We start from the raw sequence: 70,733 nt of genomic DNA on the forward strand, positions 1-70,733 counted from the left end.
CCATTTCTGTGTTTCTGTTCCTCTTCTAGTTGTTTGCTTAGTTTGCTTTTGTTTTTGTTTTAGGTGTGGTTGTTAATAACTGTGAGTTTGCTGTCATTTTTACTGTTCATATATTTTTTGATATATTTATTGATTATGCTATTACAGTTGTCCCATTTCCCCCCCTTCACTCAACTCCATCCTGCCCACCCTCTCTCTCCCGCATTCCCCCCTTATAGTTCATGTCCATGGGTCATACTTATAAGTTCTTTGGCTTCTACATTTCCTACACTATTCTTACCCTCCCCCTGTCTATTTTCCACCTATCATTTATGCTATTTGTTCTCTGTACCTTCCCCCCCTCTCTCCCCCTCCCAATCCCCTATTGATTACCCTCCATGTGATCTCCATTTCTGTGGTTCTGTTCCTGTTCTAGTTGTTTGCTTAGTTTTCTTTTGTTTTGGTTTTAGGTGTGGTTGTTAATAACTGAGTTTGCTGTCATTTTTACTGTTCATATTTTTTATCTTCATTTTCTTAGATAAGTCCCTTTAACATTTCATATAATAAGGGCTTGGTGATGATGAACTCCTTGAACTTGACCTTATCTGAGAAGCACTTTATCTGCCCTTTCATTCTAAATGATAGCTTTGCTGGATACAGTAATCTTGGATGTAGGTCCTTGCCTTTCATGATTTGGAATACTTCTTGCCAATCCCGTCTTGCCTGTAAGGTCTCTTTGGAGAAATCAGTTGACAGTCTTATGAGAACCCCTTTGTAGGTAACTACGTCCTTTTCTCTTGCTGCTTCTAAGATTCTCTCCTTCTGTTTCATGTTGGGTAACGTAATGATGATGTGCCTTGGTGTGTTCCTCCTTGGGTCCAGCTTCTTTGGGACTCTCTGAGCTGCCTGGACTTCCTGGAAGTCTATTTCCTTTGCCAGACTGGGGAAGTTCTCCTTCATTATTTGTTCCAATAAGTTTTCAATTTTTTGTTCTTCCTCTTCTCCTTCTGGCACCCCTATAATTCAGATGTTGGAACGTTTCAAGATGTCCTAGAGGTTCCTAAGCCTCTCCTCATTTTTCCAAATTCTTGTTTCTTCATTCTTTTCTGGTTGGATGTTTCTTTCTTCCTTCTGGGCCACACTGTGGATTTGAGTCCCAGTTTCCTTCCCATCACTATTGGTTCCCTGTATATTTTCCTTTGTTTCTCTTAGCATAGCCCTCATTTTTTCATCTAATTTGCATCCAAATTCAACCAATTCTGTGAGCATCCTGATTACCAGTGTCTTGAACTGTGCATCTGATAGGTTAGCTATCTCTTTGTTGCTTAGTTGTATTTTTTCTGGAGCTTTGATCTGTTCTTTCATTTGGGCCATTTTTTTTTTTTTTTTTTTTTGTCTAGGCACGCCTGTTACATAAAGGGGCAGAGCCTGAGGTGTTCACCAGGGCTGGGTAACGTTGAGCTGATTGCTGAGCTGTGATGTTGTATATGGGGGAAGGGCTGACAGGGAGCAATGGCACTTGCTCTACTCTCTGTCGGATTTCAGTCACTCCCTCTGCTACCCACAATCAAACTGGGCCCTTCTGGTGCTGATTCCCAAGTGGGCGGGTTTGTGCATGCTCTAGACCCCTGTGGGTCTCTCCAACAAACTCTCCTATGAGGCTTGGAGTTTCTCCTGCTGCCGCCTCAACCCCCATGGATGTTTTCAAGCAGAGGTTTGAGGCTTTATTTCCCCAGGCTGGAGCCCTCAGTGTGTGGTCTGTTTCACTCCCCCACCATTCCTCCTGGTTTATCTATGCGCGAATGTGTGGCCTTGGGGGCAGCCAGCCACACCGCCTTGCTGTGAGTTCTCTCCGCCCCAGCTGCCGGTCTCTGCCCCTCCTACCAGTCTGGATGAATGTTTCTTCTTTATCTCCTTGGTTGTTGGACTTCCATACAGTTCGATTTTCTGTCAATTCTGGTTGATTTTTGTTTTTAAATAGTTGTTGTCCTTCTTTTGGTTGTGTGAGGAGGCACAGTGTGTTTACCTACGCCTCCATTTTGGCCAGAAGCTCTGTAAAACAATGATTTTAAAGGTTAAAGGTAGTCTTTCTCTGTTTCTCAGCTCAGCATCTCCCTAGGTCACCAATGGGTAAAGGAGAGAATTTGCCCTCTGTAAGTTCTGCAGATGAGGCAACTCAAAAATTCCAAGCTCATGCATTTTCACCTCTGAACTTGAGATGTGGCAAGTGTCTGCATCTCTTAACCAGAACTCATAACTATGTCCTTATAGCAAAGACCACTAGTGGCTTCCAATCTCCATTCTCCTGTTTTTCCTGTACTAGAATGCTGATTTGTAATTGATTTTAGTAAAATAAAGTCTACATTTCCCAGCCTCTCTTGATGCTACATAGGCCATATGACTAATATGACAGCCATTTATTGTGCACCTACTCTTAGCCAGGTGTTGTGCTAGGCGTTGGTGGGGGTAAAGATACTTAGATACAAACCCAGTCCTTAGCCAGCCAGGCTGCTGGTCTGTCCATCAATCATTGACATGGCAACCTGTTGGGTACCTAATCGATCTATCAGTCAATAAGCATGCCAGCTATTTGATCAATGGCCAGACCCTCACATAGGCAGTCATTGGTCCTAGTATTGTACTCTCAGGGTGCAGAGATGAAGGAAGATCCCTTGACCACAGTTCCAGGATGTGTAGAGTTTGATGCAAGTCATAGGCATTAATTCCCCCCAAATCAACACACCCTTATCTTACAACATACACAAAAATTAATTAAAGATTTAAATGCAAGACCTAATGAAGTGTAATTCTTTGAAGAAAACATAAGAAAAAGCTACTTGACATTGGCAATGATTTTTTTTTTTTGGATATGACACCAAAAGCACAGGCAACAAGAACAAAAATAGACAAGTGGAATTGCTTCAAACTAAAAAGTTTTCTACAGCAAAAGAAGAAATACAAAAAGTGAAAATGCAACCTATAGAATTGAAGAAAATGGACTTCCACTCATGATGGAGAAATAGGTATACACACTTTGCCTCCTCGTGCAACCGTAGAAAGAATTACAAACAGATCTCAAACCGAATAACACCTAGAGCCCTCAGAAAATTGAACTGTATGGAAGTCCAACAACCAAGGATTTAAAGAAGCCATATTCATCCAGATGGGTAGGAGGGGCAGAATTGTGGAGATGGGTGGAGAGGTGGTGTGGTACAAAGAGGCAGTGGTAGAATGGACAGTCACATATTCATGTGTGGTGTATAAAAATTGGGAGGGATACCTTGGGAGTGAGCAACCCCAGCCCTAGGCCAGATGGCACAGCCCAGTTCCAGTGCTGGGAAGATAAATCCCCATTACCTCTGGCTGTAAAAATCCAAAGGAGTTTGTGGCAGTGGAAGAAACTGCTGGATTTTTGCCACTTAAAGAGCCCAGATGGACTTAGAACATAGGCAAACCCACTTAATCTGGGTTTCACCACCAGGGCAGCAGCTAGCAAGGCACAGTCATATATGGGAAGTGGGTAAAGTGACTGGAAATGAGCGAGCGCCCAGCAAACCTCCATAAGCCAGACAGTGGCATTGTACCCTCTCAGAGCCCTCCCCCAACACAGAGCCACAAAGCAGTGATGTGGGTTGCCCCACCCTGGTGAGTACCTAAGGCTCTGCCCCATACAATTTGCAGGTGCCTTTTCTAAGACAGGGAGTCAAAGCAGCTCTACCTAATACACAGAAAGAAAAACACACACACACACACACAGAGGCTGCTGAATTGAGGAGATGAAGAAATATGGCCCAAATGAAAGAACAAAACCCCAGAAAAAGAACTCAACAAAACAGAGTGAAGCAACCTATCAGATGCAGAGGTCAAAACACTGGTGATCAGGATGCTCAAAGAACTCACTGAATATGGCAAAAACGTAAGGGAGGAAATGAAGGTTACACTATGTGAAATAAAGAAAAACATACAGGGAACCAACAGAGGAGAGGATCAAGCCAAAAATGAAATCAATGGCTTGGAACACAAAGAACGGAAAAGCATTCAATCAGAACAGCAGGATAAAAAAGTATTCAAAAACACAAGGATAGGCTTATGAACCTCTGGGACAATTTTAAAAGTGCCAACATCTGAATCATAGGGGTGCCAGAAGGAGAAGAGGAAGAGCAAGAAATTGAAAACTTATTTGAAAAAATAATGAGAGAAAATTGCCCTAATTTGGCAATGGAAATAGACATACAAGTCCAGGAAGCACAGAGAGTCCCAAACACATTGGACCCAGAGAGGATCACACCAAAACACATCATAATTAAAATGGGAAAAGTTAAAGATAAAGAGAGAATCTTAAAAGTCACAAGAGAAAAGCAGTTAGTTACCTACAAAGGAGTTCCCATAAAACTGTTGGCTGATTTCTCAAAAGAAACCTTGCAGGCAAGAAGGGACTGGCAAAAAGTATTCAAAGTGATGAAAAGCAAGGACTTATATCCAAGATTACTGTATCCAGCAAAGCTATCATTTAGAATGGAAGGGCAGATAAAGTGCTTCCCAGATAAGGTCAAGTTAAAGGAGTTCATCATCACCAAACCATTATTACATGAAATGTTAAGGGGACTTATTTAAGAAAAAGAAGAAGATCAAAAACCATGAACATTAAAAAGTCAACAAAATCACAACTATCAACAACTGAATTTAAAAAGTAAAAACAAACTAAGCAAACAATCAGAAGAGGAACAGAATCATAGATATGGGAATCATTTGGAGGGTTATCAGCTGGGAGTGTGAAGGGGGAAAATGTGGGAAATGGTGCAGGGGTCAGGAAACATGATTGGTAGGAACAAAATAGACAGGGAGGATGCTAAGAATAGTATGGGAAATGGAGAAGCCAAAGAACTTAACATTCATCATCCATGGACACGAACTTAAGGTGGGATTGCTGGAGGGAAGTGGGTACCAGTCAGAGGGGGCAAAGAGGGGAAATGGGGACAACTGTAATAGCATAATCAATAAAATCTACTTAAAATAAAAATAAAATCAATAAAACATAAAGAAGAATTAAAGAAAATATTTCAAATCATATATCAAATAAGGTGTTAATATCCAAAATATATAAGGAACTCATTCAATTTAATAGTGAAAAAATAAATTATCCATTTAAAAATGGACAAAGGACCTGAATAGACATTTTTCCAAAGAAGACATATAAATGTTCAACAGGTGGGTCAGTTGGTTGGAGTGTCATCTGACACACCAAAAGCCCATGTGTTCGATTCCTGGTCAGGGCACATACCTAGGCTACAGGTTTCCCATTACCTGGTGGGAGTGCATATGGAAGGCAACTGATCAATGTTTGTATCTCTCTCTCTTTCTTTCTCTAAAATTAACAAACATATCCTCAGGTGAGGATTAAAAAAGTAAATAATAATTAACAAATGTCCAACAGGTACACGAAAAGTACACAACATCACTATCAGGGAAATACAAATCAAAGCCACAATGAGATATCATCTCACAATTGTTAAGATGGCTATTATCAGAAAGATGAGATAAAAAGTGTTGACAAGGATGTGGAGAAAAAAGAATCCTTATACACTCTTTCTGGGAATGTAAGTTTGTGTAGCCATTATGGAAAACAGTACGGAAGTTCCTCAAAAAAAAACCAAAACCAAAACCAAAAACCAAAAACAACACCCAAAACAATTAAATATAGAACTACCATAAGATCCAGTAATCCTACTTCAGGGTATATGTCCAGAGGAAATGAAATCAGTATCTCTAAAAGATATCTGCACTCCCAAGTTTTTTTTTTAATTAGTTTTTATTGATTTTATTATTATAGTTGTCCCAGTTCTTCCCCCTTTGTTCCACTCCACCCAAACTCCCCAGTCCCTCAGGACATCCACACACCATTGTTCCTGTCCATGGGTCATGTGTATACATTCTTTGGCTACTCCATTTCCTATACTGTACCTTACATCCCCATGGTTATTCTGTGACTACCTATTTGTACTTCTTATTCCCCTCATCTCTTCACTCATTGCCCAACACTCTCTTCCATCTGGCAACCGTCAAAATGCTCTTTGTATCCTGTTTCTGTTCTTGTTTGCTTAGTTTGTTTTTTAGATTCAATTATTGATAGATATGTATTTATTGCCATTTTATGGTTCATAGTTTTGATCTTCCTTTTCTCAATTAAGTCCCTTTAACATTTCATATAATAATGGTGTGATGATGATGAACTCCTTTAGTTTTTTCTTGTCTGGAAAGCACTTTATCTGCCCTTCCATTCTAAATGATATCTTCACTGGGTAGAGCAATCTTGGCTGTAGGTCCCTACTTTTCATGACTTTGAATATCTCTTGCAAACCCCTTCTAGCCTACAAAGTTTCTTTTGAGAAATCAGCTGACAGTCTTAATGGGTATGGCCCTGTAGGTACCTAACTGCTTTTCTCTTGCTGCATTTAGATTCTCTCTTTATCTTTAACCTTTGGCATTTTAATTATGATGTGTCTTGGAGTGGACCTCTTTGCATCCATGTTGTTTGGACTCTGCTTCCTGGACTTGAATGTATATTTCCATCACCAAATTAGGGAAGTTTTCTTTCATTATTTTTTTAAGTAGATTTTCAACTTCTTGCTCTTTCTCTTCTCCTTCTGGCACCCTTATGATGTGAATGTTGGACATCTTGAAGTTGTCCCAGAGGCTGCTTACACTATCTTTGTTTTTTTGGATTCTTTTTTCTTGTTGTTCTGGTTGGTTGTTTTTTGCTTCCTTATGTTCCAAATCATTGATTTGATTCTCAGATTTATCTACTCTACTGTTGTTTCCCTGTAAATTGTTCTTTATTTCTTTTTAAAAAATATATTTTATTGATTATGCTATTGCAGTTGTCCCATTTCCCCCCTTCACTCCCCTCTGCCCTGCACACCTCCTCCTGCCCACATCCCCCCCGCTTTAGTTCATGTCCATGGGTCCTACTTAAGAATTCTTTGGCTTCTACATTTCCTATACTATTCTTACCCTCCCCCTGTCTATTTCCTACCTACCATGTATGCTACTTATTCACTGTACCTTTCTCCCCTCTCTTCCTCTCCCACTCCCCTGTTGATAACCCTCCATGTGATCTCCATTTCTGTGGTTCTGTTCCTGTTCTAATTGTTTGCTTAATTTGCTTTTGTTTTTGTTTTAGGTGTGGTTGTTAATAACTGTGAAGTTGCTTTCATTTTACTGTTCATATTTTTTATCTTCTTTTTCTTAGATAAATCCCTTTAACATCTCATATAATAAGGGCTTGGTGATGATGAACTCCTTGAACTTGACCTTAGCTGGGAAGCACTTTAATCTGCCCTTCCATTCTAAATGATAGCTTTGCTGGATACAGTAATCTTGGATGTAGGTCCTTGCCTTTCATGACTTGGGGTACTTCTTGCCAGCCCCGTCTTGCCTGTAAGGTCTCTTGTGAGAAATCAGCTGACAGTCTTATGGGAACTCCTTTGTAGGTAACTGTGTCCTTTTCTCTTGCTGCTTCTAAGATTCTCTCCTTATGTTTAATCGTGGGTAATGTAATGATGATGTGCCTTGGTGTGTTCCTCCTTGGGTCCAGCTTCTTTGGGACTCTCTGGGCTTCCTGGACTTCCTGGAAGTCTATTTCCTTTGCCAGATTAGGGAAGTTCTCCTTCATTATTTTTTCCAATAAGTTTTCAACTTTTTGTTCTTCCTCTTCTCCTTCTGGCACCCCTATAATTTGGATGTTGGAACGTTTCAAGATGTCCTGGAGGTTCCTAAGCCTATCCTCGTTTTTTTGAATTCTTGTTTCTTCATTCTTTTCTGGTTGGATGTTTCTTTCTTCCTTCTGATCCACACCCTTGATTTGAGTCCCAGTTTCCTTCGCATCACTATTGGTTCCCTGTACATTTTCCTTTATTTCACTTAGCATAGCCTTCATTTTTTTTTCATCTAATTTGCATCCAAATTCAACCAATTCTGTGAGCATCCTGATTACCAGTGTTTTGAACTGTGCATCTGACAGGTTGGCTATCTCTTCATTGCTTAGTTGTATTTTTTCTGGAGCTTTGATCTGTTCTCTCCTTTGGGCCATTTTTTTTTTTTTTTTTTTTTTTTTTTGGTCTCAATGCGCCTGTTATGTAGTAAAGGGTGGAGCCTTAGGTATTCACCAGGGCATCTCTGCATTGTGATGCTGTATGTGGGGGAGGGGTCCGAGAGGGAACAATGGCACTTGCTCCATTCTCTGCTGGATTTCAGTCACTTTCCCCAGTACCCATGAGCAAAGTGGGCCCTTCTGGTACTGATTCCCGGGTGGGTGGTTTGTGTACATTCTAGGACCCTGTGGGTCTCTCCAATGAACTCTCCTGTGAGGCTGGGGGTTTCTCTTGCTGCCGCTTCAACCCCCACAGGTGTTTTCAATGAATGGTTTGAGGCTTTATTTCCCAGTGCTGGGATCTTGGGTTGCACAGTCTATTTCCCTCCCCAGTTTTTCCTCCTGGTTTATCTGCACACGAATGTGGGACCTCCTGCTCCACCAGCCACGGTCTCACTGGGTCTGCCAGCTGCTGCCTTGCTGGCCAGTTGCAGCCTTGCCCACCCCATACCATAATCTGCTGCCTCGCTGGGTCCTCCAGCCACCACCTTGCCTTGAGTCCTGTCTGCCCCACTGCCCGTCTCCATCCCTTCTACTGGTCTGGATAAATCTGTCTTCTTTAACTCCTTGGTTGTCAGACTTCCATACAGTTCAGTTTTCTGTTAGTTCTGGTTCTTTTTTGTTTTTAAATTGTTGTGTCCTTCTTTTGGTTGTGCGAGGAGGCACAGTGTGTCTACCTACGCCTCCATCTTGTCCAGAAGCCTCTGTTCTTTATTTCAATTAATGTATCCTTTATTTCTTTTTTTCACATTTCTTTGTTTCTGACTGGATCTTTTTTATGCTGTTGAGGTCCTCACTAAGTTCTTTGAACATCCTTATAACTAGTGTTTTGAACTCTGTATCGGATAGATTGTTTATCTCCATTTTTTTTTTTTTAAGTTCTTTTTCTGGAGTTTTAATCTATTCTTTCTTTTGGGCCATGTTTCTTTATCTCCTCATTCTGTCAGCCTCCATGTGTTTGTTTCTATGTATTAGGTAGAAGCTGCTATGACTCTGTGTCTTGGTAGCATGGCCTAACATAGTAGGTGTCCTGCACGGTCCAGTGGCACAATCTCCCCTATCACCCCAGCTGGGTACTCAAGGTGTGGTCTGCATGTGGGCTGAGTATACCCTTGATTGAGCCTTGATTGCTGTTGGAATATCAATGGGAGGGATTTACCCAGGCCAGTGAACTGTAAAGACTAGCTGTGACCACTGACCACCAACCTCTGCTCTCCATGGAGGATCAACTGTGCATGGGCAGGGTGGTGGTGCTCTGATATGGTCTATAGTCATCCAGTGGGTGTGAAGGCTCTGGGATTTCCCAGGTGGTGCAAGCCAAGGTCAACCCCCACCTGTGTTCTGTCCGGGGCCACCCGTACAAGCTGTAAAGAAGTCTGAGATGTCTGCTACTTGTGCTGGACTTGGAGATTCCCAGGTGAAGCCAAATTGTGAATCTAGGCTGGCTGCTGCTAGTCCCAGGCCTGGGGCCATTTAGAAAGAGGTATAGGGGCTGGGGGCTCACTAAGGCCAGCTATTGCTTGTTTGATAGGATTTAGGAAGTTGTGAAGCATGAGCCAAGACCAGTCATTCATGTACAAAAGTCATGGTTAACAGTTTAGATGAGCTTGTAAGTTGGGTGGGATGGAGTCCCAGGGGATCTCCAGTGTGGGGCAAATAGTGTTAGCCAGGTTAATGCAGTCTCAGATATGGCACTGACCTGACAGCTCTGTGACTCTGTGGCTCTGTGGTGGGGAGGGGTCTCAAAGGGACAAAGGCCTCTGCCCACCTTTCTGTCTGAGAGAAAACTGATGCCCAGCTCTCACTTTGATGCCAGACATTTCAGTTCCTCCCTTTATGCCTCTTGTACCTTTCAAGTTGCTACCCCAGTGTTAGAGTATCTTATCCACTCAAATATAGTGGATCTGAGTAAGTCTATGTGTAGGTTCTTTAAGGGGAACTGCTTGGGACTCCAGAAGTTTCTTCTACTCACTCAATACCCCTGGTTTTTGCAGCCAGAAATCATGGGGACTTATCTTACTGGCACTGGAACCCTGGGTTGGGGGGCCTGGTAGAGGGTTCGGACTCCTTGCTCCCGTGTTATTCCTCCCAAATTTTTATGCACCATACCAAACCATGTGTATGTGGGACCAGCCCATCCCATGTCTCTGCACCCCCTACCAGTCTGGATGGATGTGGTTTCTTTAATTCCATAGTTGTCAGACTTCCATTCAACTAAGTTTCTGACAGTTTTTGAGTGATAGTTGTTCTCTATTTTAGTTGTAATTTTAATGTGGTTGTGCAAGGAGGCAAGCCATATTCACCTATGCTGCCATCTTGACTGGAAGTCTCTCCACTCCCATGTTTTGCAGCATTATTCACCATTGCCAAAATATGAAAGCAACCTACATGTTCATGGATGGACGGATGGCTAAAGAAAATGTAATACACACACAAGCACACACAAAAGAATAGAAAAGAAAAAATCATGCCATTTGTGGCAACATGGATGATACTAGAGGATATTATTTTAGTGAAATAAGCCAGACACAGAAGGATAAATACATGATACCACATATATAATAAATATAAAATAGTCAAGCCCATAGAAGCAAAAAGTGGAATGGTGATTGCCAGGGGCTGGAGAGTGGGGAAAATGGGGACATGTTGGTCAAAGGGTACAAAGTTATGAATAAGTCCTGGGGATCTAATGTGCAACATGGTGGTTATAGTCAAATAATACTGTTTTGTATTCTTGAAATTTTCTAACAGATTAGTTCTTAAGTGGTTTTTACCACACACACATACACACACACAGTACTTATGTGAGGTAATGAGTGTGTTAATTAACTTCATTGTGGTACCTGTTTCACAATGTGCCCCAATAATGCTCTGGCTGTGCAGCTGTGCCAACTGCCCTATCAATGCACCTTGTTGGTGGCTCCTGGCCCTGAAGCCATGTCCCTGCTGAGCTCTATTGTCCTCCCAGGATGTGGTTCCTCCAATCTCTTCCCATCCCTGGGTCTACCTCTTGGTCACAGAGCTTCCTCTATGACCCTCATCCTTCCAAGTTTGACATTTGTTCCTTAGGCAGATATCAAAGGGGAAATGAATATATTAAAGGGAACATGGAGACTTTCCATCCCTTGAGTTTCAGAGACCCTGTGCTCTACTTCCAACTGTCTGCCACCAGATTACCCTTTTGGCCTCTGGGGATGAAGGGAGAGAAGGGGTGCAGCCTTGGAATCTCTTTTGTGTGGTGGACTATGGAGCCAGGCCAAAGGCCCAGACTGAGGGGGATCAGAGAAGCAGCCATCGTGAGGGTCTAGAGGCTGGTCAAAGCAGAAAGCTGGGTGCTAGGAACACAGATATGGGATGTGTCATGGCTGGAGAAGGGACAAGCAGCAGACAGATAGGAAAGGTATGGGGGCAGGAAAGGTTGGCATAGAGTCACTCCTTTTTTATGTGTCTTGGGGCATTCTAGGATGGGAAAAGTGATCCTGGCCTATATCATTTACCTATTGTTACAAAAGAAAGACTCCCAAATTTGGTGGCTTGAGACAATAACAACATTTATTTTGTTCATAAATTGGCAATTTGGCCCTGGCTGGTGTGGTTCAGTGGACTGAGCACCAGCTGGAGAACCAAAGGTTCACTGGTTCGATTCTTAGTCAGGGCACATGCCTGTGTTGTGGGCCAGGTCCCCAGTAGGGAGCGTGCAAGAGGCAACCAGTCAATGTATCTCTCACACATCAGTGTTTCACTCCTCTTTCTCCCTTCCTTCCCAACTCTCTAAAAATAAATAAATACAAATCTTTAAAAAATAAATAACTAAATTGGCAATTTGAGTGAAGGTTTGTGGGGAGGGCTTGTCTCTGTTCCACTCAGGGTCAGTGGAGGCAGCCCGAAGGCCAGGGGCTGGAATCTGCTGAGGCTTGTCACTCCATGCTGTCAGCTGAGGCCACCGTTGGCTGTGGTTGTCACCGGAACACCTAAACGTGGCCCGTTTATGTGATCACTTGCTTTCCTTGCAGAATGGGGTTCCAAGAGTGAGCATCACTAGAGGAGGTAGCATCACTTGTCCTCACAACTTCGGAAGTCATGCAGGATTACTTCATCTCTGACCACAGGCCTGCCCAGATTGAAGGGAAAGAGACTTATACCCCACATTTATACAATGGAATACTACACAGCAATAAAAAGGAGGAATTCTTACCTTTTACAACAGCATGGATAAAACTGGAGACTGTTATGCTAAGTGAAATACACCAGTCAATGAAAGACAAATACCATATGATCTCACTTATAAGTGGAATCTAATGAACAAAATAAACTAATGAGCAAAGTAGACTCAGAGGCATAGAAACATGGAACATACAAACAGTGGTAAGAGGGGAAGGGTGAGGTGGAGACTGATTTAAAGAAGGTAAAGGGATTAGTCAAAGAACATATATGAAGGACCCATGAACATGGACACCAGGGTGGGGATTGACTGTGGGGGTCAGGCTGGGTGGAGGGGGACAAAGAGGAAAAATTGGGACAACTATAACAGCACAATCAATAAAATATTTTAAGAAACTGCAATAATAAATAAAAAGAAAAGTAGACCCACCTGCCAATGGAGGTATGTCAACTTCATAGTGTAAGAAAGGTACATGGAATAGGATATATTGGTGCCACCTTCTTTGGGAAATAAAATTAGCAAAATATTCCCTATACACCTTTCCTAAGAGTTTCAGGAATTTCTTAGTTCAATTTTTTCTATTTTCTCTCCCTGGGTACATACCACTCACACCCCAGGTTTCAATTCTCTCTTCTCTGCTTACAACTCACAAATTTACATCTCTAGTCCTGACTTGCTGCAGGCATCAGAAACTCAATCCATTAAAAATATATACTCTGTATCTCCTGGACAAAGCCTGCTCTCCCTTGGAATTTCTGCCAGGAACCCAGATGTGGCAGATTCCTGGTTAGCCTTCCATCCACAAATCTATTCTCCCACCTTCCTTGCACATGGCAGAAATGACATTTCACAGCCTCCCTTGCAGCTGGTGTGGCCAAGTGACTATAAGCAACTCCTTCCTGACTTGTTCAAAAGGACATCACTTGCCCTGGACTTCCTATCTCTCCTCCTGTCATGGGTGGGAATACTGTCCACATTTGATCACACCAATGAGTACAATGTGCTAGGGGATGGAGAAGCACAAAGATGCAAGGAACTTGGGTCCCTAAATGACATCATGCAGGAGAGCAGCCTCCCCAGCATAGATCATAGAGACTAAAGAGAAACTTCTATCTGATTTAAGGCACTGTATTTGGGGGTCTCTTTGTTTCTGAAGTATAGCCCATATCAAAGGCTTCTGCTCTAAGACCTATAATGGCTCCCCATTGCTTATCAAAGAATAGAACACCATCTCTTCCCACTGCATCCCCACCCACTCCCTCTGCTACAGCCACACCGTACCAAACACCCTCATGGGGTGTCCTGCCTCCATGCCTTTGTTCCCACTGGTTCCTCCTCCTGGTTTCCCAAGCCCCTATTTTCTACCTAGCAAATGCCTATTCAATGTCCAAGCCGCGATCAAGTGCAGTCTCTTCTCCAATGCCAGTCCAGGCGAACTTTCACATTGTCCTATGGGAATTGGGGTGACGTGGAAATCCACTGTGCCTCCACTGATTATAGCCCAATCATAGCCCAGCTGAAGGCAACAGTTGTTTGCGTGACCCACTAGCCTGGACAGGAAGTTATTTGAGGACAGACATCATGTCCAGGTCATCTTTCTACTATCTACATGCCTAAGAGAATACTATATGCAATAGGTGCTCATTACATGCCTTACTGAACACTCACTTTTCATGGCTGGAGGTTCACAACTCCCAGCAGTAGTCTTGCCACAGGTGGCCAAGGTTGTCTTCCCTATTGCCTTGAGGACTTCCCCAGGGAACCCCAAGGGGAGCAAGAGGGGCTGCCCTTCCCACACAGCAGCCATGGGCATTCCGTCAGCTCTGTGGGCAATTCCTGTGAGTTGAAGTACACAGGTTTTGTAGGTATGGAATTTGGAGTGAGATAGTTCTGGCCTTGAATTTCAGCCCACACTTACTAGCTGTGTGACTTCAGGCATATTACTTAACCTCTCTGAATCCCAGTTTTATGACAAAACTTTTATAACATAAGAGTAACATAGTACTTATCTTCTAGAGCTCTTGTAGGGATTAAAAAAATATAAAGAAATATAAAGCTCTTGGCACAAGGAAACTGTTCACTAAATGGTAATAATCATCATCATCATTATCCCATTTCTTTCCCGTGACCTGAGTTTCTGCTTGGTGGGAGGGTACCAGGGTAGGCTCCACTTGAGGCCTGGCCCACTGGAATCTGAGCTGTGGGGTGGGGTTTCTCTATGGACAAAACTCAGAGAATGTACATTGTCACGACTGTCTGAGCAGTTTGCTGGGTGCTCCCAAAGGTGAAGGAGAGGGTGTAGGGCTGGTACCTAGAGGAACAGTATGGAGGGGCCTGCTGCCTGTAGCTAACCATACAGGGGCAGAGTTAAACTAGAACTGGCTGCCATCAATAGCTAAGAGTACTGGGGGTACAGAGCTGGGAAGGATGCAGAAGCTTCTAGGCATCCAACAGCTCCCCACATCAGGTGGGCTGCCATAATCATTTCACATTGGTCAGTCTGCTGTGGTGTAAAGTATCTGGACCTGTGTGGAAGAAGGGTCCAGACCCCCAGATGACCGGACTTGTATTCTAGGGGAAGGAAGGCACTGAGGCAGCTGATAGATGACTTGTGTATGGTGGGGTGAAAGAAGGAAGCTACACTGTCTCTAAATACCCCCCCCCCCCCCCACACTAAGTCTGGGGGTAGCAAATCATATCCAAATCCTCCTTACTGGCAGGGAGAAAGATTCTTGCTTCCCACTCATTCAGGGCATGGGTGGCTGGATCTGGAGACTGTAGCCATCTGAGTGGGACTAGAATAAGTGGGTCCAGAGGTATGCTGGTAAATGCTTTCTAAACAGCACTATAGAGGGAAAAGCCTTCACTTGTGTTTGCCAATTGCTGTGGTGTAAATACTTCCATTGTGGCTGATTTTAGCCTGACAGTATAATGCCACAGAATGAGATCTTGGAAAGGGATGTGCATAACTGGCCCATGGGAACCAGTATAAGCTGATTGTACAATAGCACACTACTAGGTGGGGCCTGACAACTGCATTTAGGGAGAATGTCAGATATGTGTGGCTTCAGTGTGCAAAGAGGTAAAGGTCACTATGCAGTGGTGAAAAGCACAAAAAATAATGGCCCTGGAGTCTAACGGCCTATAACAGAATCCCACCTCTGCCACTTGCTGGCTGTGTGACCTTGAGTAAGTCACTTCATGTCTCTGTGCCTCAGTTTCTTTATCTATAAAGTAGAGCTAATAATAGTGCCTACTTCATAGTTATTGTGAAGGTTGCACAGGTTAATACTAGACAGTGATAGGTTGACATAAAGGTTATTTATTAGAGTTAAATCACACAGAGTAGTTGGAATGTCATCTTGGTCAGAATAATTTTAGAAAGGAAACCCAGAGTCCCTTGGGGCATTTCCCAAGGGCATGCTCTTTTTATATTTAAAGCTCAGATTTCTTTCAAGATCAAAGATTTAAAATGTGCAGATCCATGAAATACTTGAAATTATTTTCCCAAAGTTGTGTACTGAGTTCTGTATAGAGGGCCATTGCTTTTATCAAGTTTTAGAAAGAAAGAGAGAGAGAGAAAGAGAGAGAGTGAGAGAGAGAGAGAGAGAGAGAGAAAAGAAAATAAAAGAAAAAAGAAAGAGGCTGTGGTTTTTGCATTCTTTCCTCAACCCACACAAGGCTTAAGAATTAGTGATATGAAGTGAGTAGAATTCCTACACCACAGGAATTGCCTCTGGAGGGTCTGGAGGAGAGATGTTTGTAAAACATATGAAAAAAAAAGGCAGAGACACAGAGAGACACACGAAGAGGTCAGCCCAGAACTCTGAAATGTCTCTCCCTTGTTGAGACCTGAAGCTGAGGAAACTTCTAGAAACAGGGCAACCAAAACACTTACATTTACACATCCCTGTTCCTGCTTTCTCCTCACCCCTTCCAGTCCTAAGAATCTTCTCTTACTTTTCCAAGTCCCCCACCCCCTGCCCACACCCTCCGGACCCAGCATAAGTGTACGCTGAGGGCCACCACTGTGCAGGTGTATGAAGATGTGATTGAAACTTGCCTAGCTAGGTGTTGCTATGATTCAGTGATACCATTTGTGTTCTTTTTGGTCATGGTTTGTTTCTTTTAGGTTTCTATAGTTATGCTATAATTACTTAAGGTAGGGTTGGTGCAAAGTTGATTTAACATCAGTCTGCCTCTGTTTTAAGTTGGAGGCTTTATTCAGTTTTTTATTAATAACATGGAAGCGGATGGGAAGTAGGTTTACAATGCTTCTGTTTTTCCACCCCATTGTTTTTTGTTTTTGTTTTTTTAAAAGATGATCCCTTCTTCCTGGCTTTGTGTTGTGTGCAGGGTGCAGGGCCAAAATGAACAGTTCCCTAACCAAAGTTCTTTATAGGGCTAAAAACTACTTTTGACAAATCCCACTCTAAATCATTGCAGAATACAACTCCAGGCACGTAAGAGAAACAAAACCAACCAACCTCAAATTACAACTTATGCGGGCTTATCAAGTACCACTCCTCCCCACTTTACCAACAAGAATCTGTGGTTAGAAATAGAAATTACCATCCAGTGACCCCGCCCCCCACCCCGGAAGGCCATCAAGAAGAGAGCTCTCTTCTGACTCCAGTTCTGGGTGAACTCATCTGTATTTTTCAGGGGAGTCTGTTAATGTTCTGTCCCAACTTCCACCCATCTCACTTCCCTGAGTAACAGAACCTTGAATTTATTTAAGGCAGCAGTGTGCCCAGCTAAGCATTACATTTCCCAGCTTCCCTTGCAGCTAAGTATGGTCATGTGACTAAGTTCTACCCAATAAAGTATAAGTTGAAGAAGGTGTGTGGATTCCAGAAAGACTCATCAAAAGGGAGAGGGCCGTTTTACCTCTTTTCACTCCTCCTTTCTGTGGTTTGGAATGAAGTTACAAGTCCCTGAGCTCAAGAAGCAATCTTGGGATCAGAGGTGACATGAGGATGAAGTCTTCTTGGGAACTGCCCACCTCCAGACTGAGAGACAAGAACATTTATCTTCTTTAAGCCACTCCTTAAGGTCATTGTTATTGTCAGCAAATGCAGTTCCTAACTGATGCATGGAAGCTCACGCAGCCCCTGGTTCTGTGCCATGGGCAAAGACATTTACAGTTCCTCTAAGGCCACTGACACTTTTCCTCCTACTCTCTTTGGAATAATCATCTTGCCCAAGAGGGCCTGATTCTTTCCCATCTCCCTTCCTTCTGTCGTTTGTTTTTTTCCTCTGTCTTCCTCCTTACCTCTCTCTCTCTTCTTTCCTTCCATTTCCCTCCTTTCCTTTAACATTGATTGAACATATACTATGTAGAAATAAGCATAGGAGATAGCCCCTCTTTCCCAGTGTCTCAGATTCCAGGATATTAGGCAAATGTAAAGAAAGTATGATGATGGGAGGGACATGTGCTACAGGAGCAAAGAGAAGTGCATTGAATCCAATGGGAATGATGGAGGACGGGGCTTCCAGGAGGAGGTGGCCCTGGCCTTAGAGTTGAAGCAGAAGTTTTGAGTTGCTTGTAATTAGGAAAAGAAGGCAGGGGGCAAGGATTCCAGGCATAGGAGTAGCACAGTGTAGTACTGTAATTAAAAACTTGAGCTCTGGAACACAGACATGTTATTTCTCTCCAGTCCTCGATTTCCTCACCTGTCAAATTAAGGTAGCAATAGTAATAGGACTAGATGAGTGCCTGGAAAGTAAGTGTGCAATACATACTATTTATTAACACTATTATTGTCAGTAAATGTGCTGCTCACCTATGGTATGCTAAATCCTTTATCAGTTTTGGAGCCAAGTTTCACAGAGACCATAAGTGACTTGTCCATGGTCACACAGCTATGAAGAGGTACCACTCAAACCCAAGTGTGCTCATCCCTAGTCCAGTCATCTTTATACCTCTACCCTCCACCTTTGCAGTAAGTGCCAAGGGAAAGCAAAGTGAGGGAAAGATCAGTGTGTGGTGGGGAAAAACCTGGAAGGCTTCCTGGAAGAGATGAGCTTTGAGGGAAATGTTGGGTGGAAGTCATTCCAGGGAAGGAGTATATGATGAGCACCACCAACCAAGGTGTTGAGGAGCTAGTTGGCTGGCAGATATCTGAACTGTGCCAATTGGTGAGACAAGGTAGGACAGACAAAGAGGGGCCAGATCAGAAGATGAACCATAATTATAGACATTCTGATAGCCAGGTGGTGGAGTGAGAATCTGAGCCTGTGGGCCACAGTTAGTTCTGGAGTAAGAGGACTGGTTATAATAAAATGAGACTTTGGGAAGGAAAGAAGAAACAAATCTGTCTTTACTAAGAGCCAGGACCTGGCAGACAGTATTCACATGTATTATTTCATTTGAGCCTCACAATAACACTACTAGGTTGGTATCAGTGTCCCCATTTTACCGATGAGAAAACCAATGCCCAGAGTTGAGCCAGTGGTGGAGCTAAATTTTGATTTAGATAGGCCTGTCCCCAAATTTGTACTCTTTCTACTATACCATGTGGCTTTAAGTTATTCTCACTGTCACAATGTACCTTGCACTGTGGGTGACTTTATCAGGCACTGCTGCCAGCCAGGAGCTCAAGAGTCGTTTTACAACCAGACACCTCTTGAGCAAGCCCTGGGGTCACACTGGGTGGAGAGGGCTCCCTATCCCTGGGGCTTTGGGGGATTCCCAGCACAGCATATGGTGAAGTGCTTGGGCTCTGGATCTGATAGAAATGGGTTCAAAGCCCAGCTTTGTTGTTTACTCACTGAACTTGAGCAATGTCCTTAAGCCTCCCAAACTGCTACTGAGGCGGGGTGGAGGGATGAGCCTTGGATTGGTTCAGACTTCGGCTGGAAGTGAAATACCTCTTCACACTTCAGGAAGTAAAATGATAAGATGTCTGTATTCACTTCAGAATAATGGGGGGAAGCAAGCTGGAAGGGGTAGAGAGGAAATACAGTTAGCCATGAGGCTGGGTGGTGAGTTTAAGGAGGTTTATTATACCATTTTCTCTGTGTCTGTTCTGGGTGACCTCACCTGTATATGTTTGGAAATCTCTATAATGAAAAGTAAAATAATAATAACAATAACAGTGAAATCTTAAAGAACAATAATAACAAAATCATATCCACTGCCCTCTCTCAGCTAAAACAGAGCCTCTAGTTCCCAGGCATTATTATGTTTGAAAACCTCTTCAGTTGAGAGCAGCCAAGGTGAGACTCTCTGCGTAAACTCTACCTCTGATTAGATATGTGACCGCAAGCTCCCGTCCTTCCCTTGCTCAGCCTCAGTTTCCTTATCTATAAAGTTGAGATAAAGATTCTAACGATCTCATGGAATTGTTGTGAGGTTTAAATGTGATAATTAATATGGAAAATGCAGCTGGTTACAGTCCATAACAGAATGAGGTCAGCCTGAGCTTTGCAGTCACTCTGAGCACGACCAGGCCTCTAGCACAGTGAGTGAGGAACTCTAAGCCAATATGTACACAAGAGGCCATCAGATGGCGTCTCAGGGACAGGCCTCACCTTCTGAGCAACTTCTACACTTTTCCAAAGCACAGGTGGTTCATCAGCTAGAAGGGCTTTTTCGTCTACCTTTCCTTACAGCTTCAAGGTCACCCAACACAAAGACACCAGGGTCACTCAGTGTCACCACCAGAGGTACAGATGGGGGCAGGGACTGAATGGAGGGAAAGGCCTCTGCTGGCCTTGCCACTGGCTCCTGAACTTAGCCTCCGTTTCTCCATCTGCGTCAGGGACTGGTAAAGAGATGGACAGTGCTTGATAAAGGGGTAGGCCCTTGGAAATAATCAGTGGATGAGAGTGAATGAATGTATGAATGCGTGGGGACCACTTCAGTATGACAGACAAGATGACCTACTGGAACCTGCAGGGTGGCAGTGGGAGCTCTTAGGTTTGGGGAGTGGCTGTGACACCTGGGCCAACTCCTCTCGGATAGGGAAAGAAAGCAAAACACAACAGTAGAAGCTAGAGCAGGTGGAGAAGCTCAGAGGATATGGTTCGCAGCAGGAGAGAAGCAAGAAGGAGACTCTGGAACACTGCTCCAAAGCCGAGCGAAGGAGGAGGCGCGGGGTCCCAGGATGACCACCCAGGGGGCCTGCGCACCAGCCAAAGTTCCAGGTCTCCTCAGCTCGGTAGGACTCTGCAGCGCCGCCTGGCGGACACGCCGCGCTCCGCTCGGGGATCAGCGGCAGCAGACGGGTGTGCCAGGATCCCTCGGCAGTTCAGGAGAAAGCCCGTGAGAGCCCGGGTGCGCGGCGGGGAGAGGCGTTTGTTCCCCGAGGGCACTCGCAACTCGGCCTCAACCTTCGGCACATATTGGCACCCTCTCTTCTCTAACCCTGCGCCCTGGGTGACTTAGCTCTGTCCAACACGTCGGGGGATGAATTCTCCCCCCAGCCCCCGGGCCCCCAGTCCTGGAATTCTGCTGCCACTGAGTAGTTACTGCAGGAAGGAGGTCTCATTAAAATTTTAAGGAGTTTGGCTTTGATTTTTGTTAATGAAATACCAGGAGTGGGCACAAAGGCACAAACGTGCCCAGTTCGTCTCCCTGCTGGTTACAGACCTGAAATTCTAGGGCTGGGGAATTTCTAGATCCATCTCGGCCCGAACCCGCTTGGGCGTCCGAGGCGTGGCGGCCCAAGGACCCCTGTTTGAAGACGCGAGGCAAGGAAGGGCGAAGCGTGTGGAGCGGAGGGGCGTGCGCTGGTGTGGGTGAGAGGTTGAGCTAGGGCCTGGCTTTCCCGTCCCAAGCCGGGGGGCACGAGATGGTCGCGACTCGGGCCGCACGACCTCCTCGAACGTCCTCCCCTGGCACTTGGCAGGAGGGGTGGTGTCTGTCTGAGAGCCTGGGGGTGACAAGCTTCTCCACAGGCGGGGTTCTCGATGAGCTAAGGCCCAGCCAGGCTCAACCAAGCCTCACTTAACCTGACCAGAGTGGGCGCAGCGCTGCCGCGTCCCCGGACACCTCCCACCAGGGTCCTCCTCGGACGCCAGCTCCGGTGTCCGGAGTCGGGGGTCCAGGCTGGAGGTTCGGAGGCGCTAGAGGCTGCCCTCCTCTAAGTGTCGGCGTCGGAGCCGGAGTCTCCACTAAGTCGTCTCCAGGCGGAGGCCGGGGAGCTCCCCGCTGCGTCCCGGAGGTCGCAGGGGCTGCTTTGCGTGCAACCCGGGAAAACGCCCCGCAACCGTGAGGCGGACCCTGGGAAGAGGTGGAAAATTTCAAAGTCACAAACCTCAGAGCAAATGGCGGCGGGAGCGACGCGGTGGACCGACCGAGGCCCGAGGCCGAGGGCGGCCTCTGCGCGGCAGTGAGCCTCCCGAGGCAGCAGGAGTTTGGCGCCGAGGAGGGTTGGTGGCTGGAAGAACCCAGAGCGGCCTGACCCCAGGAAGAGGGGAGCTCGGGGTGCGCGCTCGGCGACGCGACTCCGTGGTCCCGGGATCCCAGGAAAGGCGCGCTCGGGGCCCAGACCTCCCGCGGACCTGGAGGGCGAGCGCCCAAACAGCCACAGGACCAGAGTCACGCCCGGGCCTGGAGTACGAGCTTGTGTGTGTGTGTGTGTGAGAGCGGGAAGGGGCGGGGGGCATGCCCCAAACGATGCCCCCCCACCCCAATGATTAGGGCTCTTCTCTGCGTGGTGCCACTGGCGCTTCAGGCAGCTCAGTCTTGCCGCTCCAAATGCGGAGAAGGGAGAAGTGCGCACGGCAGGGACCCGCGCGGGGACGGAGGGTCCCACAGCAGCTTTGCCGAGTGCAGCTCGAGGCTCAGAACCGCACGCGGTGCCCACCTGGTCGCCCCAGCGAGGCTGAGCTTGAGTGCCAGGACCCTCGCGGGTTTGAATTTAAAGGGGCTTCCGGGTCCCGCGCCCCGGCGCGCTCTCCTGCGGCGCAGACCAGGATAGAGCACCGGCTGCGGAGAAATCGGGACACGGAAAAGCAGCCGCGGCGCCGGCTTGCAGCGGGTCGGGACTCCAGAGAGAGGAAGGACCCGGGGCGAGAGGTGGAAGCGGGGAGGTGGGGGCGTTAGAGAGGGCTCGGCTGGCGGCCATCTCTGGCCCTCGGCAGCCAGAAGAAGAAAAAGAGAACGAACTCACTTTCCCGCGAGAGATAAGAGGGCTTCGGCATGCTCTCCTTAGCCCTGGGAAACGGGTTCCCAAGCGTCCTCTGTCCCCTGGTCTGTCCCGGCTGCGGGCCCCGGACCAGGTGATGCTTGGAAAGCAAAGGGTGAAACTGCGGGCCGCGGCCCCTCCCCAGGGCCAAGGCCGGGAGGGCGAGTCCGGGCCTGCGCTGGCTCTCTGCTCAAAACGAAACCCAAACTCCCAAAAATCCCAAGAGGAAAATTTCAAAATTAATTTTTCTTTCACTTTTAATAAACAGGCTGCTGAGAGAAAAATTAAAAACGAAATGAGCGATAGCTAAGGATAATATCTTTTCAAATTGTGAAATACCTCCTTGAAAAATATTTTTCCTAAGACAAACCCCACTGCTGGCCAGCCCTTCCGAAGCCTTTGCCTTTTCCAAAAAATCACAACAAAACCATCGGAAACGCAGCCACGTCCGGGAAGTCGCGGGTGCAGGCCCAGGGAACCCACTGCGGCTGCCATGCTCTTCTTCCTCTTCAACCACAAAAGCAAAAAAGATTGTAATAAGAAGTAAAACCTTTTAATACATCAAATATACGGAATTTTAATCTTTAAAGCGATACATTGTCTATTATTTTAGTACATGACGTAAACCTTACTTGTCCCCTTCTCAGCGGGTGGACTTAAAAATTAAAAATAGTTAAGTGTTCCTTTTAAAGAACAAAATAAGGCAAATGAGGTTTTGGAATAGAACTGTTTTTCCTTTTTTTTTGTTTTCTTCCAGAATACATACAAAAAAATACCCATTCTCTTCCGATGGTATGCACCTTAAAAATAATTGCAATTTGAAATCAGAGCTGACAAATTGTGACTTGTGTTTTCATTTTTTGTAACAAACATGCATGTAAATTGTATTTCAATCAGACATTAAATAAGAACGTACAATACAATCATAGCAATTTTAAAGTAACATTAAAGAGAAGACCTCTAGTTCTGTGGCGGCTTTGTATTTATTTATAATCTACAAGGGACGGGAGGGTTTGTTTTCCATTTTTACCCTCAAGTTTTAATTCCCCCCTTCCTTTTTACCTACGGAGCTCAAACTAAATAATGCACTTTAGAACCACGGGTCCGCTTGGAGCTAACATAAATAAATACCAGTGTCCACCGGTGCAGTCCTCAGATGAACACTTTCTCAATTACTTTTTCCTTCTTTTTCTATAAAAAGTCAAATGATATTCCTTTCAACTTTTATAAAGTTTGGGTGGGGAGGTGAGGTGGGGCCAACGGGAGTTTCCCACCGGGTCTCGGTCGCTGTCTCGGGTAGATAGATACGGAATATACGTTTTCGTTCCCTGGCGCGGGCCATCCCCACTCGCGGGTGACAGTAGCTTCTCCCGGTTCCCGCCCCTCCCTCGGCCCCTCCCCTCCCCCAGCTCCTTTCTCGCCCTCGCTAGCCCTCTCGACCCTCCCTCACTGATACCCCAGAGCGGAGGCCGTGGTCAGTCTCTGTCCATAGAGGGCGTAGGGGGAGTAGTAGGGTCCGGTGGCTGCGGGCACCGGCACAGGAGCGCCGGGGGTGGGCAGTGGGCTCTTGGAGTAGGGGTGGTAGCGGCTGCTGAGTCCCAGCGCGTGGTGGGGGCTGCGCAGCGCCAGCGTCCCGGGGCTTCCCGGCGCGCCCGACGTGGGGATGTGCATGTGGCAAGCCATAGCGGCCGCTGCGGCGCTGGCCAGAGACGACGAGCTGGGGTAGCCCGACAGCAGTTTGTCCGTCCCGGGAAAGGCCGTATGGGTCCTCAAGTGGCTCAGCAGCTCTTCGGACGTGGCGAAGCGCTTGTCGCACGGCCCGTTAGCCGACACCCAGTTGCAGATGTGGGGGAGTGGGTCGTTAGGGAGCATGAAGCCGTACGGGTAGAGGGGGTGGCCGGCCAGGGAGGGTGGCGTGGCGCCCGCCGCGGCCGCAGCCGTTAGCGACGAGTGCACGCCGTGCAGCGGGTGCGTGGGGTACACCAGCGGGTATCCGGACTTGAGTGCCGCCGCTGCAGCGGCCGGATCATGGGCGCACGACGCGCTGGCCGCCGCAGCCCCCGCCAGGTGGCTAGCGCAGTGGTAGCTGAGGCAGTACGGGTCCCGGCACAGGCTGGCTGTCATCACGGAAGGCGGCGACGCCCCGGCCAAGGGGCTCGAGCCAGCGGGCTTACTGCAGCCCAGAGAGCCCGCCGCCGCCGCCGCCAGCTGTGCCCCCACCAGGCTGCCGGGCTTGGTGGGGTCGAGTGCCACGCCGTGAGGCAGGAACTGGGGCGGGTAGCCGGCGTAGGCCCCAGCCAGGCTGCCCGGGTAGGTCATGCCCGCGGGAGGCAGAGGGAACACTGTCTGGCCTGGTTTGTAGGGCGACACTGGAGCCACCAGCCCAGAGCCCAGCACCGAGGAGGAGGTGGGTGCGCTGGGGCCTGAGCCGGAGCTGGTGCCCGAGGAGCCGCCACAGTCCGAGCCTAGAGCTTTGCCCCCGGGACCCCCATCTGCGTGCTGGTTCACGTCCACATTAATCCCGCCGCCGCAACTAATCCGGCCGTGTGCCAGCCCCGTGGGTGCCCCTTCGGCCGAGGCGGCTCCAGAGCCCTTGCTGCCGCCACCGCCGCCGCCCGAGTCGGGGTCCTTTTTGTCATCCTTGCCCTCCGGGCCGCCCCCGGCCGAAGGCAGCATGCCTCCTGGTGAGCAGGCCGAGGCGCTGGAGCTTGGGCTGCCTGTCCTGGGTGTGAATGGCTGGCAGGTGGCGCTCGGTACTCGGAATCCGGACTTCTCCGCTGAAACCCCCCCGCCGCCGCCACCCCCGCCGCCACCGCCTCCTCCGCCGCTGCCTCCCGGCTCCTTCTTGTCCGAGCCGGGTTTGGAGTACGGCTTGAAACTCGATTTGTCCTCCACGCCGATGTCACTCAGCTTGAGGGGCCCTGACTTTCCGTCCTTGTCACCCCCGGCACCGCCGCCGGCACCGCCCGCGCCGCCCCCGTTGGAAGTGACGGAGGAGAGTTTGGAAGAAGGCGAGGGGTCGGGCTTCCCGATCTGCGAGCACGTTTGCGCCAACAGCGCCAGCGGGCTCTTCTTAGCATCAAGCTGCGGGGTCAGACGTAGGAGGTGGCGGGGATGGGTGCAAAAAGAAAGAAGGGGAAATCCTTTAGAATCCTGGCTTCTAGGATTCAAACGCCCCTCCGCAGCGGCCTCCGAAGATCCTCCCAGCCCTGAGGCGCAATTCTAGGCGGCACCCCCCTCTACACCTCTACACACGCACTCGCCCTTGAGAAAGGTAGCAGACCCCCTCCCCCCGCCCCGACCTCGGCCCCCAGGATCTTTCATGTCCTTTCCAAGCGTTAAACTGGGTCTTTAAAAACTCACAAAATATTTTGGTTTCTGACTCCTAGTCTCAGAACTGTACACCTCCCACCCTATCCCTAATTCTTTGGAGTAATGGCTCAGGCGGTTTGCGCCTGAGAGGCTGAGTACAAATATCAGCTTCTGGGGAACCCGAGGACTGCGCCTTCGGAACCATATTTCAGGCTCCCATCCGTCTTCCGGGCAGAAAGTGAGTGGGTCTGGGTCGGGGTAGGGGCTTTAATACCAAAGAGAGAAACAAGTTTTGGCTGCCTTGCCCCCTAACAGTCACACCCCAGTCTACCTCCTCCCCTCTTTCTGCCCTAGTTTTAAGGTGCGGGAGCCCTATCTTCTCTCTGTCCCGGAGCTGAATCACTTGACACCCACCTCCTCGGCTACCAACTTCCACCCCCAGATCCGGAGAGAAAGAAATTCCGTGAAGCGGCAGCCAGGGTGGTGGTCCCAATCCAGCGCGATCCAGGGAGAGGGTCCTTACCTCGATGGGGCTGACGGGAGTGGAAGGCAGGGGCTGCAGGTACTCAGGGTGCAAAATGTGGCCAGTCCGTGCGGTCAGCATCTTCAGCACCTTGATGGGCAGTCGGTTAGCCTGGCGGAGAGGGTCAGAGGGAGGCACCGCGTGCACAAAAGGCTTGGTGCTGCCGGCCGGGGACGAGCCTGGGCCGGGGCCGGAGCTATTTCCAGAGAGCGCGCTGGTCCAGGCAGGGTCCGCACTGCCGCCGCCGCCGCCGCTGTGCTTACTGCTTCTTAGGGCAGAAAGCGAGGGCGCTGTGCTCATGACCCACCCGCGCGCATGGGAGCAGCGGGGGGCGGGCTCCGGGCTGCGCGCTCGCCCGGGGAGCAGGAGCAGCAGAAGGAGGAGGAGGAGGAGGAGCTGGCGCAGCGGCCACGGACGCCCAGCGCGCCCTCTCGGCGCCTGGAGCCAGCAGCGAGTAATCCTGGGTGGCCCGCAGCGGTGCCTTGGCCGACCGGGAGGAGCCGGCCCGACTGCGGGACTGCCGGGTGGCTCGCCGTGTCCGCCTTGGGCTGTGCCCCTGCGCTGCGTACTAGCGGCCCGGCGCTGGCGCTGCTCTCGGCCGAGTGAGCCGCTGCCTGTCCAGCCGGGTCTCTGGCGAGGAAACTCACTTCAAAAGCAGCTGCACCGAGGGGGAGATTAAAGCCTTTGCCGCCTTCCAATCAAATGGGAGCCCGAGGTGATTGGAGGGTCAAGGGGATGTGACGCGTCCCGCGCCGCCGCCGCCGCCGCCGCCTGGACTCTCAGCGCTGGTTTTAATGGGCAGCTCCCTTTTCGCCACCTCCCCCCACTCCCCGCGGCCGGTCCCCTCCCTGGATTTCGCTCCGAGGGGGAGCTGGACTTTTATTCTACGTTTGCTATCTGCCGCCTCCCTCTTTTTTCCTCCTTGTCGTCCTTCCTTTTCCCAGCTCGAAAATATAAACTGAAGCCTCCTTTTGCAAGAGGGTGCGTGTGAGGAACAGATTAAGGTGGTGTTCAAAGGCAGCACCGGCAGGACTTCGGACTGCAGCCGGGCTGTCAAATCCAGGGGCTCACAGGGGCCCGAACACCAAATACGCTCTCCTCCTCCGTAACTGAACTCTCTCGCGGCGCGGCCGCCAGGGTAAGGAAAAGTGCGGAGCGGGTGCTGGCGGAAGTCCGCCCGCCCGATTTGATTTCCCGAGATTTGGCGGCAGAGAAACCAGAAGCTAGGTGGGCAGCGGTGTTGGTTTTTCTCCGAGTTGTGCTCGGGGCTCCCCGCCCTTCCCTGCCACGTGACGCCCGGAGACTCGCAGATTGGGGCAGGAGCGAGGGTCACATGTTTCCTCTGCTTCACACTTGGCCCCCTCTTCTTACTCTCCCCTGCCACCCTCTCTTCTCTTCTCCTGTCCCTCCCCCCACCCTGCCAAGTTCTTTGGGCATCTCCACCCCTCCATCAATTGTCAATGTTCCTCGACCGCAATCAATCAGTTATTTGTCAGCTCTTGTCAATCCGCCCGTGATTTATGTCAGCTTTTGTTGCTGATTACAAGGCGGGTGCGACTTGAAGGGGAAAAGAGAGGGAGAGAAGAGACGCAGAGGAAGGAAGAGATCGAGGGGAAACCGGAGGAGGAGGAAAGAGGAGCAGCCTCCTGGGATGGGAGGGGTGGGGGCTCTAAGAGAAAGAATGAAAGAGGGGAAGGAGGCGCTCGGTGTCAAGAAAATGAATAGTGAGAGTCAAGTGCGCAGGTGCGGACGGGGTGCTGAGAGGGGTGCGCAGGCCTGGGGTGTGCGCCTCACCTCTTCGAGGTCGGAGACAGAGATACGCCCTTCCACCTTTGGGGACTTCGATCCTTGGGGCCGCGGAGTTCGGAGCGACTCTGGGTACCCAAGACGCGAGGCAGCGACGTCTCGCACGGGAGAATTTTTTTTTTCCTCGCCTAGGATATTCCTTCGGGGTCATGTAGTGTGCGGATGCCAGGCTGCTAGCCTGCCGCGGCCCCCAACCTCCGTAGTGCCGTGACCCCAAACTCAGAGACTATTTCCTAAGAGCCACATCTCCAACGTAACGAGTCCTGGGGGTTAATGATAGGGTATCCCCTCAATTCTTTGAACCCCATCTGATCGTGGCTAGGGCTGAGCGCCTGCCACGAAGAGGCCTGGCCGTGGGTGTATGGGGAAGATAAGTCTCAGACTCACTCGGGGCCCTTCCCCAGGCCTCCCCCACTGCGCGCCATCCCAGCACGCTTAGTAGCAGGGGTTACTCCGCTCTGCTCGCTCGAATTCATTGGAACTCGTAGCTGGGACTGACCTGCGCTGGGAGAGCAGAGTGAAGGAGCCAAGGAGGGAGGGGTGGCTGCCTGTGGGAACAAGGTCTCTTCCAGGGAAGCGGAGCGGGACTGCCGCGTTCCCCTCGATTTGCACCGTCACTCGGGCTGTTGGGAAGGAAGAGGGGAGGCGCTGTGCGTGTCTCCACGTAGCTGATCCTGGGCGCACAAGTGTGAATGTGCCTGTGCCGCTGTGCGAGTTGTCAGGGCTTTGATAGCACTTGGAGCGAGTTCGGGGGTCACCTTCAGAAAGTCGCAGAAATTGGAAGGGGGGCGAGAGGAGGACACACCCCCTTACTCGGAACCACTTGGAAGACTTTGAATCTCCCCTCCCCCACTTTTCCGCTCCGGCTCTTCTTTTGTTGTCAATCCTTTTGATAAATGGCGGGGTAGGGAGCGCTGGGAGCCAGGAGCCAGTCTGTACCCGCGCGAGGGGTGGAGGCCGGGCCTGGACACCGGCTTCCACCCGCGCTCCCCAGGCGCAGAGACCCGTACGCTCGGGGGTCGGGTTTCCGACCTGCCCTCGGCACGCTCGCCCTCTCCTCTTTAACCACCCCCTTCCCCCATTTTTGTCTCTGTCTCCTCCGCACAGGTACCGAGAACTTTCCGGGGTGAGTTTTAGAATTTTCTTGTAGGTGTTCATTTTCTGTGTTTTAATCTTATCCCTTGATTCGTCAGGTTGGTAAAGTTCATGAGATGGCAACCAGACTAAAGCTAATTTGGAGAAGAGGAGAGCAAGGCGGTTTGTACTTTGGGCTGCTGTTTGTTGGTGTGTGCGTGTGTGCGTGTGTGTAGGCGAAAGAACACACCTGCGTTCAAGGGGGTTTGGAGTGTCCTTGCGACAACAGAGGAAGGTGAGTTTGGGAGACGGTGGCAAGGCCACAAGCAAGGCGGGGAAGGTTGTCTTGACCATCTTTGGGGAGCAAGTCCCAGGTAGTCCTAAACTCTCGGCTGGGCAGCGTGTCTGTGAAGCCGCTTGTATCCTGCGGGTGTGTTAGTGTCTGTCTGTGTCATTGAGTGCACGGCTGTCGAGGTGTCAGCCGGGATCAGCTGTGGAACTCCCAGCTCTGCGAGCCCAGCTGTGGGCCGTGTGTCGCCATGGCCTCCCGGCGAGGCCCGGATACTGAATGCTGGGGGCGGTGGCCATAGCTGGAGGTGACCCACTTACCCCCAACCCCCTTACCTCCGTCTCCAGACCCCGTTCTTTCCTTCTGCTGGAATTGGGTGCGGCAGTCCCGGCACCCAAAACGTGGGGTAAACGTAGAGTGGCCCCTGTGTCCCACGGAACGCATGTGCCGCGGTGTGGCGACACACTCTCGCATGCCTGCGCGGTGCTGCGCGCTTGCGGGTGGTGGTCAGCGTACACTCCCTCTTCCCCAAACCCAACTCGGAAGGTCCGGGCGCACGGGGGCGCCTGGAGGCCTGCGCGTACCGGGCTTTTGGGAGGTTCCAGCATCCGAGCAGGAGCATGTCCGCCAGGGAGGCCAAATCCCCCAACGCCGAGCTGGCCCTGGGGGTGGGGGGTTATTAATTACTAGGCGCTAGGCCTAATGCTTCCAACCCCCAGCGGCGGTTGGCGTGGATGTCCTGTGGATTTTATTTGCACACAATGGAAATGATTTGTCTTCTCTAAAAAGGGTGGGCATGGCAGATATTTGAGGAGGGGATGGGAGGAGGAAGAAGGAGCGAGAGTTGAGGCAAAAAGTTTGAAAATGCCTTGAACTATTCACTGTCGAGATGGCTAATCAGTATTGAGGCCGGAGGGCAGGCAGGCCGCCTTTCACCGCCGCTTCCCTTTCATCTCGGGCTCGGCGGAGGCGCTCAATTAAAAGCCTATCAGTTTGTAAGTAAATCAACGCCTATCAGAGTTGTCACATCAAACAAAACGATTATTATTGCAGCCCGCCTCCCCTATTAATCTCCCTCGAAGATAATCCGCCTGACAGGTCAGGCCCGGCGAGCTGGAAAGCCTGGCCCAGAGCGCCCAAACAGTCCCGGACTGGCGCGCCCCTGGGGGCCTCCCCACCCGGGTGTCACCCCGCCTTGTGGTCCCCTAGGAGCGGGGAGAGAAAAGATCACGCGGAGGCTGCTGGATCCAGGCCTGACCCTTCGGACGGGAAGCGGGGACCAGACTCAGGGGGCTGATAGGGGACGATTCAGGGTGGCCCTTCCTATTCTTGAGGCTCTGAAGTCACCCGCCTTGCCCAAGCCACCACAGCCTGTTCTGTTCCCAAAGTCTCCCCCTGGCCTGCACTCTTCTCCGCTGGCTTCCCCTGCCTCTCTTTCTTTTTCCTGTATGCCTCTCTCTCTCTTTTGTTTCCTTTCCTGCTTCTTTCTTGTCTCCCTAACCTTCATCTTCTTTCCCGCCCCACCCCCTACACTTCCTTTCCCCCTACCTACTTGCCGAGGAATATCTCCTATTCTCTCTCCCTCCTTGAGCACATACTACTGTGGATTACTACGTATGAAGTAGTGCGCCCATACTACTTGGGCGCAGTCACACTCTCTGGAGAAGTGCATTCTCAGGGCCCGGTTATTTCTCTGCGCCAGGGCTGCCTCAGGAATGTGTGCAGTTCCCAGGAACTCGTGACAAAGTCCTTCTTAATTTTATTCCAAGCGGGGCTCTCAAAAACTATGCCTGTTTAAGGATTGGGTGCATTTGGTGGGGTGAGAGAGAGAGAGAGAGAGAGAGAAGAGAGAGATGCCAGGGCAGTGGGTGGACGGTCACAAATGCCCTATTGTGGAATTAGTGTTTGGTCTTGGAATTTCCCTGCTGCAACCAGGTCGCTGACCTGGCTGGTGGAGCTTCCTGGGCGTTGCGAATGTGAGGAGGAGGCCCAGCAGACATCTGGGCCTCAGCACTGAGTATGTGAAGGGGGCCTAACATTTCATAAATATACATACAGCCAGATAACTACTTCTGTGGCCTGAAACTAGCGCTCTGCAGTCTGGGTGGCCTTGGGACCGCGGGGGCATGAAGTCATGGCCTTCTTTCAGGTGGTCTCGGGCTTCATACTCTGAGATGCCTCAGAATCAAGCTTGACCTGCCCTTTTCCATGCTCTTGCTTCAAATAGATAGGCCCGAAAGGCCACTGCCCGAGCTGGGTGAAACCAGGATTGAGAGGTGGTTGAAGTGTTTGAAGGAGAAGGGCTCCCTGTGGGACCCCAGGCCCTACTACCCTAAATGCCAGGTTCAGAGCCCCAGGAAGTCTCTGTCAGCACGTTTGTATCCGGGAGAAATCCCCACCTCTACGAAGGTGAGGTAGTGCTGGCCATCCTGGCCCAGCTTCTCCCAGCAGTCGCATCAGGGTCCGAGGCTGTGGGTATCGAATAGAGCTCACCTCAGGGTGCTGGGTGCCCGGAGATGCAGGACCTGTGGCCCCCCACCCTGGGCTCCCGAAAGCCCCTCTATTTGTGTGCACTTGCCACAGACGACCAGGTAGGAATATTTATTTCTACACCCATAAATATTGTAGCGATGTAATGGCTCAGTTACCTGTGTGCCTGTTTTTCTTTAATGTATTTATTTCACCTCTGCCACGCGGCAGATATTTAAAGAGGTACACACACCACCCCCCTCAAAGATGTGGAGTTCACTCTGGCTATAGGAAATGTCCGCTGCGCGGTTATTTGGACATAAGTGCTTTCTCGAGCCCAGAGTACACCCAAGCAGGGGCTGTAAAAAGACACTTCCTGTAGAATTTTTCCAACTTAACTATATGTGCACATACCGAGAATTTAATAATATTTTATATCCCTCTATAGATCCAAATATTCAGATGTTATGTTACATGCCCTTGAGCGGGAAGCGATCTTCCGTTCACACTGGACGCGGAGCTGTTTGTATAATTTTCTTCTCCCTGCACTTCACATGAATCTTGATCTAATAAATTCAACCTTGTCATTTTTAGAATCGACGGGATTTCTCTGGCTGCGGCTTGCACTGCCTCTATCCGAATAAATCCAGATCGCAGGCAATGGCAGGAAACAAACGGCTCCCGGTTCTCACGCAGACGAGTTGGCCCAGAGAGGGACACAAGGCAGCCCTTAGTGCTCGTGACAGCAGGTCCGGCCTCCGAAGGAGGCTGGACTGTCAGCGCCCTTGGGCCCAGGGGCCCCTCGCTGCCCCTCAGTGCCGGGCAGTCCTCAATTCTGCCGGTACTTCGGGAACCCGCCGGGCCAAGCCCGCCCGCGGCGAAAACTGAAAGCAGATCCCACGGCAAATGAAGCCCGAACTTTCTTCTACTCAAGTTTGCAGGAGAGATTAGGTGGAGACTTTGGAAGGACGGCGGGAAAGAGAGGTGGGGCTGTAGGTAGGAGAAGAGGGCACGGGACACGGAGCGTGGCTGAGGCGCAGCGCTAGGGGAGGCGCCTCCTCTGCCTTCTTTCTGGCCAACTTCTCGGCCTGGGAGGTAAGGATAGTTTCCAAGGTACCGTGAATGCCTAGGGTGTGTTTGTGGGGATTGCACCAGGGAGGAGGTGGTTTTGTAAAAGTTGCAGAAAGAGCTTTGCCAAGGAGCGTCTGTCCAGCAGGGCACAAGAAAGCTTAGGACCAGTTCGCTTTTCCCGGGGCGGCATGATTGGAACTCCACCTCTGGGGAGCCCCCTGCCCAGTGCGCTCCCCTCACCTCCAAACTGCGAGCAAATAACCTCCCGCTGCCTGCACAGCAAACTTCCCCGCTCCGGTGCTGCAGTTGGCGTTGAGGCCCGGACTCAGAATGGGCCCTCCAGGCTGCCCTTTGGCAGCTCAGCGCCAGCTCAAAAACGGGTTTGCCCGGAGGTGAAAGGACTGGTGTCATTCCCCTTCCCACAGGCTGCCCAGACGATCACCGCTTACCTCCCAACTCCCCAGAGCCAGAGCTTCCACCTGGAAGCGGCAGTCTTGAGGGGCTGGCTAGGGCGCAAAGTGCGTGCGGGGGCCAGCGAGGGGGGGTGAGTGGCTGCCCGTCTCTCCGCGGGGCCTGTCGCCGGGCCGGCCTCGGCGGGTGAGTGATGAGGGCAGAGAAGGGCGCCCATAAATCGCGGGTGTCAGGGCGAAAAACTCTCTTTATTGTCTGCGTGATGGATGGGCCCAGGGACGAGACACCAAATACTTCGTATCGCCTTTAAATGGGAACACATTTTCCGCGGCCATAATTCATGTTTTTTAAATAGAAAGTTTGAAATGTTGCCTATATTTCACTGGCCCTGACATATTTATGAATCGCTCCCTGCATGCAAATATCATTATTTAAAGCGCCGGGAGAGCTCGGGGGAGGGGAGGAGGAGCGGCCCCCGGGGTGTGGGGGTGGCGAACCAGAGAAATGCCGCTGGAGGTGGGGGGGCATCTCCCTAAAGTGAGGACAATGAGGCAAGGGGGAACGCCTTATCCGGAAGCCAAGCACACCCGGGGCTCCCCTCCCGCGCGGGACCCCGCACAGCCGCTCCGGGAAGTTTGCGCGGCTTGGGGCGGAGGACTGCTCTTGCCTCCCGTCTGGAGACCAGGGGGCATTCTGCGTCCTTTTCCCAGGCCCTGATCCAAGCCGAAGCCACGTTTCCAAGAAGGAAGTAAAAAAATAAAATAAAAACAATTTAACAAACGCAAATAATAATCCAAAATGTTTCGTGCTCCTTGCCATTGCATCGATTTTTATTGATTGTTACTTGCAAACCTGAGACTGTGCACGCCCGGGGAGGGTGCCCGTCAGACCCCAGTCCCCGCAGGGAGTGGGCGGGTGGCAACCCCTTGGTGTGGCGGCCCCGGACCCCAGCCCACTACCCAACCAGCAGCTGCGCGCCACCGAGCCTGCGCAAGACGCGGGGTCACGACTGATCCGGCCCCCAAAGATACTGGGGGCTCCAGTCCCGCCCCCTCTCTCTCCGCAAAGCAGGGCGGCGCCCCGGGGGTCTGTGTCAGCCCTTCCCGAGCTCCACTGTCAGTAGAATCTTTCTGGAAAAGAGCCGGACACATGCGGTCAACCTCCCTCTCCTGCGGGTCCAGCCTGGGAGGCACCCACACCTGCGCCCTCACTCGCTGTCTTTACCTGTGCCGCCCCCGCGGCGCTCGCGGCCCCGCCTGTTACAAATGGGAGGGAAGGCGGGGGAGGAGGAGGGACAGAAAGCACCGCCCGAGACAGCCAGATACGCAGGCCCGGGGCCTCCACTTCGGACCGTGTCGGGGTCTTGGCTGAACTTGGTCTAGGAGCCCAATTGCGCTGAGAAGATCTGGTGGGGAGAGGGGCCCGCGGAATCCGCCTTGGAGGGTAGGGAGGGCCAGCAGCACTTCCGCTAGGGGCGGGGCCTCGGGCTGGGCCACGCCCCCGCCACGCCTGCCCACCCTAGCTCCGCCCCCTCCGGCAGGGCTGCAGGATCTCAGGCCACGGCCACGGCGGGGACCTGGCAGCCACTCGGGTCTCCCGGCGGGCAGTGGGCAGCTCCTTTTCCTCAGCTGGGGTTCTGAGTTAAGATTTAAATACAGGAACTGAAGCACATGCACACTAGCAACTTCAGCCCACACTCGCACGTAAGACTTTGTCCAACTCGGTCTTTCCGTAGACCTGAGACCTGTCTGGCCCCAGGGCTCGCAAACTGTCTCTGCGACCCTAGGGCTGCAGGAAATACATATCCGAGTCCACAGAGTCCCTCCTGTCTTTCAGGAAGAACAAAAACAAAAGTTAACACTTTTCGAGCGTTCGCTTTGTGCCAGATCTAAGAACTGTGTATGCATTATGTCCTCACAGCAACTCTCTGAGGTAAGTACCATAAATGCCCTGTTTTATAGATAAAGAAATTGAGGTGCGGAGAGAAGAAATTGGCCTTGCCTCACTCCCATCTCTTCCATATTCTTATCCCTTCTTTTCTTCGGATCCCAGCATCCCAACCCATCACTCACTCTGGGGCAATGTTGCTGGCCGTTTACTTACCTTGTGGGGGCAGTGTCTGAGGCCAGCTAACCGCCTCCACGTGCAGCTGAGGCCTTGCTCAGCGGGAGGGGGACCTACGCAGAGGAGGAGAAAGGTACACAAGGGATGGACCCAGCTCAGCTCCTGGGCAGCTCCCAGCCTGACGGGGAAACCCGCCCAAAGAGCATCCTCCCTGTGTTCCTCTGTGCTTTCTGCCAAAGCCGGAGTGATCTTTTTTAAAAAGCATATCAGACCATGTTTCTCTTCTGCTTAACAGCCTCTGGGTTCTCATTGTTCATAGGATCAAGTTGGGCCCATGGCTGGCAGATCTCCGAGGCTTGATTTGCCTCAATTCCTTTGTCTGCCTTTGTCTCCTACTACTCCCCCTCACCCCGAGCTCCTGCTATCAATAGCTGCCTTTCTGTTCCTCAAATGTGCCATGCTACTTCCCACCAAAGGACCTTGCTACTGCTTTTCCTTCTATCTGTAATGACTTCCTGTCCTTCTCTTCACCTGCCTCATTGCTCCTTCTTCTTCAGGTCTCAGCTTACACACCACTCCCCTGTACCTTCCTACCTGGTACTGGGTCAGGACTCCTGTAACCCTCTCTTAGAACATTTACCACACTGGGGTTTCCTGTAGAGAGTCTATCCCCTTCACCAGATGATAAGTTGGAGGGGTTGGGGCTATTCCTTCAAGGAATTAATGAAGAAAACAGCATTTGTGTATACTGTCAACTGTACTGAACAAATGAATAACTTTTGGGGTTTACTCCACTTTGGGGGGCTATCAATAAGTATTCTCTGTGGTTTCACATCCTAAGATGTGTTCAATTTAATAAGGGAAACACCACAAATCTCTTGAAAAAAAGATTATTTTGAGTCTCTGTATTGTAAGTATCATATAAGTAAATGCTCAAGGAAGTTGGAGAAGAGAGATGTCTATGATTTTCCACCCATTTATTCAGATTTTGAAAGTGCAAGATGCTGATTGACACAGTATAATGGGGAAACACCCCTTCATGACCACTTCTTGGCACGTTTGTCCCAAGGCTGTAACAGGTCCCCTCCCCTCTTCCTCACTTCACATATTATTGCTATCATAGTTAAGTTCTTTATTAGCTTCTAACTGAGCTGCTGCTGACAGAATCTTCTAATTGTTCTGTACATCTTCAGCCTCTCTTGCTTCTAATCCATTATACATACTCTTGCTAGGTTAATTTTCTTGATCACATCTTCCTTTGCTCAGAAATCTTTAGTGGCTCTCTATTGTTACATGTAACACTTGACTCTTCACAATCTAGTTCTAAACTACTTTTAAAAGCTTTTTGTCTCCCAAAATTATAAAAGAAAAATCAACTTCAACCTGCAAGGCACTCAAAGCTACATAAAGAAAAACATTATGATCTCACCCATCTCCTCTCCAATTTTTTATCCAGTTTCCTGATATATTGTGTTAACAGCCCTGGGTGTAAATTCTATCCCTTTCCCCATGTTCACCATGCTCGTATAAACCACACTCATATAATATGTTGTTGTTTACTTATGCAAAAATGGTTACATTAGAGCCCTAGTGTTTTTTTACTTTTGTCTGCCTATCATCTGCAGGTCCTGCTTCCAACCACAGAAGCTGAAGGGGCCACATCCTCCTTTTCCCTGCCCCCAGCAGCTGAGGCTCCACCAGTGGGAATTTTTGACTCTCAAGAGGTGAGCAGAAGATTGGAGTAGATTAGAAATGCTCCTCAGCAGAAGCAGCAGAAACTGTGAAAGCCCACTAGGAGCACTGAGCCCAAATCAATAGCATGGACTGTATCTGTATGGTGGAGGCAGAGTGGAGAGGACCGTTGCTACCATGTCCAGTATGATAATGACAGCCACTCAGACAGTGGTCTAACCAGATTGTTGCAGTAACACGACCAACTACGTTTTCCATTTCCTAGCCACTCAGTTCCTGTCCATTTCCCGAGTCTAAGTCTCCAGTCTTCTTACTGATTTTCTGAGCTTCCTGAAATCCTTCTGATCGATTTCTATTCTGCTTAAATTAGCTAGAGCCAGACTCTGTCACTCACAACCAAGAATATCAGTTGATTTGACATAGCATGGCTGTTTGGGTTCTTCTAAACAGGTCTGATGGTGATTCTTTCTTTCTTTCTTTCTTTCTTTCTTTCTTTCTTTCTTTCTTTCTTTCCCTTTTTTTTTAAAAAAGATTTTATTTATTTTTAGAGAGAGGGGAAGGAAAGGAGAAGGAGAGGGAGAGGAACATCAATATGTGGTTGCCTCTCACACATCCCCTACGGGGGACCTGGCCCATAACCCAGGCATGAACCCTGCCTGGGAATCCAACCAGTGACCCTTTGATTCACAGGCTCGTGCTCAATCCACTGAACTACACTAGCAAGGGCTGATGGTGATTATTTCTTAGTTGGGCTTCCATGATGGGCACTAGTGGGGATCCCTGCCTGAACACCTCCAACCCAGCTAGGAAGTGATTTCAAAGAAAAAAAAAACTGGTAAATTCAGGGAAGAGAGTAAGTCATGCCAGAATTGAGTGAGAGAACATACTTAATGTTCAGATGATTTTATTGAATGCCTACTGTGTCTTGCGCACTGTTCTAGGTAGCTTCACAACATTACCTCATTTACTTATTAGCAAAACCCAGTGAGAAAAGAATTATTATCCCCATCTGGTTCAAGAATGTGCAGAATTTCTCCTCTTACTTTGAACCCTCTCACCCCATAAGCCTTGATGGCACTCAATATGTCTGATTAAGGTTTCTAAGGCTTCAAAGGGCACTGTCAAGATCAACCACCATAGGTGACAATCAACTCTGATTCTTCTCAGCAGAGCTTAAGAGCTTAAGTGCCTGGTACTTTGGAGTGCTCAGAAAATGTTTGTGGAATGCAATCAATGGCACAGGAACATCTCTGGGCTCCATTTCCTTGGGAAGATGGTGGCTGGAAGCATTTGAGGTCTTGTGTATGAATAGAATTAAAGAAGAGGTAGCAGTTTTTCCTTCCACACTACACTGTACTCTCCCAGCCCTTGACTTTGGCAGAAATGCTTCAGGTTTGTGGACTCAGTGTTTATTCTTCGTTTCTCCTTCTTTTTCTATCTCTATTTCTACTCCCTTCCTTTCCCCCACCCTTTTCCAAAGCATTAATCAATTAAGGGCATGAATGATGTCATCTTACTTATATTTCCTGCAGAATCTACCACATATATCAACAATATTCAGTAAGTATTAGTTTTCAAGGATTTTCCTTTCTCAGTTCCCACCTTTACTACTGAACCTTTTTTGTCCTCTCAGGGACTCTTTCTACCACATTGTTCTTTTTGCCACATTCTCATATTCACCAAAGACCATGTCCTTACTCTTGCTCTTCAAAAGAAAAGGGGGCCTTTTCCAATGAGGGTGTGTAGGGTGAGAAGTAGTAGCAGTGGCCCGAGGAACTGGCTGATGTAGGGAGGGAGGGTCTGCTATGCTGGGAAGCTGGAGGGTTTGGGGACAGTCTGGTGAGGGTCAGCTCTGTCAGGGAATCAGCACCATCTTCAACCTCCTTCCCCTTTCATGACAGTTAGCCACCAGGCCGTGTAGATTGATTCTCACTTTGACATGGGAGCTCCACAAGTACTTATGAAATGAATGAGTGAGCTACTTCCTGCAGAACCAATGTGTGAAAGGAGTTAGTAAACATGCCAAAATGAGGCCAGAGGTCATGGGAACCAAATGTAGATTAGCCCAAAATGTCACAAAGATAAGAGTAGGGGAACAAGAGCTTTCTAGGAAAGATGACTTCTACCCCCGGGTGCTTCTTTCTAGCTTCAGCCCTCCTCACGTCCACCTAAAAGCCTCCCAAGGTGTCTTCTCCTGGCCCCATTTCCCAAACGCTGCTTTGATTGGACCCTGCATTGCCGCAAACCCTTATGGGCAACCCATTTCCCACCAGAAAAATTTTCACATGCCTTAACTCCCCTCCTTCAATCTTCTTACCATCCAAGCTTACTTTGCACTGGCCCTGAAGACTAGCTATCCATCCAGACCAGAATCCTTCCCCTTGTGGCGACACACCCTCCTCAGTCTCATCTTTGCTTCTGAGGCTCCATCTTGTACCACTCAGCTCAGGGCTCAGCTTCCTTCCCCTCCCCTACCTCCTTCAGAGTGGATCATAGTGCTTCTGCCTGTGTTAGGCTCCAGCGTGCGACTGCTCAGTTCCAAAGAGCAGTACTGCTACATTTCTTAGATGTGTGACTTGGAGCAATGTTCTTAACCTCTTTGAAGTTTTAATTTCTTCCCATGTAAAATGTATGAAATGATGGTACCTACCTCATAGGTCAGTGGGTAAATTGAATGAAAAAACACCCATGCCTAGCACATAGAAAGTGCTTAAAGTGGTTGTTGTTCTTGTTATTATTGTTAGTCCATGTGTTCTTTCTTACCTCTGAATCCCTGGAGTGCTGCTGTCTGTGCTACTCATCTGGCACTTAATTGTTTACTAATTGATGATATCATTTGTTAACTACTTAAAATCATATTGTTTATTCTTAACTTCAATGTCTCTGGTTATATTTTCTTTCTTTTTTTTTCTATTTATTATGTTCCAGTTAAAGGTGAGATCATATGGTATTTGTCCCTCACCGTCTGGCTTATTTCACTTAACATAATGCTCTCCAGTTCCATCCATGCTGTTGCAAAGGGTATAAGCTCCTTCTTTCTCTCTGCTGTGTAGAATTCCATTGTGTAAATATACCATAGTTTTTGGATCCACCAATGGACAGGGGGGAGTGGGGAGGGGACAGTGAGGAGAGGGGATTACAGGAACTACTATAAAGGACACATGGACAAAATCAAGGGGGAGGGTGGAGGTGGGGGAGGGAGGGGGGTTTGGATGGGGTGGGGTGGAGGAATGGGGAGAAAAGGCACACAACTGTAATTGAATAACAATAAAAAATTAAAAAAAATCATATTGTTTAAGTTTGTGTTTGTGTGTGTGTTTAACTTCTCAGTTAGATTTTAAGCTCCTTCAGGCCTGAACCAGAGTAGCAGAAGGTTAAGTAATAAATAGGCATGAATAAACATTTATTAAAATGAGTAATAAAACATTCTATTTCTGTATAGTCTTGTTACAACCATGATTTCTATTAATCCTCACAACAATCCTGTAAGTCATATTATTCCCATTTTACAGATGAAAAAACTGAGGTTTAGAGAGAGGAAGTCATTTACCTGAATTCTAAAGGTCAGGGCTCTTTCCTGTCTCACAATAGCCTTTAGCTCTCAGAAATTCCAGCAAAACCTGCCTCTCCTATTTAATACTCAAGTGCACCTTCTCTGCTAGCCCAATTCAGCATCCCTGCCAGCTCTAACATTCCTTCCATGTGCCCATGGGGACAGATGCTAGAGATATATCATTAGATGACAAGATCTGGTTATAAGAGAGCAGGGACATGCACATACAATAAATACATGTCATCTAGAAAGCAGGATGCAAGGGTTCTATGTGACCAACCACTGGTCATTTTAGTGGATGGTGGTGTGGGTAATTTTAATTTTCTACTTGTTTACCTGTAGTTTTTGAAACGATTTTTATTCATTTATTTATTTTTAGAGAGAGGGAAGAGAGGGAGAAAGAGGGAGAGAAATATTGATGTGTAAAAGATACATCAATCAGTTGCCTCTTGCACACCCCCAACTGGGGGCCTGGCCTGCAACCCAGGCATGTGCCCTGACTGGGAATTGATCCAGTGACTTTTTGGTTTGCAGGCCAGCACTCAATCCACTGAGCCACAATAGCTAGGGCTCACCTGTAGTTTTTACTGCAAACATTTATTACCTTTATAAATAGAGAAAAAAACACAAGTTTTATTTGTTTGCACATTTAACAGAGACAACAATGCAGTGCTTCCAGAACTCTCTTTGCTCACTTGTCCATCCCAGTCCCTTTTACTAAAAAATGCTGCCAATGGAGGCAACTCAACCTCTTTCCTCTCCTTCACCTCTGGGCTCTGAGCCAGGTGGGCAGAATCCCATCCTTGGCACTTATTAGTCACAGGTTTGAAGTGCAGGGGAGGGGTGGGGAGGGAGAAGTGATTAGTGTGGGGTGGGAATTTGGGGATTCTTTTATCCACTGCATCTCAAAGGCTGACAGGTTCTTGAGGGGTGGAAATGACTGGTAATTAGTGATCCTTCTCTAAAGCACACACTAAAGATGCACTTCACAGTCTCTGTGACCTCTACAGCCCGGTGAGGCTTTGTTATGTAGATGTTCTTAATTGGGTGAGTCACTTACTGCAAACAGCTTTGGGAGAGCGCACTGTGTTTCAGGGGAGGCTTCCTACCAGGGGTTCTAACTCAGGGATTGGGCTGGCAGCAATGGCCTCTAAGTAACTCCACCCCCTCCCATATAAATGAGAAGTGGTCCTCACAACTGGGAGTCAGCACAGGAGGTTTTCAGGGAGTGTTAAACTACGGCCTACATCTTCCTCCTTCCTCTCTCCCTCTTTCACAGTTTATAGATCACTGATTCTGGATGAGGATGGAGATATTTCGAAATATAAACTGGGTTCTCTACATTCTAGGATCTGACCAACTAGTTGGAAAGTTAGGGACAATATAAGTGACCATAACACTACCAAATAGTGGGCATCAATGCCAGGCACACAGGAGGGGCTTTACAGTGATGTTTCAGACCCTAGGCACTCACGGAGGGCTGGAGCACTGGACAAAGCTTGTCAACAAAGGTGAACAGCACTTGGAAAGGGTCATGGGGACAGGGATTCCCAAGAGGAGGAGACTTTATGGACAAAGGTATCTTTAGTCAGGCCATCAGGTACACAGGGTACAGTGTGGGAATGAGTCACTAGGTCTTCAACTGATGTGATTTATATCATCACATGCTGTTGTTGTTGTAGAGCGTCCCTGCTGCTTGCTCCAGAGGTGGGCACAAGGCCCATAGACTTTTTAATTACGTCATCACCCCCTTCTTATTTTGGTGAATGGGGAACCATCTTGGCTCTTCCATTCTCAGTGCTCAACCAGACACCAAGTCCCAGCAATTGTGCTGCAATCTCTTTGCAATTTCTCCCTTCAAGTTCTCATCACCCTTCGTGGGGGTCCAGTGCACTTTTAGAGCCTGTGAAGACACTTTCCTGACCCTACTCGTCTCTCTTTCTAATGCATCCTGCCCACAACTGTCCGACCAATTGCTCTAAAATACAAATGTTTAATAACCACTTACTTCCAGTGTACTTGAGGTGGGGCCTACATATCTCTTTATGATCTGGTTGCTGCCTATCTTTTCTGGACTCTTCCCATCTTCAAATTCACCAATGACTTCTATGTTGGTAAATCCAATGGTGAATTCTCTGAACTTAGTTTACTTGACCTTAAGTAGCACTTAAGTGGACAAGTCGATCACTCTTTCTTCCTTTCATTCCTTAACATTTTATTTATAAAAAATTTTGTACTTATAAAACAATAAAGGATAAGATAATAAATGCCAAATTCCTTCAACTAGACTTGTCAGCTAACGTTACCTTATTGATGTTCTCTCTCTCTCTCTCACACACACACACTCTTTTCCTGAACCATTTGAAAGCTGTAAGCATCTTGGTGTTTATCCCTAATTTCTTCAGCTTGTATCTCCTAAGGAAAAGAACATTCTCTTACAAGACCCCAATACAATTTGCACACCTAAGAGAAGTAATGTTAACTCAATAGCATCAAATGGTTCAAATTTAAACATTTCCAGTTGTCTCCAAAATGTCTTTTTAGTCCCTCTCCCATCCCCCAGTTTCAGTATTTAATAAAGGCTCATGCATTGCACTTGGTTTTCATGTCTCTTTAGTTCATTTTTATCTAGAACAGTCCTCCCTGCCTGCCACATCCTTTTCATGATGTTGGCGTTTTGGGCAATCTAGCCCAGTTGTCTTGAAGAATGTTCTACTTTTTGGATTTGTCTGTTTCCTCCTGAGTAGATTCTGGTTAAACATGTGGCAAGAGAACCATGTAGATGACATGTACTTCCCATTGCGTCACATCAAAGGCCCATATTGTCAGGTTGTCTTGCCCTTGGAGATGCTAAGTTTGAGCTCTTGTGTAGGATTGTGACCACCAGCTGTCTGCACTATAAAGACTGTTTTCCTCTTTGTAATTTATATGTAACCTGTGGGATGATACTCTGAGACCACGTGAATTTCTTGTTCACCCAATGCTTTCAAAATCCCCTTGTGATCCTTGGCTAAATGGGCCATTATGTTGGAACCCCATCTTTTTGATCACTTTCTTTTCTTGGCTTCCAGGGCCTGACATGATTTTGGTTTTTACCTCTCCAGCTGTTCATTTTCAGTTTCTCTGTGATTCCTTCCCCTCTCCTTTACCTCTATCTGTGTTAGTGCTCCAGACCCCAATCCTCAGAACTTTTTAAAGTCCTGTCTTGTGGCTTTAAAATCCATCTGAAAGTCGAGGGCTCCAACATTTCTAACTCTAGCCCAGATTTGTTTCCTTAACTCTCGTGTATCCAACCAACTTCCTCCTTGATATTTCCACTTTTATGTCTCAAAGTCATCTTAAACTTCTCAGATCCAAAAGTGATTTCCTGATCCCCCCACCCTCTTTCTCATCCATTTCAGTATGACAACTCTATCCTTCCACTCGCTCGGGCCAAAATCTTGGAGTTACCCTTGACTGCTGTGTTTCTCATACTCTCTAAGTCAAATCCATCAGAAAATTCTGCTCTTGCCATCTTCAAGATGGCACTGTTCACTGTCTCCAGGTTTCCTGTGATAGCCTGCTTTCTAGTCTCCCTCCTTCTGCCCTTCCCTTTCCATGGTCCCTTTTCAACACAGCAGCCAGAACAATCCTTACAAAATGTGGGTCTTCCATTAAAGGCTCCCCATCTTACTTGGAGTATAAGCCCAAGTCCTGACCTCAGTCTATCAGGCCCTAGATGATCTGTCCCCCTCCCTGCCCCACAGCCTACCCCATGATTTTATTTACCTTTACTTTCCCCTTTTCTCACTCCACTCCAGGTACTCTCACATCCTTGCTGTTTTCCAAACCTGCCAGGTACCCTCCTGCCTTAGGGCCTTTGCATTTGCTGCTCTAGCTGCCTGGAACATTTTCCCCCTAGATGTACACCCTAGAACCTATGTGTGGCCATGATTGTCTCCAGATGCTGCATCTCAAGGGCTTCGCTTACTTGACCTATGGAGCTAGGAGCAATCCAAAGCCGGGTGCAGCTGTACCTAGGAGATGCATCTTTCAACGAGGGTGACACTGTGCCCCTGGAAGCACTTGAGTTCAAGTTCCACCCACAAAGGCATAAGCAAAGTGACAACATGAGACTAAGAGAACACTTACAGCTATTGCATTTGCTGTTCCCTCTGCCTGGAAACCCCTTCTTCTAAGTCTATTCATGTTTGGCTCCATCTTATTATTCAGACTGTGGCTCAGACGTTGCTCTCCTTAGAGAATCTTCCTCCGAACACTATACAGCTATCTGAGGCCGTGCAGTTTGTGCATCACAGAAGACTTGTGAGTGGGGCTGAAGTTCAGCCCATGCACTGCTGATCAAGGATTTCACAGAAGAAAGGACCTGCCGGGGCTTGCAGAGACCTAGGACATTGTATCTAAATTAGCACCCCCCCCCCCCAAAACACATTGTCTGGATAACATGTGCCAGTGCTATCTAAAATTTTGTATCTCACATACTTGAAATTATATTATTTATCTACTTGCTACCTGTGTCCTTCCACAGGAATGTAGACCTCATGGGAGTAAGGATGATATAGGTCTTGTTCCTTATCATGCCCTCAGTGCCTGACACATGGTAGGTGCTCAATAAATGTTTCCTAACAACAGCATTCTCTCTCATTTTTGGGAGATGTACACACTTACTTATATTTTTATTTTAGTTAGTAAATAGCGACTTAAGTCAGTTAGTTCACACGTAAGGAAACTGAGGATTTTAGGAATGAAAAGATTCATCCAATGGTACCCAGCTAATTAATAGCAAAGCCAGGTCTTGAACCCAGGACTCCTATGTGAGGGTATGGGGCACTACACGGCTTGGCTTGAGCAGCCCTTCATCTGGCCTCAGTCTTCTGGTACTGGTGGTGCCAGGTGCAGCTGACACTTGCTTTGCCCCTGTCTTAGAGCTGCACAGAAAGCTGGGGCTCCTTTCGGAGAAGTGGGAAGAGACTCTGAATTAATATTGGTAAGTCATGCCAGAACCCTTGTGTGTGCATTATTATTATTGCCCCCCATATATTCTAAAATGATTCCTGTAAATAATTATAAAAATAAATCTCAGTGACAAATTTTTTATTTTATTTTATTTCCAGGAACACATTTATTCATCATAATCTCTTCAGGGGTAGGACAAATTGGAGCACTGGGTAGTGAATACAATTTGCAAATAGGCAATATAAGTAGAGAGAAAATTAATATGTATTCCTCAGCGCTCTAAAAGGAGAGGAAGAACATTAATAGCCATTTCCTTGCAGATATAACTTCGAAAATGTTATTTCTGATCCATCAGCGTGGGGCTCCATATGAGGAAAATGGTTAAAACGTGACAAGAAGTGATTAGATGTGAAATGGCATCTTTCTGGTGCTCGTCCCCAGCCTCTTCACCCTGTTCTTACTGGGACATATGAGGAGTCCTGTTTTATTTTTTTTCAGATTAGAATTCTGGCCTCGGGTCAACTGCTCATTTGCTGGGTGACACCCTCAGTCTCCATTTGCACAATCAGTAGTTGGTATAGCTGATTTCTAAAGCATTGAATTTGGATGGTCACAATTCCAAATTACTTGGGGGTGCTTGAGAAAAACAGATGCAAGGGTACCAACTGCTGACTAGAATCTCATTTCCATATATTTTAATTGAGGTTGGGGAAGGTGCCTTAGCCTCTAAGTGGCAGAACATCTCCATGTCAAGTAGGCTACTTGGGGCTTAGATATTGCTCCCCCCACCCCCACTGGACAATATACAGTTGAGTAGGTTCTTCTGGTCGATGTTCCCTTTCCCTATCAAAAGTTTAATATGAGCCCCTCTCCCCAAGTCAGAGATGACTTCCCTCCCGAGCTCAGCTATGGACTGGAGTATTGGGCAAGTTCCAGGCAAAGTGGGAAAGCAGATTTGTTTTTCATTGCTGTTTTGGGGATTTGTGAAAATAATGCTAAAAGAGTGCCAGATAGCAGTTTCAATTGTAAATTTTTTTTTTTGCCCCTGCCATTCCAATCTCCTCCTCTCTTGTTTTTAATTATAAAAGTAGTAGTATACCTGTTGCAAAAATCACAGAAGTGGAGTGAAAAGCAAAAGCCCCTTTCCCACTCACCCTCCCAAACCCTTCCCACTCCCTTCCCCATTCCATGCTAATGTTTGCATTTTAACAGACAACAATATAACCCATAAAGATAAAAAAGGAGGGAAATCAGAGGCATTGAGTATTCAAAATAATAATAATTATTACAATAGTAAATAATAATAATAATAATCTAACATTTGTGCAATGACTACTCACACCCTACATTATGATTCCATTTAATATTTATTTTTAAAAATTTGATTTGTTCTGGTTGGGAGCATAGATCATCCTCAATCCCCTCACATATGTGCAAATACTACAGAGAGAGCCTGGAAACATTTTCTCTTTCCTCCACATCCTGAACTCCCTCCTCCAGGCTGAAAGGAGACTGCCTCAGCAACAAAGAGCATTTTGTATGCAGATATCCAGACTTTTTTTAAATTGAAATTTGAATGTGGTGAGTCTGAACTAGGGTCTGGGGCATGATTAATTACAGCAACCACCTTAAACTGCTCAGGGGCTAGGCCCGAAAGAAATGAGGCCAGGCTGAATAGAAGTTCGGCTAAGGATAGGTAGGAATGCTAATAAAACTTTGTTAACTGGCCCTGCCCTTTTCTCAAGGGGTGATGCATAGAGCTGGAAGATTTAGGAACCCAGTTCCTGTTTCGTTGGTTCTGACCAACCCCAGAATCAACTCCCTTGATTGGAAATAAACAGGATCTTCCTTTTTGTCCCTAGGAATGTGAGGGAGGAAGGACTCTAGGGAAAAGGGCCTCTTCTGCCAAAGAATAATAATAATAACAAAGATGACAGTAGGAATAAAATATTGCCCCCTTCATCAAAAGCGATAAGGAAATGTCCAGTCATATGTGTTGAACATTCTAACTCTCCATATGCATGTGTTAAGAGTTCCAGGATTCATAGACCCAGGATTTCCGGCTCAGATCTGATTTGAACTTTCTGTTCTGTAATCCTCATAAGTGCACTGTACAAATTAGGCTACATGTCTCAATTTTGGATTCAGAAAATAGGATCACAATTACAGGGCTTCTTGTCAACTTAGCACTATAAATGTCTGAGCACAAGTCTCTCCTGAAGGGTATGTCTTAGTCTTGAATACTCACAGTGCCTGGCACAGTGCCTTGTCCTTGGAAGCTGGGGCACAGGGGCCGTGGAATAAAATGGGGGTGAGGCAGGGGTGCCTGCAACTCACTTTCAGTTGGTCATGAAATGAGGTTAAGAGACTGAGGAAGAACCCAGATGACTATGAGAGCCTCAGTGCTCCGTGGGCAGGGGCAGAAAGAGGTGTGTTCAGGGAGAAGCCCCAAGAGGACCTGTCTCCTCTGTTTGCTCTTGAAAACTCCTTGTATTGCAAAGGAATCATTTGTCTACCTCCTGGGCCAGCCCTATCTCAGCATTCCTTTGCTCCCTCCTCTCCCAAAAGGAGGTCCATGAAGTTTACCTTTTACTATTTTTTTAAAGGTTATATTTATTTATTTGTAGACAGAGGGGAAGGGAAGGAGAGAGGGAAACATCAATGTGTGGTTGCATCTTGAGTGCCCCCTACTGGGGATCTGGCATGCAACCCAGGCATGTGCCCTGACTGGGAATCCATCTAGCAGCCCTTTGGTTTGCAGGCTGGTGCTCAATACCCTGACCCACATCAGCCAGGGCAAGCTATTTCTATTTAATTTTCCTTTTTGTTCAAAAAGGTGATGAAGTACAAGGATGTCCCTGACCCCTCTCTTCTAATTTTCCTTGGTTTAGAGATCAGATTCTTTTTTTTCTTTCTCCTTTTCCCCCATCCCTTCCCCCTCCTCTTCCTTCTTTTCCTGTTCTTATGTTCTGAAGACTAACTTCCAAAAGCTGAGGGGAGCAAGGAGAGGTTGGTCTAGTCTGTTTGTAGAGTCCTCCCTGCTACATTCGGCAAATTTCTGCTCTGCTCAAGAACTTTCAATAGCTCCCTTTTGTCCCTAACTTACATTTCAAACACTAAAGCCCACCTTAATCTGAATGATCCTGAACTTTATTTATTTATTTTTTGATTTCCCTAATTATCTCTCCCCTACAGTCAACTGGCCTTCCTGGTATATTTACATAGTGGAGACAAGATTGGGTCCAGAGTCATTCTGGGCAAAACTAACAACTAAAACCTGAGCAGAGGGTGGGAGAAGTAGAAGAAGAGGAAGGAGAGGTAAGGGTTGGTGGAATGTTAAAATATCTTTAGGGACATACTTGAGATTTTGGCCTGTGTTATTAGTTGTTCAGGAGACACTGAAAGATTTTACGTAGGGTCAAATCAGGCTTTTAGAATGATCACCCTGTGGTTTAGGGGAGGGAACAGTAGTGGGGGCTTCAGAAAGGTAGAAAAGATCCCTGCCCACTTTGTTGTTATTGATAGAGTCTGCAGAATAGTCTACGATCAGAAGACACGGACATGTATGGAGGCAGGGTCATGGATGAGATGACCTTGAGCATCCTCTTCCTGGCAGGGGGTTCCAATTTCATCTTTGAATAGGTTTGTCTCTCCTGCTGGTCCAAGCCCTTCTAGGAAGGTCAAGGTGAAAGGTGTCTGGGAGGGCAGAGTATCATGACCAACAGAGACTGGGCCCACTTCCTCCTTTTCAGGCAGGAAAAGCAGACAAAAATGGACAATGGACCAGAAAGGGTGTGTCCAGCAGAGAAGGAGGGAGGAAGAGCATGAGGAGCTTGTCATGGGGCAATAGGCCTGCAAAGATTCCCTTTGATCCCCCTTATCTCTGAAGGGCAAGCTTTCTTTTTTGGCCTGTAGGACCTTTTGTTGCAGCATTTCCTGGAATCCCCCAAAGTAAACACAGCCAGGTTTATGTTCTTACAGCTCCACTTTGCTGTGTCCCGCTCCTCCCTGCAGAGTGGGGCAGGCGAGTCAACCCTCAGAGGTCAACACCACTCACCAGAATGCTGACAATAAGGGTTCACATTACAATGTGCTGGCACCAGGCCTGAAAGAAGGCGAAGAGAGCCACACAATGCTTAACTATGACCATAATTATCATCCTAGCTGTACAACCAAAAATTCTAACAGCTGTTTAGACACACCGGACAACAAAAAGCCCTGAGAACAGCCCCTGGACAGAGGTGGGGGGCTAGGATGATTACAAATTGGTCTGCAGTGCATGTGAGGCCTGGAGCCTGGCAAGTCAGGACTGTTTTACTTTCTCTATTTGGATGGAGCCTATACCCACTGGTATGAAGTGAGCTCTTGGCTGAAATGGGGACAGGTGATAATGTGACAACGAACTGGTATCTGGTAATAGCTTTGCGTGTCCTAGGGATGGAGGTGTGAAGGCAAACACAGGCATGGAGAAAGTTTGGATTCTTTCAGCTGAGGACAGGCATGAGCTTCCAGTTACCTGCCCCCCAGGCCTGATTTCATCCAGACAGGAGGCAGTAATGGCCAGTCCTCACTTCCAGATGAAGGGAAAGTGTGTGTGGTCTGAACCCACGGATAACTGTGCCTGCCAACTACCTTCACTCTGTGAGGAGGGAGAGAAAGGGTGAAGAGAAAAAAAGAAGCCTGAAATTTGGGCAGATCAATGAACCCTCTTCCCAGGGCTTATTACTGTCAACAGGGGTGCTATTAGTTGAGCCAACACTTTATTTACAGGGAAATTCAGTTCCCCCCTCCTCCCTCACAAATGAAACGCACCCCACCAGGTGTCCGTTCAACCTCCCAACTGCTTTCTTCCACTCAAAAGTTGGGAGGGGAGTTCCAGCCAAGAGCCCTCTCCTCTCAGTAGTTGAAGACAGTTACATAATCTGGATTGTGAAATATTGGAAAGGCCTGGCTTATCCCCCGTCCCCCACTAACGGCTCAGATGGGGTGCCCCTGATAGGGAGTTCCGCGCCCCCACACCCCAGTCTGACCCACTAACGCAGTAGAGCTCTCGGCATGGAGTTTTAGGGGACGCTATTCTTGTTCCCCTGAGCCCCTCATGGCGCGATAGGGTCCTGGGAAGCCCGGGTGGCAGGAGAAGTTACACGGTCACGCCGTACTGACGGGGCGCGGGGCGCTGCGGGACACCTGTTGCGGCACGCGCGGTGGGGTTGCCGAGGCTCACCTGCGCGCGGGCTGGCTCCTGGCAGTGCCGGGCTCACAGCTGAACCGAGTTTGCGATGATAGCCCGCGCCTCCCGCTTCCGCAGGGTCAGCTGACCGCCCAGTGCGGAACTAAAGCCCGGCCGGCGCTGCCCGTTGCTACCACGTTTTGTGCTCCAAGCTCTGCAGTTAGGGTCGCAAGTTCGCCCCTTCGCCATGGCCGGGCTCGTGGTCAGTGGATCGCAAGTAAGTCTGCCGGCCCAGCCCCGCCCCCGCTGGGGCACTGCTGGTCTGGGGAGGGAGCATTACCACGAGGGGCGCCCGGGGCTAAATAGAGCTCCCTGCTTCACCTCAGGTCCGCAGGTGGGAAGTCTGTCCCGTGCCCAGGCCTGCCCTAGGTTGGTAAGAAGAGACCCCTACTTTGAGTCTGGCACACTCCTTAGCTGTGGCGGAAAGGGGAAGGCCCCCTCCAACCCCAGGTCGCCCTGGTAGCTTCCACCTCCCTCTGCCCCTAGCGCTCACTGACCAGAATCGGCCGGTGGGCTTCTCTATTAGGTAGAGTGGTAAGTGCCCAAAGCCCACCATACTTTTGGGGGCCTACAAAAAAGTTTTAATTTCTTTAATAATCAGAATAAAAAAAAAGAACTCTGATCAAAGAAAACGTTTTGTTACCAAATGCTGTTGTAAAACGCAGGCTTACCTTATTTTTTTCTTTTGATATTTTGCTTTGTTGAGTTTTGTAGATGTTGAGTTTTCAGTAAGTTGAAGGCAAGACCCTTCACCAGCAAAAAGATTATGACTGGCTTTATTGCGATACTTGCTTTATTATGGTGATCTGGAACCCAAACCGTCATATCTCCTAGGTGTTCCTGTATAAATTTTAGTTTTAGTTTTTAAAAAAATGTAAATAATGGAGGCAAGAGTCCAGGAAGGCAGAGGTGCCTCTGGCCCACCAAACAAAGTGAAATCATGATGCATCCCAGCAGACGCTTGGTCAAGGGTCCACTGCAGACTGGCTCTGGCTCCTAACCGTAGGGTCCTTATCCAGGGCAGGCAGAAGGCTACAGCCCTCTGGTTTTCTTATTTTGGCACCTGATTTCTTGAATAGGTGCCTATGGGAAATATCAACACTCCAGTTTCGACCCTGGTGATAGACACCAGCTTCATTTGCTTTCATCCCTGTGGTGAAGCCTCAGGTGTTTTTAGTCATTGCTGGAGGGATAGACTCAGCCACTCTGGGACCAGGTGCCTTTTACCTGCTGGAAAAGCCAGGTCTCTATTTTTAACCTCTGATTAAGGCAGCCCTCCAACTCCCTACCCTTTCCTGTACACCCTAGAGAGATAGTTCTAAGATTTTGAAGCTCTCTCCTTGGATTGCCTAAAGCAGGTAGTGTCAGGCACAATTAGATTTTGAGATTACTTTTGGGCTAAAGGGAATGTTTTCCCCTTCTCAGAGTTCAGAAGTGAGCAGGCCAGGGAGGTACCAGTCTGGTGGAGAGGTTAAAAATGATGGGCCTTATTTAGCTGGCAAGGAAAAGGAGCTTCTGGTAGTGAACATGGTTGCCTAGAGGGAGAGTCTGGAGGGGAGGGCTTCTGCCAAAGAAGGGTCCCTTTCCTCTCAGACCTTGGTCTCTGCATTTCAGACCCAGCATTCTTTGGCTATAGCTTCTTCCAGCTTCATGGAGGACTTGACCGTGGCACTGAGAACTCTCTTGTTCATCCTTTTCTCTTTCTCAGTTTCCCAAACTTGATTTTCTCTATACCTTCTGCTTTAAGCCCACCCCAAACAGCCCAAGGGTAATCACTGACCTGTGGGTGAGGCATTTCTGAGCCGCGGTGGTGGTGGGGTGGACTGTTTTAAACAGATGGACCTGCCAGGGGAGGAGCTGAGAAATGCTTCTGGGGTGTTAGTGCCCCATGTCCTAAAACCACCTAAAGATCCTAACTAACCCTGAGTGGTAGACCAGAGGTTAGGGTCTCTTAGCATTCTGCCCCTTGCAATTTCTAATGACAGCCATCATAAGACACCTTGAATGTGTCACATAGTACTTCTCAAACTTTGGTAATCATTCTTGGTGCGGGGGACTTCCCGTGAGCCCATAGGGTTAATATTGTTTTTATTACAACATTGCTTAAATATATAAATATAAAACCAGATATAACTTTTTCTAAGCTCATTTTTAAGTTCTATAAACTTTAAATAAAGGGATGATTTAAGAATAAAAAACCCATAACACCAATAAAATTAAAATAATTTAATGAGACTTCTACAGGCCTCAACATCAAATGCTTGGAGATGTAGTTCTCCCTCCACTTTCTCTGTAAAACCTTTCATTCAACATGGATCTGACTTCACTGGGCCTTCTGTTAGCTTGAATGCATCATTTACTGTATTTTTCGGACTATAAGATGCACCTAGGTTTTAGAGGAGGAAAATAGGAAAGACCCCCCCCCCCCCGCCCTGAGCCAGGTAAGCTACATTCAGACTATAAGATGCACCCCCATTTTCCTCCCAAATTGGGGGAGGGGGGAAGCATGTCTTATAATCCAAAAAATACGGTATATTCAGCGTAAAGTTCTCAATCTTCTTTTTCCGCTAGCTTGTGACAATTAAAGTAGTGACATTAACACACTAATGTAAACTTGGAATCTGGACATTGGAATGTTGTGCCCAACAGACATCAGAATAACAAATCCCTTCTGTAGTAACATTGGTCTAATCCAGTGGTCACCAGGTGCTGAGGACCGTGCTGTGTTTCAAAGATGTTACCTCATTCCTGTTATATAAGTACAAATGAGGGTAATATGTGACTCATGGAGCTGTTTCATGAGTGTTGACTAGATAATAGCCAGGTGGTAGGCATTTAATGAATGTTGGAGGCAGTTAGCATTTGACTAGTTTATAGAAGAAACACACTCCACAAGACTGTGACCCATCCAAGGTAATACAGCTAGTGAGTAGCAGCATAGGGACTCACACTTGTGCCCAGGGCTGTTTCTACTCTGACAGAGCTTCTAGTAGTGCAAATTTATTATTATTTCTTAAAAATTTTATGTTTCAATTACAGTTGACATTCAATATTTTATATTCGTTTCAGGCGTACAGCAGAGTCGTTAGACAATTATATAATTTACAAAGAGATCCACCCCCCACTGATAATTCAAGCACCCACCTGGCACCATACGTAGTTATTACAATGTCACTGACTATATTCCATAGGCTGAACTTTACATCCCCGTGACTACCAGTTTTTAATTCTTAATCCCTTTACCTTTCTCACCCATTCTCCTAACCCCCTGCACCTCTGGCAGCCATCAGTTTGTTCTCTGTATGAGTCTGTTTCTGTTTTGTTTATTCATTTATTTTGTTCTTTAGGTTCCGCATATAGAGAAATCATATGGTGTTTGTCTTTCTCTGACCTTTTCACTTTGAATAATACCCTCTGGGTTCATTCAAGTTGTCACAAATGTTGGTGAGAATTGAAATTGGTGCAACTGCTATGGAAAAAGGTATGGAGGTTCCTCAAAAGGTTAAAAATGAAACTGTCTTATGACCCAACAATTCCACTTTTGGGTACATATCTGAAGAAACTCAAAACATTAATTCGAGAAGATATACTATATTCATTGTAGTGTTATTTACAATAGCCACAATATGGAAATAACCCAAACACCCATTAATAGCTGAGTGGATATAAAAGCAGTGGTACATATATGCAATGGAATATTACTTGGCCATTAAAAAAGAATGAAATTCTACCATTTGTGACAACGTGGATAGAACAGTACTAAAAATGTAAAATCAAGGATCCCTTACCCCTGGCTGGGGCCAAGTATCATAAAATCTTCTCTCAGTGTGACTATGAACAAACCCACCATCTCTAAAAATGTCTTGGGAGTTGGACTGTCCCAACTGCACAAAGAGTCCCTTGGTGTGCTACAGTTTGGTAATTTTCTGCAACCCTTTAGTAGGGTTGGGTGTGTGTATGTGTAGAAATCCTCCCAAGACAATTTTGTTTTTCTCTCTGTAGAGGTCTTTAACTTGATATGTTTTAATTCCCCTGATAATAGTGTCCCTTCATGCTATCACTTCACACAAGGTAGAAGTCTTGGGGTACAGATTATATAAGGTAAGTAAGTTAAAAGTATAAAACTTTGTTCCTCAGTTTAGTGTATATCAAGATAATTGACTTAATAGAATGACTTCTCATTTTAAATGTGCTCTTCTGTGCTGTTTAAGATTAATCCCTACATCCCTTCTCTTGTTTGCTGAAGAAACTAACAATTTTTGGTCTGGTTCTTCTGGCCTCGTATCTTGCATTAGGTGGTGGTGTGCTCCAAGAAGCTTCCTGACATCCTGAGAGGCCATGTCTTCTGCTGAGGAGCACTTCTTAAACAGGTCTCTTCTTATGAGTGTTGGTTGCAGTGCTTGGAAACAGCTGCTGTTTTTAAGCCTGTTCCAGCTGCTAGGAACCCTTCAACATGGTTGTTTTCACTCTAAAATAATCTCTAAAGGCTTCCAGTTTACCATGTAGATGGTCCAAATATGCAAATGGCTTGTCAAGTTGGTTTTCCTATTAGGTTTTGGAGACTTGGTCTTTGTCTCTGTTGAATGGGAACAAGTTGTACTTTGTTTAGTTTTCTTGGGATGTTGTGCTCTTTAAGACCACATAATAAAACAAGATGATGCAAGTCTTGTCAGACATGCTGTGAATGATTTGAATGCTTTGTAGTGATAGCTCTCCTTAGTGTTGCTGTTTCCTCTGAAGGGGACTCTTACCGAAGAAAAAGGGGAGCAAATATTCCTCTCCTTTCCTAGCGTCTGACATGTTTCTAGTGCCTTCAACATGTCATGAGGTAGTCCTTGACCTTTCAGTTAAGAAGAATCAATGTGAAGCCAAAATATATGATAGATGTTCCATTGGCATTTGTTGATCAGGAAAATCCACATGTGGATTTGTAAGAACTCCATGCCCTCAAGTTGGAAGTCCTTATTCCTGGTGCAGGCCATGATCTGGGCTCTATCAATAAGAAGCTTATTACACTGGGCAGGCCTCTGGAGTCCTAGTTTTCCTGTATAAACTTGAGGGGTTTTGAAAAACTAGGTCCCTATAGATTTAGTCCTTGGTGGGTCTACAAGGAAAGAGCTCAGTTGCTACATCTAAAGCTCAGTTTCTCTGTTGTATGTATCAGAGCTCTTGAATGATGATGATATGTACGAGATGGTGGTACATGCCAAGGTGAAAAGCAGGGGTTTGTGGTGAGCACCAGGGACCTGGGTGGTCAATGTGAACTTACCATGCAGAACATGATAAGGGAAACTGAATACTATGTGGATATTCTGAGTGGATATCCTGAGGGAAACTGAAGTCCCTACATTGATTGAGCTTTATCCCTAGTCTCTCCTTGGTGTATGATTTCTATCTTGGCTTGGAAGCAGAATTTAATTTATTTCACAAATGGTTCTGAAGAAAAATGAGTCCTATGCAGAGAGGGGAGAGCTTGCTAGCTTGAACTTAGAGTCCTTTGGTTTTTAGCCTGTATCTTCCCAAGGCAAAATTATTTTAATGGAGTTAGCTATTTTTTCTGTCCCTTCTCCCTACTTTTTCTCCTCCAGGAATGAAGTTACTGAAGGACAGTGAATTGTATTGTATTGTCAGAAGTTTGTCCCCTTTGGATAGGAGAGGGTTGAGACATGACTTGAATCATTGAGGGTGCTAGGGTGAAGTGTGATTTACATTAGGTTGAGCCATGTGAAAGTGCTGTTTTTGTAATTCTAAAATGATTGAATACTAGTTATTCATATGGGTAAACCTAATATTTGAGATGGCCACCATATTCTTGTTTCCCATTAGGAATCATAACCCCCTGGGGAGCCTTTTACTCATTCCAAGACATCCTTGTCTATATGGACAGAAGAATGTGGACTTGTGGGTGGCAAGGATGGGAGAGGATCAAGGTTGTAGCTGTGTGATGGGTCTGAATTTCTACCTGGAAATTCAGGGTAGAGTTCTGCAGGGAAATTCAGGGTAGAGTTCTGCAGGGAAGTATCATGTATCATGACCTACTAGCCAACTCTGACCCACAGGCTTGTTTAATGGATTTTGGAATGAGTTGCCAAACCTGCCCATGGGGTGCTGTCTGTAAAAATGGGTTTCAAACACTAGGTGATTGCAGCAGTGAGAAAGCCCTTTGACCTTGTCACAGTCAGAAGTTTTGGGATCAAATTTTCATTCATCCTCTTAATATTTGGGCACATACTAGATTAATAATGTAAGTAAAATAATGCCTAAGGGAAGAGCTCTGCAAGTAGAATGGTGTTGATTGCATAAGGCTCCTTGGAGGAGGGAGACTTGGAAGCCCTGGCCATTAGTTGTTGTCCTGTTGCCTTTGAATAGGCTTTGTTCAGAGTGAGGCAGACATTTAATACACAGTGGTAATAAGATGGGATTGGCGGTCTGGGAAGGTTTTCTTGTCCAAACCTATTTGTTCAGCATCCTGCAGGTTGAATGCTGGTAAGTGCATCTGCTGTGTCTTTATGAGGTGATGTGCATAACAGGGTATTTGGGAAAGGCGGAGGACAGTGGAGGAGAAGGACAGCCAGAGGGGCAGCTGTTGGAAATGCCCCTGAACGAGAGGCTGATTGCTGAGATTATATCACCATGCTCTGACTCTGGTTTGTTTTTTGTTTTTTTTTGGACATCTGAATCTGTCCAATTTTAGCCCAATTTCCATTGTGCTAGGATTTGTCTTCATCATGCTAAGCGTACAGGAGAGGGGGAGCTGTTGGCAGAGTCCTGAAGCCCCCAGAGCTGATCTGATCAGAAAAACAGCCACAAATATGGCATTTTTTTTTTTTGTGTGTGTGTGTGTGTGTGTGTGAGGAGCTTGCCTTTAAAGTTGCGGAAGCAATTACCGGATCAATGACTCAGGGCTGCGAGCGCCTGGGCGATTTCCATTTGCCACATTTTCTGTTCCATTTAATTTCCAGGTGTCCTACATAGGCCAGAACAGCAGAGAAATTCCAGAGCACCTCGGCAGGGACTATGGACATTTTGCGAAGAGGCTCGATCTGAGTTTTAACCTTCTGAGGTATGTAACCTTCACAAGACTCAGACCAGGCCTGGGAGGCCCAGTGCCTCTGTTAACAGCTTGCGGGTAGAAGCCACCTGCTCTAGCTCTGCCTAGGGTGCAGGGATCTGAGATGTGTGGACCCACACCCCATTGAATGATTCTTTTGGCTAGCCTCATCATGCCACTGAAGAAGCAGGGAACATGAGCGCTGTCCATGTCACATAAGTTCCTAGGAGAATTTCACTTTGTTCTTTTTCTTTCTCACTGATACTCGGGCAGACAAGTTAGAATACTCTTGGGGGGAGGAATGAGATGGAATCAGTAAGAATGTTTTGGAGGCATTTAGGAATGCTCTTCTGGACAACCCCATTTCCCAAAGATTTCCCAAGTCACAGGTAGGGTACATGTGTGTGTGTGCTTTCTTTGCCTTTTTATGAATTGTAACCTTAAATATTTATGATTTCTCCCAGATGGTATTTCAAAGTAATTCAAACACAATTGGCATGGGGTGGGTAGGAGGGAAAACTCTTTAACAACTGTTCTAGTCTTGGCAAAAGGTAAGTGTGATCTTATGTTATTCCAATGGATAATACAGACAGCTACTTAATTTCTTCTTAAAGGTTTTGAATTGAGCCTTGTTTAGGGGCAGGAAGTAGGAGATGCTTGGAAAGCAGATACCAGTGGGCTCAAGGAGCAGGGGTCAGGGTGATGGTTTTTCCTAGGCAGCTGGTCCCATGCAGGGCTTTTCCCTTAAGTGTCCTCTTGTGAACTCTGCTATCCCCTGAATGGAACCAACTCTCTTGGGGTAGAAGGAGAGATGGGAGCCCAAATACTACCCCAGGGCCCTGGCACTTTCCTCCTTCTACACCCTGGAGTCTTTCTCTCCCAATGTCTGGGTCAGGAATTAAGAGTCTGTGAATTAAGAGTTTGAGAGAAGATGGACAAAACTCAGGGCATTAAGGCACCCGTTGGTAGAGGGGATTTAAGGTTCAGCTGAACCAGCAGAGCATCTTTGGACGGTGCTCAGGAGCACATGGCCATGCTACAAGGCCCCTTCTCCAGGGAAGGGGTGTCTGGAGAGTGATGTAAAGAGTGGGTACTGTGGGTGTTCTCTCCTGGACTTGTGGGGAGATGTGGAAACTGGAAAGTTGCAAAGTAATGAATAGTGATGAGAGGATGCCAAACAAACAAATGCTGACTCTTAAGAAACTAAGGATGGTTTTTGGCCCCAATGTCCAAGGAAAGGATGGAGTACATAGTCTGGATTGGACCATGCCATAGACATGTGTGCCTTTTAAATAGCTCCTCAGGCAAAGGGTTCTTTTGTGGGGAAGTGGTAGGAGTTCTTTCTGTGTAACTGGCCTCTAGGGGCTCAGGCTGTGGCTGCCTTGCTGGTGAGAGCCCGGATGTGGGTTTGGGGAGGCTGGGCCCCATAAGGGAGTGTGTCAGCAGGCCCAGGTCATGGGACTGGGCCTTCAAGTCTGAGGAAACAGACATCTTTGTCACACTCAGGGGCCCTGTCTTCATTTGGTGGAGGAAGGGCTAGACCCTGGGAGGGGTGGGGTGTGTCTGTGTGTGTGGTGAGTGGGGTTGGTGGTGAGAAGGGGCTCTTGGCTCTGAGGAGCTGGATCTACAAGGGTTTATCAGAGGAAATGATGAGTCCTGGAGGCAGGAAAATTAAGTGAGAGGGAGAGGAGTTATGACTTTAATTTTTTTTTTTTTTTTTTTTTTTTTAGAGGAGAGACATTTCCATCGTGGTGGGGTTGAAGAATTATCACATCTGGTCAGGAGGTTCTTCTTGTCAGTGTTGTAGTCAGTGTGTGATCTGCACACTGGATTCTGGCTGGCTTGGGGCAGATATGAGCAAAGGAAGAGCCAGGTCTAAGGTTTGGGAAAGGTTTACATTAGGACTTGATTGAGCTGCAGGGAGTTGCAGACCAGAATGGAGTAGAGCAATCCGGACTTGACGTGGGTATGGTTGGGATTGGATCATCTTTGACTGTCTTATTCACCTAACTGTGGGATGAATGGAGGCAGCACTGTTTTTCTTGGGTGTCAGAGGAACAGTTGAGCATATTCAGACACTGGTGTCTATCTTTCCCTTCAGCTGGTTCACAATTAAAGATGTTTGAGATGTTTAGCTAATTCTTTTTTTAAAAAAACATTGGAGGGGAGAGAATACGGAGAAGGAAAGAGAAAGAAGATCATAAACTTACCTTCCTAATAAGGGGATAGGTAACAGATGATTGAAGCCCACAAGGCTGCAGGGATCATCATCTCTACATGAAATATTGTGAATGCCCGTCCCACATTTTGTAGAATGTTTCTGCATAGGCGCCCCGCCCCCCTACTGTTTCCATGGAAGTCCTGGTCAGTTTGCCCTGCACCCAGATTCACCATAGTTCCCTGCTCTAACCATGTCTTTGCTCTGTGGCCTGCTGTTCTGCCTCCTGGCAGCCTGTCTGGCCCCACTTGGGACACTCCTTTTCTTTCTCCAAAGCCCAGCGCAACATTACTATATATTACAGACTTCTACTGACAGTGGAAGTGTACTGGGAGGGGCAAGGTGGTAATTGCCGCACGCAAGTCTGGGATAGCGTTGTTCCCGGAAATCTTTAGGCTACCCCTGGCCATGCCTCTCCTTAAGGTCAGGCTCCCTGCATGTGACCAGGTGCCTCTCTCTCCCAGCCCCTTCCTCTCCTTTCCATGTCCCTTATCCTCTTCCCAGAACTGTCCTCAGAATACAAACTCTTCTCACTTTGTTATATACAGAGAAACTTCCCCCTTGCCCTTTTTAGAACATATCTGCACGTTTCCTTTTCATATCCAGAGTCATGTCAGGGTATTGCCTTAAACAGAATGATACCCCAATACAGATTTTTCTCCTTCTATAGACTGTAAAATCAGCCACAGTCTGTTTATATTTTAGGCCACAGTTTGTTTTCAGGCAAGGAGTTCTATTAATCCATTTTTTGAGTTGTTAATATATGCACACGGCGCATCTAAAATAGTGAAAAGAATGTCTTCTTTGCACTTACGTCCCATAGCCTCCCAGTTCTCCTCTGCACTGCTCACGTTTTTGTAGTCTTCCAGACATTCCGTGCACAAGCATGTGAATTTCCTCATACATGATCACATTTGTATTACTTCTTGCCAAGGTGTTAGTTAAAAGGGAGGTACCAGGCTTCAGTTAAGAACTCACGTTAGGAACATCCTTCTCTATTGTCTTACCATTAATTCATAGGCATACGCCATCATTATTATTAATCTCATTTATGAAAGTGATGGTTCTGCTGATTCTCCCTGTGGCCACCTGTTTGTGCTGGAGGGAAGGGTGGTTATGGATTTATAAGTTCTGAACTTTTAAGTTGCTATATATTTTTTCTTCCCCTTCCACTTCAGTCTTCTGTCTGTACTAACTATCGTGAGTCCTCCTCTCCTTATTTTGGGTTGTCCAATATTAAACTGGTTATATTTCCATGCAGAAGGTCATGGAAATTCAAGCTGTATTGTTTCTATGACTCTGTCCTGTGGAGTGAAAGTCCTTGGAAGTAGTATGTGCCCTGTGAGGTGGTAAATTGGAAAGGGAAGCAAGACAATAGGTCTGAATAAAATTTCTGTCTCCTTTAAAAGACTTAAACAGTTCTCTCTTCCACCCTTTCACCCCAGATTTCCTTCTTCCTGGACAAGACTCCTGGGGGCAGGGGCAGGGAGCTACTCAGGTTGCCCCTTGAACTTGAATGCATTAATGATCATGAGTCCGACGTCTACATCTCCATGAAATTGTAACTTAGATTTTATTAAAAAATTTTTTTTTCTTATAAGAATAATTATTGACATAGAAACTTGGAAAATTCAGAAAGGTATGAAAAAACCTCTCTCAAATCACTGATAGTCTTACAACCCAGAAGTCCCCATTGTTAACATTTTATTGTCTTTATTAATGCCAGATATCGTAAAAATGATGTTTACATTGTGTTGGAAGTATTTTTCCACCTCAATAAATACTGCATTACAGTTTTAATGTTTTTTTATTTCTTAGCGTTGAACATTTAGATTGTTTCAGATTTTTTTTACTGTTATAAATATCTTGATTATAAATAGCCTTGTAATACTGATTGATGAATATGTCTCTGATTAATTGTTAGGGATATTGTCCTAGAGACAGAATTGTCAGAGGACTTTTTGATATAGATGTCAGATTGCCCTCAGGAGAGGATATACCCTTTTCTGTACCAAGAATATTTAAATATTCATTGTTCTAAGTTCTTCCTTAAGCTTGTTTTTGAGGTTTTCATATTTTACTTTTACTTAGCTGATCAATAAAGAGATCCTAAATTTTAGCCTGTGCTGGTCCCCTGATCTGCTCAAGGCAAAGAGAGCTCGTTAATGAGTTGTTCCAGCTTCAGTTTTCCTTCTCTCCTGACTGGGAAAGGGCAGAGTTCTCCATGGTGGCCCCGTTTCTCCCCTCCAAGGGCCTTGAGTGGTTTGAGTGAGTTGCCTGCTGAGCTTGTTGAACACAGAGGGCAGAGCAGGGCTCCCAAGGCAAACAGTGATAAATATGCCTATGTCAATATGGCCATAAAATTGAGGGGGTTTAATTGATCTATGGCAACAGGAAGCTTACATTTTAAAATTGAAATTATTTGCAGTCCCATCTTATCTAGCATCACTCTGATAACTACACTGATTGGGGAAATTGCTTAGGAGAAAATTTCTTAGGTGGGAGCTTACTTGTAGCTTCCTAGGCTTTGGCAAGGATGGAAGTGAAGGATTGGGGAATTTTGACACCTCCAATAAAGAGATGGTGGCTTTGTCCTCTCCCCCAGGCAGTGAGGCAGACATGTGGTGCACCATCACAGCTTCGAGGACAGAAACACCAACGTTTCTATTTGTTGTGAACTTCTACATAAAACTTGGCCTGATAACTTCCTCATAAGTTGGGAAAATGGGCAATGGAGTTAAAAGGAACCAAGGTTTTGGGTTTAGACCACCCTAGCTTGAAATCCTATTTATGTCACCAGTGATTTAACTGGTTTTAAGTGAATTGCAAAAATGTTGAGAGTAACTGTGTGTGAAGTGCATAACAGACTACCTGGTGTATGATAGGTCTTCAATAAGCATACCTATGACTACAGCTTAAACATGGAGCTAGTGGGGCTAAAAGCCCAGGCTTGATCTTCCACAGAGACCATCTCAGGTAGTCATATTAGGGTTCCTCGCAGACATTCCAAATTTCGTCTTCAAAACACAATGTGTTTCCACATCTCTGCACCTTTTGGTGTGACCAATGCACAGAAACTCAAACAGCTGATGCACAATTTGCAACTTTCTCTTCTACCTATATGATCATCGGTCTTGGTTTCTGACATAAATGAGCAAAACTCTTTGCTGATTTATGTTGGACATAGACTGTACAATAGAAATAAATCTGTTACAAGATTTTAGGATATTTGTTAATGTAGCATAACCTAACACATACTAACCAATATAAATACCTTAGTTCTCTAAGTGCCTCTGTTGTTCCATAAGCTAAACCCACTCATATCATACATACTTTGCATCTCTGTCAGCTAGGAGCATTCGTTTGTTTATGTTACACTGGGAATGGGTGAGAGAGAACATTCCTCACCCAGACTCTCAGGAGAACAGCTTAAAGGGCATGTTCTGTTGGCACTGGGTCTTCAACAAGTAGTTTCTTTGCAGTCAGGGGCCTTGTTTTCAAAATCCAAATGTGTTGGTCTTAACCTGGGGAACATGCTGATATTGGAGATGGGATGGCAACAGAACTCATGTCAGTAAACACCGAGAGAGGAAGAGATGGTAGGAAAATATAGGCTTTAGAAAGATAAACTGTTTTGGTCAATTTTCAAAATAGTTCTAGGGAATCAATAAATTCCAAGTAGGCAAGGGTACATGTGTTTTGGAAATCCTGTTCTTTGTAAGCTGTGCAGTGTTGTGAAAAGCATCTTTTTTTGTTCCAAGAATATCATTGGCAATTCTAGTGTCTCCAGCTGCTAATACAGAACATACAATAGAAAGGTGATGTGGAAAATGACTTGGCAGGTAATATTTAATGTTTCTGTAGCAACACTTTGATTTCCTGTACTTACAACACTTTCTGGGGTGTCTTCTGTGACTAGAACTACCAAAAACAGTTTGAGGGAGGGAAAGGGAAAGATCACTAAAGGGGCAGGTTTGTATAGCACCCTTTCTCCTCCCAAAGTGTCCTGCTTTCCTGGATTTCCACCTTTTGGCCAGAGAAAATGGGCCATTGAGTCACTGTGGGTAAGACTGAGCAGGGGGAGGGGTGGACAATGGATGAGAGTTGTCTAAGGCAGCAGTCCCCAATCTTTTTGGCATCAGGGACCAGTTTCATGGAAGAAAATTTTTCCACAGACCGAGGTGGCGGGGAGGAGGGATGGATTCGGGATGAATCAAGAACATTACATTCAAGCTCACCTCCTGCCGTGTGGCCCCCATCCCTAATAGGCCTGGACTGGTACTGGGTCTGCAGCAGGGAGGTTGGGGACCCCTGGTCTAAGGGGACATAATGAAGTTCAGTTTTCTCATAGGTGATGATTTCTATAGCTCGCAGTGTGATTTAGAAAGTGCTGTCTTAAACATTGTCTCCATATTTCCTACAGTGTTTGCCACAATGGTAAGAAATTCCTAGACTTTTTAGTACTGCCTTTTATTTTCTTTTTTACCCATTTTGCTCCCCCAGAATCTTGGGCCTCACTGTTCCATCTTCTCCCTCTGCCCTGCTCTCTATCCTGAGGCAATCATTGTGCATGTGGACAATGCTGCCCTCTGTTATCGAGGTGGCTTTTGGAAGCACTGGTGATTTGCTGGGAGGAGGGCGGGGGACTAGTGAACTTAATTCTTTGAGACTTTCTATTCACTGCCCCTCCAGGTTCTCAACCATGAAGTTTAGTCACAAGGATGGAAATAGGGGGTCCTACTAGTATTTAGTGGGTGAGGTTGGGGGTGCTAAATGTTTTGCAGGGCATAGGACAACCTTGGATAAAAAAATTTTCCCTTTCCCATGCCAGCTACCTCTGTTGAGGAAAGCCTCTGAGTTCTCCTTGAAATAGCTTGCAGAGTGTCTCTCAATGAGCTACACAATAGAGGTGATTAGCTCTACTCTCCAATGGAATCTAGGGGCTCTGGATCAGACAAGTGACATCAGTCATGTTTGTCTTATTAACGAATACCCAGTATCATGGAGCATTCAGTATATGCCAAGGCCAGGCAGAACACTTATCATGTGTTATTTCATTCAGTCCTCCCAATGATATTTTGATAATGGGACTATTATCACTCAGATTTTTCAGGTAAAGCAACTGAGGCCCAAACAGTTGCTTTAGGAATTTGCCCTAGACCACCCTGATGATTAAATGGGAGAGCTGGGATTAAATGGCCCTGGTGGTTTGATTTCAGTTTTCAAACTTCTTCTCAAAGTAGAAATCATTGCTTTCTTCCTATGAAAAGAAGGATGGCTATTTCCAAGACTATATTCTTTGTCGGGGGGGGGGGGGGGATTTTTTTCTTTTAAAAGCATGAGTAGCCTGTGGAAGTCACCAGCGCAGGATCACAGTGGATCCTGCAACTCCAAGTCAGAGGCCTCAGAATTCAGTTGCATTTCCTCCTCTCTACTGTTTCTCTGATACCTTGATTCGGAAAGTTTGGGTTGGCAGGACCTTGTGAGGCCTGGGTTGCCTTGGAGGTGGGTGTTCCCAGGGAACTCATCCTCCATCTTCCCTTGGGCTATGAGGCATGGGTCAGGTGAAGGTCATTGTCATGGGGAGGAATGGCTCAGCAAGGCCGTGGCCAGACTGCTTGCTGTGCCAGCACTGAGACAGGGAACCCTGAGATGGATTACTGCATGTATGAGTTTTGAATCTGGAGAGAAGAGAAGATGTGCTGTGTGTGTGTTTGTACTTGCGCATTTACTCACTCGCATGCACAACACCCACCATCTGAAAAGCCTTTTTCCTCTTGTCTCCTCAGGGACTGCAGTGTTGGTGATTTCAGCTGTTCCCTGCTCCTTTATGATGAAAGGGGAGCGATTATGCTTTTTTGCTGGTGCCTGTGTTTAATTGCAGGATATAATAACTACAAATTCTCCCTGGCTGAGACTTTTCTTAATAAAAGGTCTCTTCTTTCCCAGCTGCTTTCTTTTCCCCTTTGCACCCCCACCCCCATCACTGCCGTAGCACAAGGTCACTTAGGGTTTTCAATGAGGGAGAGACATACACATATGTTCATGTTTCCTTTAGAGTTTATATTAAAAAAAGACACCACCTTCTCCAGACCCATCATTATGGAGATCAGATACGTGCCCCCACCTTTGCACCACCTCTCCTTACCTCCTCTCTGAGTTTATACAGAACCCAATTTTTTCAGTCTCCTGGGTGTCTGCTTTTTCTCTGGTTCTGAAGAAATAAGAGACGGGTAGAGCAGGGAAGACCAACAAAAGAGGTTTAAAAAAAAATCCCCAAACCTTTCTTGAGATAAAGCAAGACATTAAAAACAATTGGAGGGGAGGGCAGGAGATGGGGGTGTTAACAGCGCCCCCCCACCACAGACGCGCTTTCTGCAGCTGGAGGAGTGTTTTAGGAGAAGGCACCATTGTTAAAACTTTTTTTTCCTTGATGGATTTATTTTTAAGGTAGAGAAATATTTTCCCCATAATTGGGTAACTCTTAATAGTAGCAATTGCATATTTATCAGTGTGAGGGGCTGTTATTAATGTAACTGTCAGGTCCAAACACATTTCTGCATTAAATCCATTTAGTATGTGCATTATTCGAGCTGGAATGTCACCGGGACATCAAAGCCCCGTAGGCATGGAGAGCTCAGTGCCCTGCTGTGGCTGCCGAACAGGCCCTTGATCAATAAATGTAACATGTTAATGCAGAGCAAATAGAATAAAAGATTTCTTTGACAAGACATGAAAAATCACCTTGTGGCAGCTGGCATGTGATGCCGTTTCTGGGGAGACACTAGCAAAGTTGATCTGACAAGTAAAGAGGAGAGATGATGGTTGTAAGGTGCTTTTGTTTCAAACTTCTTTCTTGACCTGTCAGGTTTTGAAGGCGCCTCAATGGCTCTTTTTTGTCATGTGAAAATTGTAGTCTTAGGTAGTTATGAAGCAGTTATCTCTTCTCAAATTGTGAATGCTGCTGTTTAATTGATTCACTTAGCATTTGAAACTGTCACGCATTAATAATTGTGAAATCCTGTAGATACTGCGCTAGTGTGTCATACTTAAATGTGTAGTTATCAGAAAATTAATATCCTTAATGAACCGGTGCTTTCAAACTAACATTGCATGAAATCTCTTTTGCCCTTTCATTTGCTGAAGCCACATCCGCCAGTTTGCCGAGAATCACCTCTCGACAGTTTGCTTTCTTGATGCCCGACAAATGCCAGCTTTGCTGTGGGTACATCGCCTGCTCAATGACAATAAATATAGTAATTATACTGGAGTTAGTAATTAACATAATTGTAGTCAATTACGACAAATACAGTGCAGAGCTAAATAAATGAGAGGGGAGAAATTAGCAAGCTAATTGATTTATCTTTACTTGGCTTTCCATTATAACTGGCAGGGCCGTTTTTCTTGGGGTAGGGGGAGAGGAGGGGAAAAAAAATCCCCACAAGGATTGTTTACAAATAACTGATTTTGTTTTGAAGTTGCTTTGTCTTTTGACTTACTATGCATCACCCCCCGACTCTGCTTATGAGGAGAAAAAAAATGAAAGAAAAAATTTAAATGCCAAGGGAACATTTTGTTAATTTAGCTACATTAAGCTGAATGCAGCAGCTAAGGAGAGCAGGATTTAGCTTTTGCTAAGGCTTGAGGAGTTACACTTTTTTTCTTCTCAGCTATTGCTGTGGTGAAGGAAAGTTTGCTGTATGTGTGTTTGTTCTAAGTCTCCACCAGCGAGGTGGTGCTCTGCTGATAGTACATTTGGGGGTTACATGTGTGCACTAATTTGCTCAGTTTGGCACTACTGGTTTGGTGTAAGAAGTGGGCATCTTTTATTGGGCTCAGCCCCACGTGGTCTTGTTATGCCTTCTTCCCAGGGTACCCAAGGAGAATATGGAGGAAAGGAGCAGCAATGTTGTTGGAGAGGCTGGGGAGGGGCTCCACTGAGGACCCCCTGCCCACTTTCCCTTCTTTGCCACGCTTTAGGGCTACCCCAGGGGCCTGGGCTGTCACACTCCTGGGGCTGCCTGGAAAGTTTTTGTTGGGGGTCTTCAGTGCCCATTTGTTTTGAGCTGTTTTATTCTGTGCTGCCTGGAGCCCTGGTTAATGATGTTTATTGTTCATCTCTGGTTTTTTGTTCACCCCTTTCAATGTGACTGCTGCTCTCGCCACTGAGAGAGTGTGTGTTTGAAGACTTGGGGTCCACCACAGCCCTGTTTTTTCTCACAGCTTTGAGAAACAGGATTTTTTTTCCCCTTTGCCCCTTGACATAGGATAGGGGGTAGTGGACAGAGCTTTTCTAGGGTTGGAGTGCTTAAACTCTTATGCTGGTGTTAACCAAGGTTAAAATTCAGTGCTTTAAAGACATGGCAATTTAAAAAAGTATCCAGTTTAGCAAACCTGAAATTTGTTTCAAAGCCTTTTATTTAGCTCTGCTTCCTGAAGACTCTCCTGGGTATGGTGTTTCTAGTCTGACACAAAGGGAGTTGGAGGCGGCAATTTTTTCTTCTACATAGATGGTATATATAATCATGCATGACTTCATGTGGAATTCAGTTTTTCAGTTACGTTAAAATACTGCCTGTACTTTACTTTCTTTTGTATTTTAAAACAGCAAGATGTACTCGGACACTGCTTAGTGTGGTCATTCTTCATGTGTACTTCATTTGGAAATCAATTTCTGATATGAAATATTTATATACAAGGCATCACTTAAATAATTTAGTGTTTGCAGGCGTAATGGCTTTCTGATGAAGTCTCAAATTATTGTAGTAAATGTGTGGAACTTCTGAGGGGAAAAGACTTTGACCCTTGGAAGGAGAAAATCCTACCTGGAACTTCTGCTGATTTAGTTGGATATGGGCCAAAGAGAAATCGGGTGATTCCTAGGCAGAGCTTTGTTTACCAAAGAGAGCAATTCTGGATACTGTACACTTCCAGAGAGGGCATCCTTCTGTGAGCCCCAGTGAGAGTCAGGGAGCAGGGGGGACAGAGTGTGAGGAAAACCCCCTTGCTATTGACCATTGTCAAAATGTGGCATTTGTAGTAGTTCTGTTGTTAACCATAGTCTCTGCTCAGCTGCTGGTTTTTATACTGTCTTTTCTCCTGAATGGCGCACAGATGTGAGTGAAGAACATAGGATGCTGGCAAAAGAAGCCTCTTCATTTTTATTTTAAAATTAAAGTTGTCTTAATTGGAGCTAGCTTTATTCTGTCCCCCAACTGCTAAAGAAATAACAGCACAGGGGATAATTTAGATGTATTCTTTACAAATGAAATGCTGTTTGCAAAGGCACCATTTTTCCAAGAGTCTTTTCTGTTTCACTGAGACATACGCTCTTCTTGGTGTTCAAATATATGAGTTTTGAGGTGCTTTGTTCCTCAGAAATAATGATTTTTTTCTTTTTATACTAAATTGTGTGTGGGGGGGGGCTAGTGGAGCAGAAAGAGGGGATGAAGTTAAGCGCTTTTGCTCTTTTCATTCAGAGAAGTTGGATGAGTGGGCATTTGTAGTCTTTGACATTAAAATTGCCTGGTAGGGTGTTAATTTTATATCACGGACCTACTTTTCAGAGTATAGTCCCTTTCCCTTCTAAACGTATCAGCTCGGGAGCTTGATTCCTCAGGATTTGCACGTCCTAGGACAGTAGGTGATCAGGACCCTGAGGGTGGGCTTGACAGGGCAGACTGTCTCCATCTGTGCTGACGGTTCAATTGTGAGTCTGTCCTGCTTGGCTCTTGGGATTTCTTCCCAGATGCCTGAGCTGGCCTAATATCACAGAAAGCTAATTATCCTTCCTGCTGTAATTGGAAATAGCAAACCGATACCCCAAATTTTGTTCTTGGAGGCTGGGCTCTGGTAAAAAAAAAAAAAAAATCGGTCTGACCTGTGGGACAGAGGAATGGAGCCTGGCGATGACTCCTGGCGGTCATTTTATCCAGTGTCACGCCCCTGAGGAGTCCTGCATTTGTTCCAGCCCATGAATGATGCCCCAGAAGGACGACTGTCAGTGCACATTTACCCACACAGTTTAGTTATTCTTATCTTCTTCCTTTTCAGCTGGTGAGTGGAAGTTCGGCCTGGGGTGACATATTTTGGAGGATGCCAGCAGGGTTACAATGGTCTTTCTAGCTGCCACATACAACTGGTCCATTGATGCACCTCTGGGCTAGCTGGTCTTCAAGCCATTTTAATAGTTCATGCAGCCATGATCAGAGATTATTATTCAGCTAAGTGCTGGGGACTGCTCAGGATAGCATGATTCCCCCAAAGCTGCATGGAGATGTCCTTAAGGGCTGAGGACTTAGACTGTTGTTCTTTGCAGATATGCATATATTCAGTGCATGCTGGGTTCCCCAGCACCTGGAATTCATAGATGTGATGCTTCTACTTGAAGAGGCTCACATGCTCAATGAGGAGGATGAGGCTAATGCAGGTAAAGTTATTTGGGAACCATACAGGGCCATTGTCAAATTCTGCCAGTGGGCTTTGAGAACTCTGAGGTTCTCACCTATCGGGGAGCATAGTAACCACATCCACTGCCTGGGAAGCTTATTCTCTTTGAGTTTGTGAGCAGCTTCAGGAACCACATGTG

General features: G+C 46.9%; 1 protein-coding gene and 2 long non-coding RNA genes across 6 annotated transcripts in view; 1 reads left to right on the plus strand and 2 right to left on the minus strand.

Moving 5' to 3' along the window:
• Positions 1-11,662: 11,662 nt before the first annotated feature.
• Positions 11,663-27,341, minus strand: ZNF503 (zinc finger protein 503). Of its 4 annotated transcripts, XM_053922786.2 has the most exons (6): positions 26,262-27,341; positions 22,412-25,510; positions 20,427-21,519; positions 19,065-19,172; positions 17,181-17,302; positions 11,663-12,239 (listed from the first exon to the last, which is right to left on the minus strand). In XM_053922786.2, exons 1-2 carry the CDS (start codon positions 26,559-26,561, stop codon positions 23,873-23,875), a joined length of 1,938 nt encoding a protein of 645 aa, XP_053778761.1. In that variant the 5' UTR covers positions 26,562-27,341; the 3' UTR covers positions 11,663-12,239; positions 17,181-17,302; positions 19,065-19,172; positions 20,427-21,519; positions 22,412-23,872. The 4 variants fall into 4 exon arrangements, with proteins under 4 accessions (XP_053778761.1, XP_053778762.1, XP_053778760.1 ...); XM_053922787.2 differs by lacking the exon at positions 20,427-21,519; XM_053922785.2 differs by lacking the exon at positions 20,427-21,519 and having other exon boundaries at positions 19,065-19,232.
• A 6,852-nt stretch (positions 27,342-34,193) lies between these two features.
• On the minus strand, positions 34,194-34,817 carry LOC123479779 (uncharacterized). The gene is made up of 2 exons (XR_008426686.2): positions 34,606-34,817; positions 34,194-34,511 (listed from the first exon to the last, which is right to left on the minus strand). It is a non-coding gene; the product is annotated as an uncharacterized lncRNA (long non-coding RNA).
• A 16,263-nt stretch (positions 34,818-51,080) lies between these two features.
• LOC128780682 (uncharacterized) overlaps positions 51,081-70,733 on the plus strand; it is a 22,125-nt gene continuing 2,472 nt past the window's right edge. Inside the window, exons 1-2 of the long non-coding RNA XR_008426663.2 lie at positions 51,081-51,093; positions 57,839-57,939. This is a non-coding gene — a long non-coding RNA (uncharacterized lncRNA). The remainder of the gene's footprint in view (positions 51,094-57,838; positions 57,940-70,733) is intronic.

Source organism: Desmodus rotundus, chromosome 4 (assembly GCF_022682495.2).
Source record: "Desmodus rotundus isolate HL8 chromosome 4, HLdesRot8A.1, whole genome shotgun sequence".
Lineage (NCBI taxonomy): Eukaryota > Metazoa > Chordata > Mammalia > Chiroptera > Phyllostomidae > Desmodus > Desmodus rotundus.

Coding starts and splice junctions, on each gene's coding strand:
- ZNF503 (XM_053922788.2), bottom strand. CDS start 26,561: ATGAGCACAGCGCCCTCGCTTTCTGCCCTAAGAAGCAGTAAGCACAGC. Junction 25,511..26,261: donor CTCCCGTCAGCCCCATCGAG/GTAAGGACCCTC, acceptor CTGACCCCGCAG/CTTGATGCTAAGAAGAGCCC.